Source organism: Eptesicus fuscus, chromosome 9 (assembly GCF_027574615.1).
Source record: "Eptesicus fuscus isolate TK198812 chromosome 9, DD_ASM_mEF_20220401, whole genome shotgun sequence".
Taxonomy (NCBI): Eukaryota; Metazoa; Chordata; class Mammalia; order Chiroptera; family Vespertilionidae; genus Eptesicus; species Eptesicus fuscus.
The window spans coordinates 9,397,318-9,467,343 of NC_072481.1; the positions used below are offsets into that span (position 1 = coordinate 9,397,318).

Here is a 70,026-nt window from a genome sequence, read left to right on the forward strand (position 1 = left end):
TGGAGAGAAGATCTGGGGCTTTGTCCCCCCAAAGACAGGGGCCACTGTCCCCACAGGGACATATCTGCTTCTGAAGGCTCTGGGGTCTGATATTTCGGGTGGTCCTGGCCCAGCTGGACAGGAAGGAGGTCTGTGTCATGAAGATTGTTCCCCACCCCCCCCCCCACCCCCGCCTTTTATTTCTCTGAGACAGTGACTTGCAGGAAGCATTTTCTGAATACAGCAGGCCGGCATTTCTAAAGAGCACATCACTGAAGGGGCAAATGCTGGCTTTTTAAAGGTGGGCGTGCCATGTTGGGAACTGCTGGCTCCATGAAGAAGGGACCACGTTCAGTTTGCTACTAACCCCTGTGAGCCTCAGGACCCAGCACTGTGCCTGGCACTTAGTAGGCACACAACAAATGTTTATTGGATGACTGAATGAAACAACCCAAGGAAGAAAATCCTTGTCTCCCAAGAATACACATTTATAATCTTTTCACCGGTTATAAATTGGTTCGTTTTAACCCTCAATGTGGAACTATAATATAATTCATGTATTCTCCTGACATCAGCTGGCGCTGAAGGAAATTTTTTTTTTTAGTTGCAGCTGAGTCTTGTCAGGGGGAGCCAGAGAACTAACCTGGTTATGTCCACACGAGGGGGTCTGCAGCACATGCTCTGGTGAACTTCAATGGGAGAACCAATCGTCCCCAAGGCCAGCAGCTGGCCCAGAACTGGCTCTTCCGGTTGGAGGCTGGGCCAGGGTCCCTAGGTGTTGGGTCTGATGACTGCGGAGGAGGGTCAGGTGTTTAATTATACCCAGGGGCAAGGCCTGAATAAGAAGTAGAGGCACCTGTGAGAGGAGGGCGGTCAGGGACTGGCCCTAGAATTGAGAACCGGGCAAGAAGAGATGGGTGTGGCTGACCCAGGGCCTTGGACACACTGAACTCTCCGGCCACAAGGATGCCTGTCTGGGGAGAAGCCCCGAGCATCTGGGAGAGCCTGTGTCCAGGAGAAAGGTGAGGCAGGAGCCTCTGGGAAATGGAGAAGGCTGCTCTGATAGAATCCGCTTCCAGGGAAGGTTCTAATGGCATTTTGGACCCTCGGGGAATGGGGAGGCCAAGGGTGTCTACACGGCAGGGAGAAAGCCAAGGGGTGGGAGGGGCTGGTAAGGAATGAATACTTGGGGTCGCCACCTGGAACCCGGAGGCAGGTGAATTTGAAATGATGATGGCAGCTTAAGGTACGTCGGGGTCCCAGGTCCCTTTCCACGCGATCGACCTTGACTTCAGGGCGTGGCCACCAGGAGAACTGGCGAGCCCTGAACCTCCTCCCTTCACCTGCACGCAGTTTTGGACAAGGGACCAAGGCTCCTCTGGGGAAGGATCTGGGTAGCTGCGGCTTTGCTGTTCTCATGTCAGGGCTGTACCCATACTGGCCAAGCGCCCGGCTGTTTTTCAGGAAGGACAGAGTTGAGATTCCCTGGGGGTGACGTCAGTGGACGCTGAGGGCCTTCTGAGAGAGGGCAAGGCACCGACATCCCAAATCCCTCTCCAATTCCTCAGGCCTCCCAGTGGGTCTGGTTGGGCAGGGGGAGCTCTGGGGGAGACCTCGGGAGGGGAGGGACGTGCCGAGTGTGGCCCTGACTGGGGGTTTTCTCTGGGATGCCATGCAGGAGCCTGGCTGAAGCTGATTGCCGAGGCGGCCACTTTGATGACGGCTCTCGCGCATGGTCTCTCTGCCGGCCCCACCCCGGCCACTGCCCCAGGCTCCTTTCTCTTAGAGATCTTGGTTGACTTTGATAACTGACCATCTGGGCAGCTGGCTTTTCCTCTTCTGGGCTTTACCATCCCACTGTTATGTTTTAAATATGGCAATGAAGAGTGAGCCTGGGGAAACCCTGGGCCCCCATCCTCGACCCCAATAAAAGCAGAACCCCAGGCCCGTGCGCTCTCGCCCCACGACCTCGCTGGGTGGCCCCAGGTGTGCTGTGTCATTTCTAGGTCCTGTAAGTCATAAACTTTTTTGTTTTGTTTTTTCAAAGTTTCTTGATGCTTATGGCTGAGGGGCTTCTTGCCCTCATGAGAACCACAGGGCCGGCCTAGTTTCCAGGTGGCTGAGACCGGCACGCGGCGCCCGCTGCAGGTCAGGGCACCATGTGCCACCACTTGAAGGCGAAGGGCTTCCTGCGGACGTTGGTGCCGCAGTGGATCTCTCCCAGGAACTTGTGGTAGGCGGAGATGTCGTCCACGAAGGTGCAGCAGAGGCCCAGGGGCTCCAGCAGCGAGCGCACGTGCGTCTCCAGGCAGCACACCTCCTCGATCTGCGGCCCGAACGGCTTGGGGATGCCGAGGTCCTTGTCCAGCACAATCATGTTCACCTGGGATGGAGGGCAGGGCAACAGCTCCTGTTTAGTGAGCACCTACTATGCACCCGGCCCTGTTCTAAACTCACTGGACCCTCCCAACAACTCTATGAGGTACGTATTGTGATTTGTCCCCACTTTACAGCTGAGGAAACTGAGGCACAGAGGGGGCTAAGCAACTCATACATGGCAGAGCTGAAGTGGAAAATCAGGCTTTCTTCTGTGTGTAGGTGCACATAGCTATCTATGTATGCAGCAGCACGTGCATGTAAATGCATACGTGTATTTGTGTGTACATACATGCATGCATGTAAACGCGTACATGGACAGGAGGGTGTTGTCTACATGTATCATAGACTCTCCTCTATGATAACAAGAATTCCCCTGTCCATAAAGGTCTTTTTTAAAAAAAAATCCTCACCCGAGGATATTTTTCCATTGATCTTTAGAGAGAGTGGAAGAGAGAGGGAAAGACAGAGAGAAACATTGATGTGAGAGAAATACATCAATTGGTTGCCTCCTGCACCAGGGCCCAGGCTGGGAAGGAGCCTGCATCCAAGGTATGTGCCCTTGGCCGGAATTGAATCCGGGACCCTTTGGTCTACAGGCCGATGCTCTATCCACTGGGCCACACCATCTAGGGCTCCATAAAGGCCTTATTAACGTACACAGCCCTTTCCTATCTGTTTAAGGTAAAGGGTTCCCCAGGAGCCGGTGAGGCAGCCAGGACGAGCCTATGTCCCTTCAGAAGGAGTGAGCCCAGAGAGGCCAAGTGCCTGGGGTGGGTGTGAGGCCACACAGCAGCTCAGCCAGGACTGGGACCTGGGCCTCCCGATGGACGGCCTCAGCCCGGGGGTCCTTCTGGATCTGGCTGCCCCCTGACTGGCCTGGGTGGGGTTTGGGGCCCCGAGCGCCTCACCATGTTTGGGAAGTAGGCGATGGCCTGGCGGTCCTCGTCCATCTTGAACAGAGCAGGCAGGTCGATGATGTCCTTCTCCGTCAGCCCCAGCTCCTTCTTGAGGATGTCACGGTTCCAGTCCAGGCAGCGCTGGGAGCGGGAGGGAGGACAGGCAGTGAGAGGACATCCCTGCCACTGACACAGAACTGTACATAGCTGTAGGCACATGGTTACCAGGCTTGGTGACTGGTGCATGTAGAAGCTATTGTTCCAGGACCTGGAGTGTATGACGGGACCTGCCCTGACTTCAGGAGACCTGCAAGCAATCCAACCTTCATGGCCCAGGAGGGCTGCAAGCCACCAAGACGGTATCTGAGCCATTGTGCTCCAGGGAGAGAGCGTCCCCGCCCGGGATGCAGATGAAGAATCACGGTCATGAGAGGATGCTCAGGGGATGCTCGGAAGATCACTAGACTGCAGCTTTTACCGGATTTACTTGCCCCCTGAATTCCAAACCCCTTCACCTACACTTTTCTTCTTATAAAAAGGGCTGACGTTTTGGATCCTCAGGGAATGGGGAGGCTGAGGCTAGCCAAGGGTGTCTACACAGCAGAGAGAAAGCCACGGGGGTAAGGAATGAATACTCGGGGTCGCCACCTGGAACCCTGAGGGAGGTGAACCCCAGTTGAGGGGACTGAAGACATGGAGTTCTTAGTGAGGTCCCCCAGGTCGTACTGCCAAAAGTGGGGAGGGGCATGATTTCAGCTCATAATTCACCCCAGAATTCGCCTCAGATCTATCGGATGCCAAAAAATGACCAGAGAGCAGATATTATAATGTCAACTTTCAGCCACTGAGGGGTATTGTGAACATGGCTTGGGTTTTGTGGATTTCGCTTCTCCAGCCTCCACTCCACCCCTTCCCCTGCAAGTCTGCCTTGGATTGCCCACACGCGCACGTTCTGGTGAGAACTAATTAGTGGACGCTCGCCCCTATCGCCTTGCCCCAGGGACGGGTTCAGGGATGGACAGTAGGTCAGGTTGAAGGCATTTTGTTTCATTGTTGGGGGCATCTAAGACCTCTGTCTTTATGGGTGGTGTTCTGGGTGGATGTGAGAACTGTTACAGCTAGGCTCCCACCCACGAGGGCACCTGCAGACCCAAGAAGTGCAGGTAAATGGAGCTGGAGTCCTGATCAAGCTGTGCCTGAAATCCACTCCACGATGGGACTTCCCGCGTATATGAGCCAATCACGTGTTTTTGTTTAAATCGGTTTTCTGTGTTTTTTAATTTATTTTTTATTTTTGTAAACTTCGTACTTATGGAGGAGAGACTGTTCCATGATGTAACTGCTGCTGGACCCGCAAGCTGGACTCAGGCCAGAGCAAAGATTGCTTACTGCAACCCCCCGTAGAGACTGATCATAACTGATGTCCATTCTGACATAAATGAGCACCCCTTCCCTGCCTCCCCCTAAGTGCTGGTTCCCGGGACAGGCTGCTGTCCTGACCTGGTCACGCATGTATAGTAATGTCCCATACCTGGTAGGATTTCACATACTAATACATGTGACTATTTGTTCCTCACCCAGGGACCCATTTCATCTTGCGAAATTCAGGGCATATATTCATATATGCATTTTTCTGGAGAGCAGGTCTGGCGCTTCCATCATATTTTAAAGGGGTGTATCTCCCCCAAATGTTACGGGCTCTCCAGCCGTACAGAGTCTGGGCTCTTTAGCGCTGCCTGGTATGCCTACCTTCCCAGACCCCTTGTCTGCTTCTAGCCTCTGCGGACACAGGTCCTGTCTTTGTCACCCTTCAGCTCCCGGCTTTAGCACAGGGGTCAAGCAGGGAGGCTGAGCCCAATGCTCACTGAAGCTTTTCCGTCTGTCATGTGCCCTGAAACCCTTGGCCATTCCCTCCGGAAGCCCTGAGGATGGGAGAGGTGACATCGGGCACAGTCCCAGCAGCAGCTGGGCCCCTGCCTGCCCGTACCTGGAAGTACTGGTTCTCCTGCACCAGGCTCTCATTGGACAGAATCTTGTTGATGGTGATCCGCTTGCTGCTCATCCCGCCCAAGCCTGTGGGGATCAGAGGACAGGGGGCAGTTTAGCCTCAGGTATGCCAGCTTCTGGGCTGACTGCTAGGGCGAGGGGGCTGGGGCTGGGAACAGGCTGGGGCACAGGAGGGCAACCCTGGGAGAAACGAGGCCCCTTCTGCCCGGGGACGGCAGCACACACTCCTTACAGGGGGGTGGGAGGGTGGGGGGGAGGGCATGTCCTCCAGGCCAGCGAGTGAGTGGCAGCTGCCTTGCTCTCTCTCTGGCCAGAGGGTGGGGTGGCACAGTGAGCCACCTGAGTCTCCCACCTGGAGCCTGCTTCTGAGGATGAGCAGCCTTCCCGGGTGAGGATGGCAGGAGCAAGATGCCCAGAGGTGTCACCCTCCTGTTTTCCAGACCTGCCTCACGCTCGGCCCCTGCCCTGCTTTTTGCCGGCATCTGCCTCCTATCCCACCACGTGGCCCATGTGGTTTCTGCCCTCATCGAGCACCTACTGTGTGCAGGCACGCTTCCAGATGTTTTGCATGGATTACCTCAGTCATCTCCCCACATTTCTATGAGCTAGAATGGAAGATGAGGAAACGGAGGCACAGAGACTTGGCCAAGGTCTCAAAGCGAGTGGCACATCCTGGGAAGAGTCTCTGATACATTGTACTTCCCAGCCTAGAGCTTGTCAGTGCAGACAGATTGGGGCTCTCACCTATTCCCGAGCTGTATTTGTACAAAGATAATGGTTTTTAGATCTTATGGATAGATTTGGAGGCATGTTTAATATAGAACGAAGCCTCCAGAAAGTCAAGACTCATGCCTGCCAACCCCAGGAAAAAAAAAAAAAAGTTCCATCGGCGAAGGATTCAAAAGGACAGTGGCCTTAAACGGGTCCTGCCTGTCCTAGCCAGCAGTCCCTGCCAGGAACCCTGCCTTTGCCCGGGGAGGGCAGCCATGGGTGTAAGTGTCTGCCCGCCTAAGGGAGGAGCCTTTTGGAAGTAGGTGGACTGGGGAAACCAACCTCCAAGTGACCAAAAGTAATTTAAGAAAAGCGTAAGAAACTGCCATGGCCCGTCTGACCTGGCTCCCTCTCTCCGCCTCACCCGCTGTCCGTCTTTCCATGATTAATTTAAGAGCAAACCTCACCCCGCCTGTGTCTGTCCCAGTTCTGTGTGGCTGTCCCAAGGACGCAGGGAAGTCCCACTCTGGGACTGACAGTGGTGGTTGCAGAGCAGGCCTGCTGACTCCCCCTTTTCTTCCTGCCCCTCAGATGCAGGATGTGTGTTTCTCTCTTTCTCCCTTTCTAAAACGCGAGCTCCCTGAAGGCAGATGTATATCAGTTTTGAGCCATCTCAGTCTCCTCTGGGCCTGGGGCCATTTGAAGTTACTCCAGGCCCCGGAGGAGCCCTCGGCGCTGCTGCTGATACACTGAGGAGCCGTGGGCAGCTCACGGTCCAGCATGCTTCCCACCACGGAGGCAGCCTGGAGCCGACCAGACGCCCACGGAGCTGGGTGCTCAGGGACAGGAGGGCAGCGCCAGGTGAAATCTCCTCCGTTACCCTTAGCATATAACTCGGTCATCAGCCCCATCCTCCCCAGGGTCTCTCTGGGGGTTCAGCCCCCGCTCCCTGCCCGGGCCCCGTGGGCACTCACCTTTAAACATGACGGCCTCGCCATGGCCTTCCTTCTGCTTCTCGCGGAAGAGCTTGTAGCAGGCCGAGGTGCTGGCCATGAGCATCCGAAATTGCTGCAAGGGGGACAGTGTCAGCCGAGGGGAAGTGGCCGCGGAGCGTGAGGGAGCCCTGCCCCGAGGACCCAGAGCCCTGTCTGCACTTGTCTCAAGCCTCCCCACACCCAGGGGCCGCCGCGTGGCAAAGGCTGCCTGGCAGGGTTTTCTCACGTCAGAGGAATATTTCCCGCCCTTCCTGCTATAGAAATCCCTCCAGGGAGTCAAAGCTCAGAGTCACGGGTGGCCTTGGACTTAGGGAAGAGCTTCTTCAAGTGGCCAAGAGGCCGGGCCATTTGCACACGATTCCCAGGGTATGAAGTTGCAGCCATTCCTTTTACTCCAGAGAGTGAGAGAACCTCTTTCCAGAGCCCCAGGCCCCTACGCATGCTCTCTGGGGCGTTATGGCCAACGCGGTAGCCACTAGCCTGTGCGGCTATTGGACATCTGAACTGTGCCTAGTCGGAATTGAGATGTTAAGAGGAAAACACACACCAGATTTGAAAGACTTAAGCAAAAGAGAATGCAAAAATCTATCACTGATAGGTGGAAAGGCTAATATTTTGGAAATATTGGGTTAAAAATTTAGCTCAGCCAGTGTGGCTCAGTGGCTGAGCATCGACCTGTGAACCAGGACATCACCATTCCGTTCCTGGTCAGGGCACATGCCCGGGTTGCAGGCTTGATCCCCAGTAGGGGCGTGCAGGAGGCAGCTGATCAATGATTCTCATCATTGATGTTTCTATCTCTCTCTCCCTGTCCCTTCCTCTCTGAAATCAATAAAAAGATATTTAAATTTAGCTGCTACACCTACAACATACAAACCACCTTCGGCCTAATTCCTTCTTCCACTTCCTCTAGATCCCACCCTCTGCTGACAAGTACAGGGGTTCTCCACTATCCTATCACTCCAGCCTCAGGAGCCAGCTCACCTTTGTGCCCGGGATGGGGATGAAGGTCATGAACTCGTCCACGTGGCCCACGGTCAGCCAGTCTGAGTACAGCTCCACGGGCGCCTGCACCTGCTGGGCCTGCAGGAATTCCCTCACGATCTTGGTCATCCTCCGACCGCCGGACCTGGGGCAGGGTTGGGAGGAGGCAGTGTTTTAGAAGGCTTCCCACCATGCCTGCCTCACCAGGAGGCCTGCAGCCTCTGGGCCCCAGCCTGAACCCAGGGTGGCATCAGCAGAGCAGTCATGGGAAGGAGCCCGCGCTGCAGGGCTGAGAGAACCTGGCGCAGGCAGGGAGGCGTTTGAGCCGAAGGGGACAGAAGGGAGCATTCGCGGCAGCTAGAGCCTGTGCAGAGGGCCTGGAGCCCAGCCTTCAGCCCCGGCTTCTGTGTTCAGGGGTCCCGCCTGGACGGCTGGAGGGTCTAGGGCACAGGCATGGTTCCAAAATCTGCCTTAGTCTTTGTGCCTCTTTGCTACATTAACTTCTACTTAATTCATTTTTAATCTATTCAAGTGACGCCTCCTCCAGGAAGCCCTTCCTGATTTCCAGACCCCTTGAGGTCTTCAATCTCCCCATTACCCTTAGAATATAACAGAAGGTCCTTATGGTAGACAACAGATTCCTCTCTGATCTGGCCCCTGCCCGATTCTCCTTCCTCATGTCCCCTTCTTCCTCCTTGTTCTGTTTGCTCCAGCTACCTGCTAAGTTTGTTACCACTCAAGGCTTTGCCACTGCTGTTCCTTCTATTTGGAATGTTCTTTCCCTTTGATCTCCCCATAGCTGCCTCTTTTTCATCATCCAGCCCTCATTTTCAAGTTACTTTCTCAAAACCACAAACGCTAAAGTACCCTTGCCCCATCACTCTTGATCATGTAACCTTATTTTATCTTCTTCATTATCTTTATTAGCATCCAGAGGTATCTTATTTATTTTCTTGCTTCCATGTTTATTTCCTGTGCTTCCTCCACCCTAATAAAAACTCCCCGAGAGCTGGGACTTGGTCTGTTTGGCTCACTGCTGTGTCCCCAGAGCCTAGAATAATGCCTGGTCACCGAGAAGGCTCTCAATAAATATTTGTCTCTACAAGCCCTCTCTGAACTCCCCATGGGGGTCAGAGACCCCCTCCTTGGGTTCCTCGGGCTCCCTAACATCCCTTATGTCACTGTACACCCCCTTGTTTCATGTCTGTTCAATCCCCAGTTCCTTGAAGGCAAGGGCTGGGCTTCCTGTTTGGAGCCTCCTGCTTGACACAGGGCTTGGCACTTGGCTGGTGCTTGGGAAATGCCTGCTGAATGGATGAGGCTACTGAGTGGAGGGAGGACAGAAAGGTGGGCGAATGGTCACCGACGAGCCAGTGGCCTCCACGAAGAAGGTAGGGCATCCCATGTGGCTGAGGGACTTGGTGCACAAATCCTGGCTGGTCCCCTACGTGCAGGTTCCTGGCAGCCCTTTTGTGAAGTGAGGACTCACAGTACTCACTACCTCCGCAGCAACTGCCCTGACAAGGAAGACTCTGTCTTTTCATTGACTCGGGGGAGGGTGGGCATCTGGGGATGGAAGGAGGGTGTTGTGGACAAGCCATGGAGCCAGGGACTCAGGCTTGGGGGCAGGGCCATGCGGTCTTATGACTCTTGTGTATGGCCCCTCAAGGATTGGTTGGTGTGCTCCCATTCCTCTCTTTCAGTGTTCCTTCTCCAGACTCCTTCATCCCTTCTCGACGTGGCCTATAATCTCACTATAGAGCCTCCCCTTTTGGGAAGATAGCTTTTTATTTAGTTTTATATATTTGACCCTAATTTATGCTGAGATGTACTGGCTAACTTGGTTTTCTTTCCATAAATGTCTGTATCTCATCAGAGAGTCAAGGGAGGGGTTCTTTCTCTCAGTCATTTGCTCCATGTATGAGCAACCCAAGCCATTCCTAAAGAGACAGAGTCACCTCCCCCCCTGCCCCCCAGCCCCCCCCCCGGCTTCTCTTACAGAGGAAAGCTGCTCCCGATGAGGATCCGGCCCAGGGGGTATGTCTTGCCGTTCACGGTCACGGGGGGACTGACCTCCAGGTTCCCAAAGGAATCGAGGCTGGTGACAGGCTCAAAGAGGGGTTCCCGGGACACGTAGCCGAAATCTGGGCCCTAGGCAGGGGGCACACACCCATCATTAGTGTCCTGCAGCCACGTAGCGTCCTTAGCCCCAACGTAGTCACCTTCTGATGATCACGCCTTGACCACCTTAGGTCTGGCATTGTGGGCACGTAGCCTCTGGGCGGGGGTCTTCCATGGTCTTCTTATTCCCACCAAAGAATAGAGCCTGGCAGGGGGAGGTTGAGTTTGTGAGCATGTTGGTGTGAGTGTGGGCATGAACATGAGAATATGAGTGTGTGTGTGTGTGTGTGTGTGTGTGTGTGAATGTGCTTGCATGCGTCTGAGTTTCTGCATGCGCCTCTACTAGTATTTCCCAAACATGAAAATGGTACATCAGTGATTTCAGGATTAGTCTTTTTGTGCTATGGATGTCCCTGCTCATCTCTTCATTTCTCCGACCCTCAGTTTCCCCAGTTGTCAAAGAGGTGTTGGATCAGGTGACCTGCGGCAAGGTGGTAGATTGTATTATTGCTCCCAGAGACTTGCTCCCCTCTTCTCAGTAAGAGGATTTTGCATCCTGAGCTATTGCTGTGTGACTTCTGGTTTCTCCCAGTAGAAGGAATATACTTTCCTGCCCAGTATCAGACTTGGTCATATGACTTGTTTTGGCCAATGAAATGTGAGCAGAAGTGCCGCATGCCAGTTCAGAGCCAAAGCCGTAAGATCCACTGCGTATGCCTGTCAACTCTCTCCCACCCTCATGCTGGGAGAATGGCATTACTCAGACTTGAGCTGCTCCTGCAGCCCGGCCTCTAGAATGAGGAAGGAACAAGGAAGCAGAGCTGCAGACAACCAACCAGCAACCAACACGAGTGTACGCAGGAAATGGGCCTTTGCTGTTGTCAAGCTTTGAGATTTGGGGGTTGTTTGTTACTGCAGCCTTACCTAGTGAAAGCTGACTGATACATGGAGAATTGGCAGGTAGATGACATATGACATTCCAACCTGTCCCCAAACAACCATATTTGTTCACCGAGCCCAGATGTAGCCTCAGAATCCTTCTTAGCACAGGGCTCTGGAGCTGGCATAGCCCCAGGGGTCACCAGTTGTATAACCTTGGTGACCACCTGAATTTTATGGTTCCTTTTATGATTTTTTGGTTAAAAAAAAAAAGTAGGGGTCTTGCTTAGGAACTTGCACTGGGGCTGGGATTAAGCTCGTCTGACAAAAATCCTTGTAATAAGAAAAAGTGAAGTGGGAAGATGTGTGGCTTATCCTGGCCCAGCTGAGAGGCTCCAGGGACAGCTGTGGCGGGTGGGATGGACGGCTGAAGCTTAGCGCTTTCTCGCCTGGGAGCCCAGATGGCAAGGTGCGGTTTGCGGGAGGCTGGGGCAGCTGGGGCTTCACAGCGTCACACAGGCGGGCAGGCACTCGGCACGGAGCCGGGCTTGGCACAGGCCTCCGGGAACAATGCAGCCAGGCTTTGCAAGCAGGCAGCTAACACTGAAGGCAGGTGGTGACCCAGGGACCGTGAGAGGAGGGTCTGGGAAGCCTCGGTTCTCATGCCTGAGGCGGGCCGGTTTGACTGCCCCTCCCAGTGTTGGAGGGAAGGGACAGTCCTCACCGAGGACAGTGTCCAGGGCTGTGGAACGACAAACATAACGACAGCTAGTGATGGGCAGTGTATCAGGTGCAGCACGGATGCCTGAGAGGATGCCTTCGATCTTCACCACAATCCTGTGAGATGGATACCGTTTCCATCCCCATTTTACAGATGAGCAAGCTGAGGCTTCAGGCCACTCCTAAAGAGAGTGAGTTGCTTGCCCAAGGCCACACTGCTGCTAAGGGGTAGAACCGGGACCCAAGGCCAGGTCTGCCTGACATTCCAGAGCTTTGCGCTCACACCAAGGGGTTCCCCATCTCCTGTGACGAGGGGGATAGGTGAGTGAAGGTGCACAAGAAGCAGGTGTGAACCTGGCGAGGGGTCGCCTCTGAGGAGCCCTGATTTCTTGGGGGGGGCATTAAAGGGGAGTGGAAATGGCGGGGGGTGGGTGTCAAATTGCTTAAAAAATAACAAATGCAGCCCGACCGGTGTGGCTCAGTGGTTGAGCGCTGAACCATGAACCAAGAGTTCGATTCCCGGTCAGGGCACATGCCCGGGGTTGTGGGCTTGATCCCCAGTGAGGGGTATGCAGGAGGCAGTTGATCAATGATGTTTCTCTCATTGATGTTTCTATTTTTCTATCCCTCTCCCTTCCTCTCTCTCTAAAAATCAATGAAAACATTAAAAAAAACACACATGCACTGAAAGACCACAGCTTTAATGAGCTGTGAAGTTGTAACCATGATTTTTGACAATTGCTTAACTGTAATTTTCCTCTTGAAATCTTATTTCGTTGCAAGTTGGGGGTGGGGCAGTGGCAGAATTCAGGGCCCCCGACCGGCCTTTGTGACACACAGTTCCTACTTCTCCTCTAACAGAAAACCCTCCATTTGTTGGAAATGCATCAGGTATCAGAGCAGGAAAGGCCCTTAGAGATCACTATTCCAACTGACCCATTTCGCAGGTGGGAAAACGGAGGCTCTGGGCAACAGATTAACTTGTCAAGGGTGCCCAAGGTCTCCTGACCACTCCGTCCTGTAAGAGTCCCCAGGACCGCGCCCCACCCCGTCCCAGGCCGTGGCCCTCAGCATCTCACCAGGAGCTGCTTCACTGGGAACTCCTTCAGGTTTCCGTCTCGGGGGGAGTCCAGCACCACGGGGAAGCCTTTGTGGGGGGCCTCGATGTAGCCAAACTCGATTTCATCCTGCAGGGACACCAAGGGGAGCCATCAGATGAGTCAGAGCACCACCAGTGAGTACCAGCCAGCACCCCCAATTCTCTTCCTGACCGCAGGTGACGGCTCTCGTTCTGTTCCTACGCTTCCTTCCACGGACGGGCTCTGCACATGCCAAGCGTGTGTGTGTTCATGTCAACCCCGTTTTATAAAACACCACTGGTAGCATCCTCCTGCAAGGAACACCTTACCTTGGAGCTCATTCTGTATTTACAGTTGGCTTCTTCCTAGCTGCTGTAGACTCCTCCACGGGAAGGCTGCCCTATCATACGTGTGCCCCCCGTCCCCCGTGGAGGGACATTTGGGTTGTTTTACAGGCTTTTGCTGCCTACGCTGCAGTGAACTGCCTGATACATGTATGTCTCTGAGCACACGTGCATGTGTGAGCTGACGGCAGAATTCCCACACGTGGCGCGGGGCGGTGCCAGGATGTTGACGTTAAGCCAACGCTTCCTGCCTGAGCCCTGGGCCGCGCCCTGCAGCCCGGCTCCTCACCTGGATCCAGCGGTCTCCGCGGTTTATGTACTGGAAGCAGACCTTCAGCTCGCAGTTGGTTTTCTCGACCAGGTTCTTCACCTCCTTCAGGAACAGGTAATTGTCCTTCATGCTGAGAAGGTGAGGGAGAGGGGAAGGCCGGGAGGAAGGGTGAGGGGGGACGAGGGCCGGGCCACTGAGGTGGCAAGAGCAGCTGGCACCTGGAGGCTGTGCCAGGCAGTTGAGGCCACGCCTGTGTTTAGTCACCTTTGCAAAGGCCGCTGGACTCAAGGGCCAAGCAAACACCCACACACACGGTGTTTGCCAAGGTCATGAACAAACAAAATGAGGAGGGGGACTCTCACCCCCACCTGTCCCCAAGCCTTGTCTCTGACTCCCCCGGATTCCAAAGCGGAGCTCTGCTTAGCACGGAGGCCGGGGATGGGCCCGGACCTCAGGCCCTTGGGTGTGGCCAGCACCCACCTGCAGGCGCTTCTTTCCCCTGCTTCTCATCTTGCTACGGCTGTCTAGCGCATAGTAGGTGCTCAGTAAAAGCATTGCTGAATGAATGAGATGATTGGTCTCATTTAATCCTCACAGAGATTCTGTGATGCTAGCATTTCAGAGAAACGGAGGCTCATAGAGGCCAAGTGAGTTTTGCAAGGTCACATATCTGAACCCAGGATCTGAACCCAGGTCTGCCTGCCCTGAAGCCTCAGCGATAGCCACTCTGCCACACTGCCCGTCTGCACCATGGCCACTGCTTACCAGCACACATACACGGACACGGGAGGCAGGATGTTGGGGGTCATGATCCACGGAGCAATCCGGAACACCACGGTGTCCGTGAAGATGGGTGTCAGCGGAATCTCCTGGCGTGGGAGAGAAGGGGAGGGGATCCGAAAGTCTCGTCAGGGTGCTTGTCACTCCTGCCTTCCCAAGTGGGGGACACTGATAGCAAGAGTACATTTATTGAGCACCTACTGTGTGCCAGGCCCTGTGGGGGTTTTCCACGCACCGACTCATTTCTGCCTTACCCCAGGAGGTAGGTACACTATCACCCTTGTTTTACAGGTGGGGAAACTGAGTCACAGACCTCTGAGTCACAGACCTCTTATGTAGCTGCCCAAGGGCACACGGTCAGTAAGTGGTAGAGGCTGGATTCAAACCCAGGTTATCTGACAGCTGAGTGAACACTCCTGACACTTCCTGATCTTGCCCCACCGAAGTTCTCTTCCTGAAGTCAGCCCACATGGTCCCGCCCAGGCTGCCCTTGGAGTCTCTGCGGTGCCCGCTGGAGGCGCCAGTCTGAGACCCTGGCGGCCAGGGCCCCTCCCCACCCGTGCTGTTAGCTGTGCCTTTTCTGCCTTCCCTTTTCCCACGGACCTGAGGGTGCTTTGTGAATGAGTTCTTACAAGTTCGGATGCTCGTGGCCATCCCAGGAAGTAGGAGCTTTTGTCGGAAACCAAGGCCCAGGGAGTCAGTTCACCTGCCCGGTGTCTGATGGGCCTGAACTTGGGCAGTCTGACTCCAGAGCCTGTTCTGGTCAGTGTAAGCTGGACCCAGCCTCGTCGGAGCGTGAATGGTGGGGGCATCTAGGTCTCCAAGCCTGGACTCTCTCTTGGGTGCTTTGAGGGGAGTGGGGGAGAGCGGGGGGCAGGGGATCCTGGGCTTGGCCCTCTGGAAGCAGCCCGCCTGGCGCCCCGGGGCAGCCCTCATGGGGGAGGCCTGGAGCGCTCACCTCGCTCATATACTCCAGCAGGCTGACGTGGATGGAGACCAGGCCTGGGAAGCCCTCGTCGGGGAACCGCAGGCCTTCCACGAAGAACAGCAGCTCCGCCGAGCCGCCTGTGTACTTGACCACGTGGTAGAGCTTCTGCCGGCCCAGGATGTGGATGTAACGCTGGCCGAAGAACGGGTCTGGAGGGAGAAGGACCAATGTCGGAGCCCCGCCCCACCAGGAAGAGGTCAGCGAGGCGGGGTCACTGATGGGGGACAAGAGGGCGGAGGAACTTGTCCCCCAGATGAGGAGAGAAAAAGCACAAGCAGAAAAGCCACCAGAGGGGCCGTGGCCTGGTCACTGTCCCAGCGCGACCGTGTGCTAGCCCTGTGGCCCCGAACCAGACAACCTCTCTGACTCTGGCTTCCTTGTCTGTGAAGGAGCAAACGCTGATCGTGGTTCGATTCCCAGTCAGGCCGTATGCCCGGGTTGCGGGCTCCATCCCAGTGTGGGGGCGTACAGGAGGCAGCCGATCCATGATTCTCTCTCATCACTGATGTTTCTCTCTCTCTCTCCCTCTCCCTGCTTCTCTGAAATCAATAAAAGGATATTTAAAAAAATAAAAATAAAAGGAGCCAACTTTCCCAGGAATGGTGCTCCTGGATGACGGCAGAGGACAGCTGAGCAGCCAGTGACGCTGAGAAAGCGATCCTTCTTCCTGTTTTACGGACGAGGAAACCGAGCCGCAGAAAGGAGAAAGGGCTTGTTCGAGGTCACATAGCCAGTAAGTGGCCGAGCTGGGACTCAAAGTCACGTCCAGTTCCGAACCCCAAGCTCCCTTCCCCGTTACAGAACAAAACACAGTGTGCCCATTTGCCCCCAAATTCCCCTCCAGGTAATCTTGGAGGGGAATTTCTGCGTGAAGACCCAGGCGTGGGTCCCTGGCTGTACGTCTTCGTGGCTGGGGGGACAGGCAGGTGTGTCCAGTGCCGCTCCTCTGCTTGGAACAGCCGTCTCCCTCCTTTCAGGCCTTGATTTGTGTCACCTTTTTTTTTTTTTTAAATTTGTGTCACTTCTGAGAATTGTGCCCGGGTCCCTCAGAGACCAAGCCAGGGGCTCTGTTTTGGAGCCTCCGCAGCCCCGGTCCTTCCCCATCCCAGCCTTTCTGAATGGCGATGACCAGTGTTCACTGTTGGCCCCGAGAGGCTGTCACTTTGTGGGGGCAGAGACGGGTCCAGCCGGTCTGGCTCAGGGTTTAATAAATGTCCACTGAACCGCTGGCGCCCATACCGCTCCCCGTAGGAGAATTTTTAGGCCAATTCAGAGCGCATGTATTGACTCATTACTCTGTGGCCAGCACGGGTGGGCAAGGGCTTTGGGGGCGAGAGGCCCAGCATCTCTGCTGAAGAGCAGCGCTCCGCTGATGGTGAGACAGAGCAGAGGTGGGAAGCGTCAGAACAGAGCTGTGGGGGAGCGAGCCCATGGGGTTACCGGGGCGGGGAGGGCAGGGAAGGAGGCAGGATGGGAAGAAGCATTTGACCAGAGGGGGGCAGGCTTTGAGATGTCCTCGGGGGTGGCAGAGGTGGGGGCAATGAGGAGAGGGGTACTTGCATTGGCAAAGCCATGGGCGTAGGACCCTACGCAGTTCCAGAAGGAGTTTCTTTATGCCCCGCAGAGCTGGAAGGGCAGAATCAGACTCAGCTTAGCGCTATGGTCACCAACAACGGTAATGGTTAGTGACCAGTTGCCCAAGGGTTAGAACATGTAACCAGAACAGTCCTGGCACAAACAGGGGGGTTGATTAAAACTTGCAAAATGAATGAAGGAACCACTGCAGCCCAGGCTTCGAATGGCTCCTCACGTAGGACAGTGTGCGCCACGGGACCCTGGTCAGACAGGGCGGGGCGGACATAGGTTTACAGTTGTTCATATGGAAAATAGTACGATAATTCATAAGTAATAACACAAGAATAGACTCGGTGTTTCGAGTATTCACAACTGCAAACCTACTTTTCCCCCAGCCTGCATACCTCACTGAGGGTGGTCGCCTGAGTGGTTATGGCTTCCACAGTCAGAGAGACCTGGGTTCAAGTGCCACTCTGGCTTTCTAAGCTGTGAAACCTCAGGGAATTCACTTACCCTCCCCTCCCCTCAGTTTCCTCATCTGTTAAGTGGACGATAACAATGCCTATGCCATCGGGTCGTTGCAAGATAAAAGGACACAGCCTCAGTAACTTCGGTAAACTTAGTACCTGGGTAACCCCCGGTAACACAGCTGGGACCTGTTGCTATCACTACTATGAGAACCGTGAATGAGTCAGCACATCCCTGACTGCAAACCCCATGACCTTTTCGCCTGGCTGGTAGAGCTCATTGGTTGAGCATCGACCTATGAATCAGGAGGACATGATTCCATTCCCGGTCAGGTCACATGCCTGGGTTGCAGGCTTGATACCTGGTGGGGGGCGTGCAGGAGGCAGCCGGTCAATGATTCTCTCTCATCATTGATGTTTCTTTTTAAAATATATTTTTATTGATTTCAGAGAGGAAGGGAGAGGGAGAGAGAGATAGAAACATTAGAAACATCAATGATGAGAGAGAATCATTGATCGGCTGCCTCCTGCACGCTCCCTGCTGGGGATCAAGCCTGCAACCCGGGCATGTGCCCTTGACTGGAATCGAACCCGGGACCCTTCAGTCCGCAGGCCGATGCTCTGTCCACTGAGCCAAACCAGGTAGGGCATCATTGATATTTCTTTTTTTTTAAAATATATTTTATTGATTTTTTTACAGAGAGGAAGGGAGAGGGATAGAGAGTTAGAAACATCGATGAGAGAGAAGCATCGATCAGCTGCCTCCTGCACACCCCCTACTAGGGATGTGCCCGCAACCAAGGTACATGCCCTTGACCGGAATCGAACCTGGGACCCTTCAGTCCATAGGCCAACGCTCTATCCACTGAGCCAAACTGGCTAGGGCCATCATTGATATTTCTATCTCTCTCTCCCTCTCCCTTCCTCCCTGAAAAAAAAAATAAAAAAAATCATGACCTTTTCATCAAACAGTGCATGAACAACAGAAGCCAAAGAGATAATATCTCACATCACCTCCCCTTGGATGGGCCCAATAAATGAGGCGTATAGACTCAGGCACTGAATGTTCCAAGGAGCTCACCACGGCCCGACGCAGAAGGTGAAGTCCTCCTCATTCAGCAAGGACAGCTTGTGCCCTGTGTCCCAATCTGCATAACTAAAAACATCCCCCCCCCCTCGGCTCTCAAGCTCGTCCACGCCCACACACCCAGGCGGCACCTGAACTGCCCACACACCAGGCTGCACCTGAACTGCCCACACACCCCGGCTGCACTTGAACCGATAGATGCTCAGGGGGAGAGATCTCAGGCCTAGGAGGTGACTTGTCTTTGCAGAAAGCTCCAAAGCTGTGGTGGGGGAGGGGCTCCACCAGGGTCTGGGGAGGGCAGGGGCCTGGCCAGGGGAGCTGGGTCAGGTGGAGGGACATGATCTTGCCCATCTGCGTGCAGTTTTCTCCCTCTCCCGGCCGGCGATCTACATGCGTCTCTCGTTCTGGCGGACTGGGCCAGCTCTAGGCGGATCAATTCCTCGGTGGGAACAATCCAGCCCCTGTCCCGAGGAGCCTCCTTCCCTTGTCCCCCGTCCCCAGCTGGGTGCAGGCCCGCCTGGGCATGGCTGGCTCTCCCTACAGGAACCAACAATGCCCCTTTATGGAGCGGCCACATGCCTGGAGCCGGGTCCACCGGCCACCCTGACCTCTCCTTAGCCCCAGGCCTTGGCCCTGCCCGGGCGTGCGGTATGATTTGGCACAACCCTTCTGGTCACTTTGGAGATATTCCACCTCCCAAGGAGACTCCTCAGTGTGACACTGTGAGCCACTGTCCTGCTGTGCCCGGGACTGAGGGGATTCCTGGGGTGATGGATTTTCAGTGCTAAACCTAGGAAGGTCCTGGGCAAACGGACCAGGACCTTCTCTCTCTATCCTTGTTTCTCTCTCTCTATCCTTGTTTCTCTCTCTCTCTATCCTTGGTAGGAAGAGGTCAGGCCCCAACTCTGGGACCCTGGGGCCGAAGCTGAGGCTGGATCTTCCTAACTGCATTCGAGACCTCTAATGATTATGAATAATCATCATAATAATTCCAACAAATGCAACAAGTGCCATCTAGAGAGAGCGCTCCATGGACCAGCTACTGTGCTGAGGGCCTGACCCTCACTCCTCTTGAGTCCCCATCACCAGTGGCTCAGCCAGGTCTCCTGTTGTCCCCAAATCACATCACAAATGAGGAACACGAGGTCTGGATATGTTAGGCTTGCTTAGATCTAGGGTTTGAATCTTCTGGGGTCCAGAGTCCCCTCTTGGGGTCCCTAGCCTCCAGTCCAGCCCCTGCCTGATGGGGAACTCAAGAAGTTAAATATTTTTAGTTCTAGTTATATGGCTACTAGGCTTGGTGACTGGTGCATGCAGAAGCTATTGTTCCAGGACCTGGAGTGTATGACGGGACCTGCCCTGACTTCAGGAGACCCGCAGGCAATCCAACCTTCACGGCCCAGGAGGGCTGCAAGCGACCAAGATGGTATCTGAGCCATTGTGCTCCAGGGAGAGAGTGTCCCTGCCCGGGATGCAGATGAAGATCACCATCTAGCCCGGCTGATGTGGCTCAGAGGTTGAGTGCCAACCTATGAACTAGGAGGTCATGGTTCAATTTCTGGTCATGGCACATGCCCAGGTTGCAGGCCCGATCCCCAGTAGGGGGCGTGTAGGAGGCAGCTGATCCATGATTATCTCTCATCATTGATGTTTCTCTCTCTCTCTCTCCCCTCTCCCTTCCTCTCTGAAATCAATAAAATATCTATCTATCTATCTATCTATCTATCTATCTATCTATCTATCTATCTATCTATCTATCTAAAAGAATCACCATCTGATTAACCCTTTCTCCCTGAATTCCAAACTCTTTACCTACACTTTTTTTCCTTCCTTAAAAAAAGCGTTGCCTTGAGATGAGATGTAAGATGATGTTTTTAGGGTACATAACCCACCATCTTCTCAGATCACTGGCCATCTGAATAAAGCTCCCATAAAGATCCATCCTTCTCTCTACTTCCTGGTTCTGGTAGTGACAGGTAGTGGGTGACACATGACATTCCTGTAACACAGCACATTCTCACCCACAGGTGTACCTGAATCTTGAAGCCACCCCGAAAGAAGAAAAAGGAGAAAAGGGAGAAACTGCCACAGATCGACCGTTTTCCATCCTGTTCTTTCGTGTGACCCCGAGCAGCCATCCAGGGTGGAACATTTTGTGGGAAACGGACTATTCTGGGATCATCGCTGTGTGTCTCTGTAACGCCACCCCCCCTGCAGGACGCCAGCCCAGATAACACAGACTGGGGACCGCTGTCCAAAGCATCCAAAGCGCTTGCGTAGTGATTCCTCGTCGTCTTGTCTGCTCAGGACCCATCTCGGGTGGCGAGGGAGGGGGAGGGATGTGGTTACAGGGCCAGACCTCAGTCCACTCCCATCAGTAAAAAGAGCCCTCTGGATAACATCCAGGCGTCACAACTCAATGCCATGGTCAAGAAGCCCAGGTGCAGGTCCTTCCTGTACCCCTCCAGCCCCTGCCCGCAGCCCCATCCCCCGTGGCAACCCTGGCCTGGCCCTGGTAAATGTCAACATCGCTGGCCCCCTGGGGCTGCAGAGCCGGCCTGACTCTGGGGACATTCCAACCTGTATGAGGTCATTGCCCGAGCCCAGGGTGGATCAGGAGGACTGGCTCCAGGTGGCCGCTGTCCATTGCTGTCCTGGCCAAATCACTCCCTAAGGTGAGGGTCCCGAGAACCCGGTGACCAGCTCCTCTGGGTGACCGCCCTGGCTGCAGTGGGCTGGTCCAGAGGGGGGCCCCAGAGCTAGGCCAGAGATCCCGGGTCTCCAGGCAGCTGGGCACGCAGGGGAAGCCCCACCCTGCACCCACGGCAAACTGCAATGCTAACTATTTTGCTTAGAGAGCATTTTAACACGTAAATCAGCTCTTGACAGTCCCTTGCTTAAAACCCTCTAATGGCTTTCCACTGCGGTCAGAGGAAAAGCTGAGCCTTCTCTGCATGCCCTGGCTCCTGCCCAGTTCGCTGACCTTGATTCCAACACATCTCCTTGCTCTGGTCTTCCTTCTGCTCCTCCAGGCTGGTTCCCTCCTCTGAGCCTTGTCCGTACGGTTCCCTGTGCTCGGAACACTCTTCCCTCAGCTCATAAAGGGCTGGTTCCTCCTCATTGTGGGTTTGGGTCTCAGCTCAGTCACATGCTCAGGCTAGCGGTACCTTACCTCTGCCCTGCACACTCTCTATCACGTGGTCTGTGTCATTTCCCCCAATCAGGCTAGTTCCTCTGTCTCCCTCACTGGACCGTCACCTCCCCAGGGCAGTGTGTGCTTGCAGAGTGCACTGTGGGGAGCACAGTGCTGGGAACAGCACCTGGCGCTGAGGGCGCTCAGTGTGTACTTACAGAGAGAATGGGTCAGAGCAGGTCGCTCTGTGGCAGAAGCACATGCCCTACAACAGTGGGGCCCAGGGTGCCCGTCACAGACAAGGGGACCAAGGGGGTCAGCCCCCTCAGGGTGCCCACAGCAGTGCCAGGGGCTCTTTAAAAGTCGGAGGCATGCCCGGTGGGCGTGGCTCAGTGGTGGAGCGTCGATCTAGGAACCAGGAGGTCAGGGTTCGATTCCCGCTCAGGGCATGTCCCCAGTTGTGGGCTCGATCCCCAGTGTGGGGTGTGCAGGAGGCAGCCGGTCAATGATTCTCTTACATCACTGATGTTTCCATCTCTCTCTCCTGCTCCTTACCTCTCTGAAAGCAATTAAAAAAAAAATATATGTGTATATATATATATATAAGTTGGGAGGTAACGCTCAGCTCCAGGAAACCCGAGATGGGCAAAACACACCCAGGGGCGGGTACCTGCTTCAGGTATCATGAAGGTGACGTGACCCCGGAAAAGGACCTCCAAAGGCCTCCCTGCCTTGGTTCATGGGGAGACGGGCCTCTGGTTCTACCTAAACCTGCGGCACGACCACCTCCTTTGAGAGAGGGGAGATCTGGCCCAGGGGGCCTCCTGACTTCGCGGGACAGCGATGACCACTACTAGTAATAGGACTTAGTCATCGCTTCTGTTCCTAAGCGGCCCAGGTGCTTACTGAGGGGCCGGGGGCTCTCGGCAGCACCTGCCCCTGTGGGGGCCACCACTGCGTAGGGGAGGCCTGGGGGCCTCAGAGGGCAGAGCTGGGCCCCAGCGGGGGCAGCTCGGTGAGCGCTGAATGGCTCAGGACCGCGAGGGCTGGGCCGGGGCCACTCACTCTCCACGTAGAACACGCCCACTCTGTCCGAGTCCGCCATGGAGATGTAGAGGACGATCTCGTATCCCGCGGGGAGGCGGTCGGGGCCTTTGGTCCGCAGGATCATCTGCGACATGTCCTTGAGGTCTGACGGGTGGACACGCGAGGAGGTTAGAATGAAGACACTTGGGGATGCCAAGCTGGCTTACAAAGGGCTGTTGTTACCTTTATAATCAGGACGGAGAAAACCCCACACGTGTGTGTGATGGAAACTATAGAAAGGCATAAAAACCGGCTGTCATCTCTAATTCCACAGACAACCAGTAACCTTTGGGGAATTTCCTTCCAGTCTTTTTTCTACGTATGTGTATCTTCTTTTAAAAACCATGGTTCCAATTGGACTATATTAATAGTTTTGTCTTCTGTTTTTAGCAAGAGTGGCTGTTTGAGTCCTCCATCCCCGGGAGACCCGAGGTCACTCCTGCCTCACCCTCAGCCCAGCCCAGGACTTAGCAGGACTGCTTCCATGGCTCCTCCCTGCCCCCAACCCCACGTGTGGGTCCTGCTGGTACCGTTCTTGCTGTAGACTTTGTCGTCCCTGCAGTCCTCCTTGGACAACCAGGGTATCTCCCGGTCACAGTTCACCAGCAGGATGGCTCCCTGGCCCTCGGGGCCCCAGGTCCAGGACGCCTGCAGGGGCAGGGGGAGAGGTCAGTTCTCTCTCCTGTACCTTCTGGTAGACAGTCCCAGCCCAGACCTCACAGGACTCCGGAGAGACGGCCCAGGAGGAGAATAAAGAGCAGCCACCCTCCATCGGGGCAGCTGTGACCTGGCAAACTGCAATCCCACGTCTGATGCCCAGAGACGTCCGTGTAAGCACCGACGGAAAGTCCAGGAGGCGGACGGATGGTGGCAGAGAGAGACAGAGACTGGAAGGCTCTGAGGCCCCCCTGAGCCTCACGTCGGGTGAGCCTGTGCCGAGAGGGGTGGAGGCAGGGAGAGGGAGGGCGGCCAGAGAAAGGGGCAGGCAGGCTTCTGCGAAAGGCTCTGAAGTGCCGGGGGCTCAGGGGAAGACGCCTGGATGGACAGACGCCCAGTGCTTCCAGACACTCTCTAAGTGCCCCAATGGGACCTGCAAGATGACCCCTTTCTACCCAGCAGCCAGGGTGGCTCAGAAGGCACTCCACCCAGATCAGGTTGCTTTCCTGCTGCCACCGGGTCGGGCTCCCTGCTGACTCAGGATAAAGTCCCTGCGGCCTGCAAGGCCCGGAGAGACCTGCCACCTCTCCACTGTGCCCCTCACCTTCCTCTCGCCCACTCTGCTCCCCCACACTGGCCGCCGTTCTGCTCCCCCACACTGGCTGCCGTTCTGCTCCCCCACACTGGCCGGCTTTCTGCTCCCCCACACTGGCCGGCTTTCTGCTCCCCCACACTGGCCGCCGTTCTGCTCCCCCACACTGGCCGCCGTTCTGCTCCCCCACACTGGCCGCCGTTCTGCTCCCCCACACTGATCGCCGTTCTGCTCCCCCACACTGGCCGCCGTTCTGCTCCCCCACACTGGCCGGCTTTCTGCTCCCCCACACTGGCCGGCTTTCTGCTCCCCCACACTGGCCGCCGTTCTGCTCCCCCACACTGGCCGGCTTTCTGCTCCTCCACACTGGCCGGCTTTCTGCTCCCCCACACTGGCCGCCGTTCTGCTCCTCAACACTGGCCGCCGTTCTGCCCCCCAAAGATGCCAAGCTCTCAGCCTTCGCTGCGCTGGTCCCTCCGCCTGGAACGCTGTCCCGTCTCCCTTCACCTGGCCGACGCCATCCTCCTCCCAGTCACAGCAAAATGGTCCCCCTTCCCCGGAAAGCCTTTACGATTCTCCACCCAGAGCATGTACAGTGTCGTAAGTGGGTTTACACTTACAACACTGTACATGCTCTTCTGGGGGCGGATTAAGGACAATTGTGATGAAACAGCCACCCCGACATTCTTTACTTAATGTGGGTCTCCCTCACCCCCTCCACTGGCCTGTGGGCTCCCTGAGGGCAGGAGCTATGTCCCCAGGGCCGGACCCGGTCCTGGAATGTAAAATATGCTCAACAAATATTTGTGAAATGGAAGTGAAATGTGAAACGTCACTGGCCTCACGGAGAAAGCCTGCACGCCCAGGCCCACAGGGAGCGCGTGCCTTCACCAAGGCTGCCGCCCGCGGGCCAGGCTGGAGGCCTCAGAGGCCTCGGGGAGCCACCGACACAGATGAGTGAGTGAGGCGGCCTCGGCTGCCTTGGGAAGGCAGGACCAGGGCAGAGCCCCACTGAGGAGCCTGGGAGAAGGGGTTCCCCAATAGGCTTGAGGCCCCCCAGCAACAAGCAGGGAATCTGGGGCGGGCAGTAGTCCCCAGTGTCCTCACGGGGGCATTCAGTTAACTTTCTAAAGTATCTGCCTTTGTATGATTTCAGCCAGGCTTTAGATTGTTGTGGAAGAGAATGGGAGGGTGTAACAGAGAAACACCAATGGAGCTTAAAAAACCGGGCTGAGGCAAAAGTACGGAACGGAATGAGGTCAAGAACACAGTGCCATTTGCACAAGTTAAAAATACACGCACACCAACCAGCTGGCAGGTTTTGTAAGAATCATAAGAACAGAAAGGGACACAGTAAAGCCATTAGAATGGTCCTTTGTGGGGAGCAGAAGAGGAAGAAAAGTGAATGATGAATGAATGAATGAATAAGTGAACAGGAGAGGGGTTGTGCACGCAGCATTAAACTTGAACTGAGGGCATTAACGCAGCCTTCTGCTCCTGGCGGTCTCTCCCGCCCAGATTAAAAAAAAAAAAGCAAAATAGTAAGAGCAAATACTTGGTGGCACTTCCTCTGTGGCAGGACATTTAGTTTTTCCAACAACTCTCTCAACTGGGTCCCCATCCTGTGGGTGGGGAAACTGAAACGTGGAGCCTGTTTCCACAGGAGTGTGGCCGCTCTGTGGGTCTGTCGCGGTGTGCGGTGTGTCTGTCACGGTGTGCGGTGTGTCTGTCACGGTGTGTGGTGTGTCTGTCGCGGTGTGCGGTGTGTCTGTCACGGTGTGCGGTGTGTCTGTCACGGTGTGTGGTGTGTCTGTCACGGTGTGCGGTGTGTCTGTCGCGGTGTGCGGTGTGTCTGTCGCGGTGTGGGGTGTGTCTGTCGCGGTGTGCGGTGTGTCTGTCGCGGTGTGGGGTGTGTCTGTCGCGGTGTGCGGTGTGTCTGTCGCGGTGTGGGGTGTGTCTGTCGCGGTGTGCGGTGTGTCTGTCACGGTGTGCGGTGTGTCTGTCACGGTGTGTGGTGTGTCTGTCACGGTGTGGGGTGTGTCTGTCACGGTGTGGGGTGTGTCTATCACGGTGTGCGGTGTGTCTGTCACGGTGCGTGGTGTGTCTGTCGCGGTGCGGGGTGTGTCTGTCGCGGTGTGGGGTGTGTCTGTCGCGGTGTGGGGTGTGTCTGTCGCGGTGTGCGGTGTGTCTGTCGCGGTGTGCGGTGTGTCTGTCGCGGTGCGGGGTGTGTCTGTCGCGGTGTGCGGTGTGCCTGTCACGGTGTGCGGTGTGTCTGTCGCGGTGTGCGGTGTGTCTGTCGCGGTGTGGGGTGTGTCTGTCACGGTGTGGGGTGTGTCTGTCATGGTGTGTGGTGTGTTTGTCGCGGTGTGTGGTGTGTCTGTTGCGGTGTGCGGTGTGTCTGTCGCGGTGTGCGGTGTGTTGGGGAGCGTGTCTCGGGCCCCGGTCTCCTCCTCTCAGACTGACAGCTGCCTGTGTTTCCTGGGAGGACCAGGCTGCTGTAGGATCCAGCCTGGGGCTCTGCCCCGGACGCCCCCAGTGAGTCTGCCCTGGCAGCGAGGTACCTTTTTTGGGTTGTTCTTCTCGACCACGCCGTCCCGGTCTGCGTCCACATCCAGGGAGAGCTCTGGGGACAGACACACGGGTGAGTTGTTGAGCCTGCCAGGCAGGTGGGGCAGGGGCAGGGTGGGGCAGGGACAGTGGCATCAGGGTGTAGCTCACCACCTGCCTGGTCCTTGGAAGGAGAGGGCCTTGCTGTGGTCATCTCATCCGACCCCTGCCTCCCCACCCCCCTGTCTGCTTATGGTCGAGAGGTGCGGTCAGCTAGGGCTGGATCTCCCACCAGTCAGCTCTGGTGGTGGGTGGGGTGAGCCTTACTGTACAGATCTGGGAGCCTCGGTTCGGAGAGGCCAGATCCTGCTCAGGGTCAGCCAATGGCCTGAGCGGAACTGGGGCACTCACTGCGGTTGGTCTGATTTGAAGTTCTTATTTTGAAAACAGTCACAGGATTCCCGCACTGCCTTTCCCAGCCTGGCCAGGGCATGTGTGCGCAGGTGTGTTTGAGCGTGTGCACCTTTCCCAGAATGCTCAGTGGCCCAGATCCCACCTCCAAGGACTGAGGGCTTTAGTTTGGGCGGGAAACTGGGTCTCTGACCCCTCTCAATCTGAGGGTGCTTGAGAGGCCAGGCTGTCAGACAGAGGATCCAGGGAGGGGTCCCTGTTTCTCTTTTCTCTTGGGGAAGGGTGGGGACAGGCTTCATGGAACCTGTGTGGGGCAGTGACATGAACCCAAGATGCAGCATCAGACAGTGCTGGGTTCGAGCTCTGGTTCTCTGCAGATAAGCTGTGTGACTTTGGCCAGATTAAACAGCCTCTCTGGTCCCGTTTCTTTACCTGCAAAATGGGGCCCTTTCCAGCCAGAGGAGTTGCACTAATTGCAATAGTAGGCACCACGGACATTGTGAGGCGGACACTTCTGTGTGGGGGTGTTGCTCTGTGCACTGTGGGCTGTTGGGCAGTCTCCCTGGCCTCTGCGCCCTGGGTGACAGTAACATCCCCCAGCGTGACAACCAGAATGTCTTCAGAAATTGCCGAATGTCCCTGCGAGGCAAAGTGCACAGCAGGGCGGGGCAGGGGAATTGTTGGGAAGGTGATGGGAGCATCACACGGAACGAGATGAGCCGGATCCAGGCCCGGGAGCGGCCCAGAGGGCTCAGCCTCACGCTGGGCATGACTTGGACTGCGACGGGAGTTGGGTGGGAATGAATGGATTCCTGGTGAGTCCCCTTGGCAGGCGTGCCCTCTCCCTGGACCGGGTGGGGCGGAGGGTCCTGGCTCAGGAAGGGCACTGATGTCAGCCCTCCTCGGGTGGCTCATCCCGTGTCTGGGGATTAAGTTCACGTCTTCCCTTTGCTCACAGTTCGATTCCCTCCCACCCTCGAACGGGGCTTTTCTGGGGCGAGAAGGAGGCTGCGGGAGGGGCGGCTTTAACGGCACCTGGTCCTTGGGAGAGGGGCAGTCCAGCGCCCCCACGTCGGCAGCCCTCCTGTCCGTTAGACACTCTAAGGCAGCTATCTGCCCTCCTGGCCCCATCCCTCAGCAGGTCACTGGTGAGCACCTGGGTCCAGAGCCCTAGGGGTGGGCCACTGGGGCACAGGGCCTGCTCTCAAGGAGTTCCCGTCCTAAGGGATGCACAGTATTTCTCCCATTTTAGAGGTGAGCAAACCCAGGCTCAGGGACGTCCCCTGTCAGAAACCTGGGCGGCTGGGGCAGGCTGAGGACTTTAGGGAGAAAGCGGGAGAGCCAGAACCACCCGCTGCTGATAAAGAGGCTGCAGGCTCAGGTGGAGGAACCGTATTGATTTTGGCTCCCGGACCTTCAGGAACTTTCCAGCGGGACACGCCCCACGGACACTCCTCCCTGGGAACCGGCCGCAGACCCGCCTCCTGAAGGAGTCGCTCTCTTTGCTTTTTAAGATAATAATCTATCTCTCAGGTGTACAGTTCCCTCTGGCAGTGGCAGGCACTTCCCAGGCACGCTCTCCCTTCTGTCCCACCCGTACAGACGAGGAAACCGAGGCAGCAGGGGGGAAGTGACAGGAAGTCCCCAGAGAGTGCAGAGCCAGGCATCCCGCTCGGGCCTCTGGATCCAGACCCCTGCCCTGGGCTGTTCCCTCCACGGATCCAGGCTGCCCTCCGCCCTGGGCTGCTTCCCAAGGCCAAGGCCGCCTTCACAAAACCTGACCTGCTCCCCTGAAGGTCATCCCCGGAGGAGCTGGCTCCTGGGTGTGTCCCTGAGAGCAGTGGCTCACAGAGATCCAGGATAAAGCACTTCATTGTGCTTTACTTCATTAGGATTTCTTACACTGAGAAGTTTATGACCATGTGCACCTCACAGACAAGAAATCGAATAGTCCCGAATAGCTTCTAAAGAAACACATCAGTCCCCCGGCAGGCCCGTCCCCTCACCTGCCTGGAGCAACCTCCACACACTAAATAAGACGCTTATTGCTCTTTCTTGGTTTATGAAACTTGGGTAGGTTTCACTGGCTCCCCGTTATGCAACCCGGGCATTACGTAATTGGGCTTCTATGCCACCCAACCCTCCAACTGCCCACTGCACATTTTCTGTCTTATGACCCATGAGCCGTCTCCAAATTCAACTGAAATGGCCTTCTCGCCCCTCCTCCCTCCCTCGGGATCCCCTCCAAGCTACCAGCCATCCCTGGAGGACGTCTCCCCGCCAACCTTTCTCCCAGTGTCCAATTTAACGAGATTCCAATGGGATGATCCTCGTGGGTCGGAGAGCAGGGCTGGCGTGACCGCTGCCCTCCTGGGATGGCTATGCCTTCCTGGGGAGGAGGGCGAGGACATCTGTCTGAGGGTCTCGGGGCTCTAGACATTCCCCAGAGGCTCCGAGTCCTACCTCAGCTCCTGGGAATAGCCCCAAGGTGTCAGGTGGCGCCTGGGGTGTGGGGCAGATTAACGGAAAATGCCAAATTGGCTTTTAGGCAGTCTGCCTGAGTGAGAATCTAGACACTGAAGCCTTAGCTCTGACGTAGAGCCACAAGCATTTTGGGGGGCTGCCAGCCCCACGGACAGTGGCAGGGCGCCTGGCTTTCTTGCCCTAACGGGCAGCCTGGGGTGTGGTGGGGGAGGTCTCTGTCCCCCACAGCCATCCTAGGCGCTGGGAAGGGGGCGCAAGGAAGGAGGACCTCAGGTGGATGCTGAAAATTGTCAAGGCTCTTGTTGGTGTACTGCTCCCGTTGCCAGGACCACAGCAAAGAGGGCGAGACTCTGACCTCTCCTCCCACCCCCACCTTCTCCCTTAAGAGGAGAGTTTTGCAAATCAGTCCTAACTGGAGTCTTGAAGGTCCTCAGGGATCAATGAGCTCAAACCCCTCTTTTTTAAGGAAAACTTTCACCAGGGATATGTTCATTGATTTGAGAGAGAGAGAGAGAGAGAAAGAGAAATATCAGTATTAGAGAGAAACATCAATTGGTTGCCTCTCAGAGGACTAGGGATCAAACCCACAACTTAGGTATGTGCCCTGACCAGGAATCAAACCTTCAACCTTTTGGTGTTCAGGACGATGCTCCAACCAACTGAGCCACACTGGCCAGGGCTCGAACCCCTCATTTTATAGCCTGAAACATGTGAGGTCTAGAGGAGGTGGGCAACTTGTCAAGGTCACACAGCAAGTCCTTGGCAGGCCTGAGACCAAGACCTAGAACCTGATTTGGCCAAGGGCACTGTGGCCAAATTCCAAGAGGAAGACCGAGGGCAGTCCGGTTCTTCAACTTCACCCAGGCAGAGAGAAGGTGTAGCCACCCCAAGAGGAAGGGGGAAAAGGAAAGAGAGCATCGCCTCAGCACCTACTCCATGCCAGGCTCTTTGCACACTCATCCCACCGAATCCTTGCAAGCAATGTGCAAGACTGCACTGCGAGCCCATTTTGCAGATGAGGAAACTGAGGCCCAGAGGGGTGATGGTCACAATGGACTGGAGGGGACAGAGCCAGTACTTAGAGACTTAGTTCTGTCTTCTCTGGTCCAGAATTCTTTCTGCTCAGGACAGAACTGGGGTGAGAGAGACTCAGATATGCCCTTGGGAGACAACCCCACCACTTGGGGTTGTTCCTGCCTCTGAGGTGCTGCCCCGAGTGATTACTCAGGATGTAGGGCTCAAACACCCCTGGGTAGATGCTCGAGAGAAGACAGGACCTGGAAAGGCAGAAAGACCAAATTCTCGCCAGGGCCCCTGGTGGGACAGGAAACAGTTCAGGGAGGTGAGTTTTTCATAAAGCTTTATTTCTGCGATGCTAATGACTCTTTTCGTGCTGAGATTATGCCTGCCTACGTTTCAGGTGTTCACATGTTGAAATGATGGTGATCATTGATGACAAATTATGTCTTTTTTTGGGCCCAGCATCAAAGATGCCAGTCTTATTTATTTATTTTTGGTGTGTGGGGGTGGTGGTGGGCATTTTACTGGCCCGTGGAACCTAAATATCTGGACCTTGTGGTAGTTAAATAAGTAATCACTCAGTGCCCTGGCTGGGTTGGCTCAGTGGATAGAGCGTCGGCCTGCGGACTAAAGGGTCCCGGGTTCAATTCTGGTCAAGGGCATGTACCTCCGTTGCAGGCTCCATTCCTGGCCCTGGTCAGGGCGCGTGTGGGAGGCAACCAATCGATGTGTCTCTCTCACATCAATGTTTTTCTCTCTCTGTCTCTCCCCCTCCCTTCCACTCTAAAAATCAGTGGAAAAATATCCTTGGGTGAAGAGTAACAACAACAACAAAAATAATTGCTCAGTGAAACTACAACCTCAGAACGTCAGAAGGACAAGCCTGGCCATCCACCCTGGGTGCGTTTAGTATCTGCCGGGGCGTCAGCACAAGCTTTGCCGTCCTGCCCCCGCACAGTGCATTATTTGCCATCTATCCCGAGTCTGCCTTGCTTCGGTGAATGCTGCAGCCAGCCTCTGGGGTCACCTCACTTCACAGGCCTCCGACCGCTGCCCTTCCTGCTTTCCTCCTCAGGTGTCCACCTCTGTGGGATTAGGTTTCCTCGGGGACGGTCATCCGAGACAACCTGGAGGCTATGCCTGCATGCGAGGTCCACCCCCGTGCCAGCCCTCAGCTGCAGCTTGGCAAGCTCTAGTTTCCATCTCTCTAGGACCCTGAGGTTGTCCTGACGACCCCACCCCAGGCTGGGCACCCCCTCGGTGTAGGAGGGACAGGGTGACCGGCACCCAAGCCCTTTGGGAACAAGCTGAGAAGCAGAAGAGCACTGCCGTTGAGCCTATTTTGGCAGCTGAAAGCACAGGCTGAAGAAGGAGGGGCTGGCCTGGGAATTAGCTGGGTTTTTTTTGGGGGGGGAGGAGGGTATGGGGGGTGAGTTCCAAGATCCCCAGAGAATATGAGATAACGGAAAAGACTTGGCTCTCACAAACCACTTCCCAGGTGTGTGGCCTCAGGCAAGTTTTTGTTTGTTTTACTTTTTAAGAGCCTTGGTTTTCTCATCTGTAAAATGGGGACAACAGTAGTGTCTATCCTTGGAACAGTGGTAAGACTAGACTAAGATTATGACAGTAAGACATCAAGTATTAGAGCCGGGCACACGGTAGGTGCTTAATAAATGTCGGGTGTTTCTCCTCCTCCTCTTCCACAAAGCCCCCAGCATGGTCCTGAACACAGAGTAGGTGTTCAATAAATGGAAGGCACCACTATCATTCTTAAAGTACTCAGCATGTACTCAACACTCAATAACTGGCAGTCTCCCCCCCAACCCCCCATAGCAACTGTCAATGTTAAACTAAGGCTGGATGGGCAAATCATCCTCTGAAATATAATCACATTCTATGTTTAAAAAATTTAAAAATACATATCATTAACATCCTAACTGCAGAGGAGTTGAATGATGGAAGGTTCAGAAGACCACACCCCTGGGCCTTGCTGAGCCAGGCTGGGCTCCACCCAGGACAGGGGATTGCTGTGCAATGGGAAAAAACTGGGAGGGGATAATCCGGAGTTCTGAACTCAACCTGCCACCGAGTTGCTGTGTGACTATGAACGAGTCCCCTAACCTCTCTGGGCCTCACTGCCCTCATGAGTTAAATGAAGGGCTTGAACGAGGTGAGTTAAGGACCCAGGCTGCATCTCTGGGTCCAGGGAGGGTAAAGGAGTGGCTAGATGGTCAAGGACAGCACAGACTGTGGGCAGGCCATCGCCCTCACTATGAGAGGCAAGCTCTTCTCCAGGCTGCAGGGGAGGGGGAGAAGGGAGGAAGAGGCTTCTCTTCCCCGTGATCCAGAGCGCCTGGGACGGGGACCCTGACATTGGGGTGAGTTGCTGGCAGACAGGGCACACCTCCTCCCTAGTAGAACACCCCCCACCCTAGGAGAGAAGGGCCTGGGCACCACTCCTCCGTCCTGCATTATTCAGAGGAAGCTCCGCGTGCCAGGCCTGCAGCACTGAAAACAGCCCAAGTGCCGCTGAGAAGGGCCGCATGCCAGGCCCTGGGATGAGGCACCCAGGCCAGAGCCTTGTCAACTCACCGATAGCTGTAAGGAAGAGCCCGGCCTGGTCGATGGGGCTGTTTCCCTCCTGCTCATAGTAGTTGACAGTGATCTTGGTAGGGAGGGCGTGCAGTGGGAGGGAGAGAAGAGCAGAGATCACTTATCACAGGCAGGAAACTCTAACAGTGACCACCTTCCCCGACTTTCACCTCACAGCCTGTCAAGCCAGCCAGCTTTTTCCAAACATCTGAACCCTCTCCTCCAGGAAGCACTCCTGGGTTGGTGGGCTGCTTCCCCCAGATTATCAAACTAGATAGGGGATTCCCATCCCCTCAGAGTGCATCCAGGGTGCTGACTGCCCACCTGTGCCCCCTGGTATATCCTGCTGCCTGCGGGGTCCCCACATCTGCAACCAGGGGCAGGGCTGAGGCTGTTCCCCTTGGATAAGGCCCAGCCCCATCACTGCCACGGGGCACCTGAAGTTCATAACTAGAGAACCCAGTGAGGAGGGTCTGGTCTTGGCTTTCCCACCTGGGCAAATCACCTGGTGGCATGGGCACCCAGCAGCCCATTTTATACAGGATCAAAACAAGGACACCTGTGGCCGTAACTCCCAATGATTCTAATATGCCATCGTTCAGCAGCCCGCAATTTTAACCTCCCACGAAGCCATCATCCCCTGGTCAACTCGGAGCTGCCCCCTACAGTAGCCATTAGCCGCAGGTGGCTATCGAGCATTCGAAACGTGGCAAGTCCGGATGGAGATGTGTTGTACGTGTGAAAGGCTCACCAGATCTAGACTTGGTATAAAAGAGGAGTGTAAGCCACCTCATTAATGTTTTCTATGTTGGTACCATGCCGAAATGGTAATACTTTGGTATATGCAGTTAAGTAAAATACATTATTAAGTCCACCTGTTTCTTTTTCTCCTTTCATGTGGCTCCTAGGAAACGGACAATGACACGGGCGGCTTGCGTTCTGTTTCTATGGGACAGCTCTGGCCTAGCCTGTCTCGACTCCAGCGCGGCCCCTGGCCCCCTCGGCCCGTGGGGTGGACGTCCCCAGCCGTGGTACCTTGTCGCTGCTGGCCTCGGTGCTGGCCTGGCTCATGCTGAGCCGAAGCGTGGTGCTGGGCGAGAGAGGCCAGCGCTGCTTGCCGTTGGTGGCCACCTCCTCGGCCTGCCCGTCACACACCACCTCCACCCGCACGTGCTCCGAGCGCTTCAGGCTGAAGGTCTGGGCCCCCGCGGGGGCTGCGCTGTAGGGAGAGAGGAAAGGTTAGGTGGATCCCTGGGGCAGGTGGGACAAGGAGATTCAGAAGGAGACTCCGGGAGGCTGCAGGGTCCCTCCGAGGTTGTCTGGCCTGGGGGACTCCAAAGGACCCCGCTGTACTGCCACCACCTGTGGTGAAGAAGGCACTTGTTCAAGTACAGATTCCCAGGCCAATCTTGTACCTACGGAGTCAGAATGTTCGAGGGCGTGGGGCCTGGGAATATGAATGCTCAGTGAGCTTCCTGATGCTTCTGATGGGAGCTCTGTGGTGATGTAGGGGCTCTGTCATCCAAGTGCTGGTTTGCACAGGGATGGAGCCTGGAACGTGGGTCCCACAGGGGCAGGCGTGAGCTGGTGATGTAGGGGTGGATGCCTGAGGCCCAGGCGAGGCATGAATTCGCTTCCAAGGCAGCATTAACCCCGACCCTGTCTCCCACCCCCCGTCTGGTATGTGAGCTGGAGGCCAGGAGAACTCAGATGAAGCCAGGAGGCCGTCATCCAAGTGCTGGGTTTGCACAGGGATGGAGCCTGGAACGTGGGTCCCACAGGGGCAGGCGTGAGCTGGCTCTGCCACAGAGACCCCCTCCTTCCCGCCGCAGCTTCCACAGCTCCGAGTCCCCTCCTCTGAGTCATTCCTTGGGGATCCAGAGTGGTTTTTCTATTGAGAGGGAAATACTTGGAATTTATTTATTTTTTTTCCAAGTGACCAAAAATTTTTATTTGACTAAATTCTATTTCATGCATAAGCATGACAGTCTCCCCTGTTTATCAGACTTTGGCAATTAAAAAAAAACAACACACCAAAAAACCCCCACAAGCAGCCTTGTACAGAACAGGGTAGTCCACAGTTTTACTGTAGGATTTTTTTTTTTTTTTTCAAAAGGTCTCTCCCCATTTGGCCATATCAACTCTCAGTTCAGACCATTAAATACAGACCAATTTTCAAAATCGTTTCTTCTCCAAGATCTTCAATGCTATCAGCATCCACCTCTGAACATTTTTCCTGAATGACATCAATGATCTCATCTGTAAAGTCTCCCTGAATGATGATCTCATCCTCCCCTGTCACTGAGGCACCACAGAAGAATTTTTGAGCAAAAAAATCTCTGTGCTTCTTTAAGACCAATTTCAAAAGTCGCAAGGCCACACACACTCTCGTTACGCATTTCTTCTTTGCTCTGGGGATTTTGGCTATCGTAACCTTCTGTTTTTTTTGTTTTATTTGACCCCTTCCACCGCTCTTTTGTTTTTTCTTCTCTTCCTCTTCTCCTGCTGGTCCTTGACCCTCACTAATTCCAGCTTCTTGTTTGGGTGAATTTTCTACTGTAAGTTTTGCGAACTCATTTGGAAAATTCTTCTCTAACCCCTGTCTACATTTAGCAACCTCAGGCATATATTCACAGTACTCTGTTGGTAATGAACACACTATACTGTCAAGGACCCGGAGTGGGTAATTTGCATCTAACTTGGTATTGCTCCTGGAGTCTCCTTTGCAATCATGCCCCCCGGATTCAGAAATGTCAGCAGCCCGGGCGGTCGTACAGCTGCTGATGCCTCACAAACCCGGGAAGCTGCCGACGCCGCCGCTCCCGCCACTACGGCCAGCTGAAACGACACGTGCAACTCCTCTTCTCTGGCCCGGGCCACCTGAGACTGGAATTTCTTGAAAAGCCATCAAGATTTCAGGGCAGGAAACGAAGAGGTTTGGTCCAGTTGCCATGGACTGAATGTTTGTGTCGCCCCCAATTCACACTTCGAAGCCCTAACCCCCAACGTGATTGTATTTGAAGACAGGACGTTTAGAACATACTTAAGGTTAAATGAAGTCATGAGAGTGAGGTTCTTCGTATAAGGATTGGTCGCCTTTTAAGAGGACGAGGGAGAGATTTCTCCTCGCGCATGAGGAGGGCCATGTTAGCACACAGTGAGAAGGCGGCTGGCTGCAAGCCAGGAAGAGAGTCCTCACCAGAACCTGAGCGTGCTGGCACCCTGATCTCAGACTTCCAGCCCCAGAACGGTGAGAATATAAATTTCTGCGTTTAGGCCACCCGGCCACGGTATTTTGTTACAGCAGCTCAAGCTAGTGCCTAAGACACTAGCTTAAGGGGAGGTTAACAGGAAGGACAAAGAGGCTAGGCGAGAAAGGTGCCTAAGGCTGATGGTTTTGCTAAATCCAGTTTATGGCCCGAAGGTTCCCAAAGGTCAAAGAGGGCTCAGAGGGATTTAGGTGGGATTCTCATGGGATTTGGGACTAAGACGTAGGAACACGTGTCGGCCTCAAGGGCATGTCTGCTATTTTGAGAGCCTGGTGCTCCTGGGTTCCAGAATAGTTCTCCGCTATGGGCTGGGCATTAGAATCATCAGGGGTGCTGTTGAAATCCTCAGGGTTTATTTTAAGGCTACAGACTTATGGATCCCCTCCCCGGAGAGTCTGGCTGGCAGGACTGAGGTGTGGCTGGGGCGGCTGAGTTGTGAACAGTGGCCAGGGTTGAATGAGGTTTAGACCGATGGTTCTTGAAGTTCAGCGGCAGCAGCAGCAGCACTGACTGCTGGGCCGCTCCTCCGAGTTTCGGATTCAGTAGGTCTGGGGTGGGGCCTGAGAATGTGCACTTCCACGTGTTTTCAGGAGCTGCTGGGGCTGCTGGCCCAGAGGCTCGAGTCTGGGAACCCCTGGTCTACATGTTCAGCAGTGCCGTCTGGTGGGTAGAGCCCTGGGTGGCCACTGTGGTGAGTGTGAATCTGCAGAGGCCACCACACAGGGTCTCCGTGACCCGGGCCCCAGGCGACAGGGGCTCCTGGCAAAGCCCACTGGTCATGGCCACTGGCAGGAGAGAGTGGGCAAGGATCCGGCAGCTCATACGCATCGCTGGGAAAGGAGCACCATAAGGAACCGCCACGGCCACTCAAATTCATGTCCGTCTACCCTCTAAATCCCCAGCCTATCGTGGGAACACTGGGCTGAGCTGAGGCTGGACGCCTGTTGGCCATGGCCTGCTGCCCTCTGTCCATATCCAGCATTAGGAGAAGCACAGAGTCTAAGCAAAAACCCTGGATAGGGGACACACGCACAGAAGATGTGGGTTCGAGCCCAGTTTGCTACTGGCTCGCTCAGGGGGCCGAGCAGGACGGAGGTGAGCCTTTCAGAAGCACCAGGCAGCATTTCCCAAAGAGAGGTGTGGGCACACGTGTAAGATGCTTTCAGGTGGCATGCGGATGAGCATTTTAAAAGATGTATGTATTGATTAAATGTGTTATCTCTTTAAGGCAATTGCTGAAGGCTTGCTACGTATGGCAATGATATAAGATCTCCACTTAAAACGAAGTTAGAAGAAAACTGTGAGTTAATTTACAGAACACTGTTAATAGCACTATAGGTGAAATATGGTTTTGGTAAAAAATCACAAGAGCTTGGGCAATCGTGGGCTCAGTCCTGGGAAATATTCCTCGAGCGTAAGTCCCTGCTGTGACCACCAACTTCCTGGGTGGCCTGGAGCAAGGCGCTTCTCCTCTCTCTGTTTCATCAAGTGCTAATTGAGTGAGTGGGACCAGGTCCAGGACTAAGGCTAAGGTCCTAGGTTCTGAAAAGCTGGGGTTCTCTCTGCTGGATCCCCACTTCAGCTAGAGCCACTGTTATTCCACCTGGTTTTATCTATTGGGTTTCTGCATACAATTCTATTTAGGAAAAAAATGCGCTACAAACTCGCAGGGCAGGATGCTGGTTTAGGACCCGGACTGGCAATAGTGAGTGCTGTAAGTGGTGCTTCCTGCTGCCTTCTTTCCTCCCGGCCGGGGAGGCGCTGGAGGAGGCCCAGAGGCTCGGGGGTTAACGCCTGGCCCACGCTGAAGCTCCAGGGCCCCACACCCTCCTACTCCCCAGCACCAGCCCTGCTCGGAGCTGAGCAAACAGCTATTCTTGGAGCAGCCCTGGCAGAAGCAACAAAGGCGCCCATTGTCTCAGGCGGATCCTGTTGGCTGCCTCCCTTCCCAGGAGAACCTCTCAGAATCCCCCACAGAGACCCGAGAGCCAGGGGCAGTGGGCGCCTCTGCTACCCATGGAGGCTGCAGGGAGGCGCCCAGGACAGTATCCAGGGTGAGAGTGGGGGTGTTGGAGGTGGCTGTGAGCTCCTGCTTATGGGATAGCAGCAAAGACAAAGATAGTGCGGACAGAAGGACAGGCTGCCAGGCCCTGGGGCCACACCTACTCTGCCCACCACTGTATCCCAGCACCCAGCACATGGCCATACTCACTACAGACTTTGGGAATAAATGAATGAATGAAGCCACCTTTCTTGGCTTCCCAAACTCTGTAAATGGAGTGACAAAAAAAGAAAAGAAAAGAAAAAAAAGATACCAGGTCACTCGCCTGCTTGAAATTATGCAGTGGCTCCCCGGTGACGACCCGTACAATAAAATCCAAACTCTTTAGCCTGGGATTCACTCAGTGGCATTTCACCACTACGTCTCAGCTCGACTCTCCAGACTCATTTTCTGCAACTCCTTCCAACCTCTCAACTGCCTGCACTGTTCCATCTCACCGTGCACTTCGCATATGCTGTTCCTTCTACCTGCAATACTTCCCCCTGAATTCTCTGCCTGGCAACCGTCCATCCCTACTTGAAGACACAATTTAGTTGATTTGTCCCCATGTTTATTTTCCCCTGTGGCTGTTAGCTCCTTGGAGATGGGGGCTGTCTTTCTTTTGTTTCAGCATCTGGCCCAGTGTAGCCATGCAGTTAATAGAAATATTTGCGGCAGGAAAGGGTGGAAGAGGAGGGCTTGCTTATGCCGTTAATCATTCATTTCACATGTGTTTAGTGAGCACTTACTATGTGCCAGGTACAGTTCTAGGTGCTGGGAGCAGATTGACAAAAAACATTTCCTAGACCAGTGGTCGGCAAACTCATTAGTCAACAGAGCCAAATATTAACAGTACAACGATTGAAATTTCTTTTGAGAGCCAAATTTTTTAAACTTAAACTTCTTCTAACGCCACTTCTTCAAAACAGACTCACCCAGGCCGTGGTATTTTGTGGAAGAGCCACACTCAAGGGGCCAAAGAGCCGCATGTGGCTTGTGAGCCGCAGTTTGCCGACCACTGTCCTAGACCCATGGAGCATATATTCTAGTGGAAGAGAAAGACTTTCAATGAATTACACAATTAATTGTGTGATTATAGCTATGGTAATTGCTATAAAGGAGGCGTGCGGTGTGCCTGAGGCCCTGACCGGGGAGTCAAGGAAGGGTTCCTGGAGGAAGTGGCATTTGAGCTAAGATCTACACTTTCCCTCTGAAGGACAGACAAGAATGAATAGACCAGTGTTTCTTAATCTGAGCATGTGTCAGCAAATCTTAGAGGACTGTTAAGATATAGCTTGGTGGCCAGCCCCCGAGCTCCTGATGCAGCTGGGTTGGGCTGGGGCCTGAGCAACTGTATTTCTTCCCCTCCTCCAAGTTCATTGAGGAGCACTGGACAAATATAATTGTATGTGTTTGAAGTGTCCGATGCGATGATCTGATACACACATACACCGTGAATGAGAATAGGCGTTTCTCACAGGCTCCCGGGAGCCGCTGGTGCTGCTGGCCTGGGGGCCACAGCTGGAGAACCACTGAATCGGACAGAGCGAGGAGAGGAAGGAGGGCAGAGATTTCCAAGCAGCCAGGACAGCAGGGTGAGGGTCTGAGGCGGACATTTGCCCAGCACGTGGGAGAAGTTGGAAGGAGGTCTGTGAGTTTGGAGCTTGTGAGCAGGGGGAGGGGAGTAGTGGGAGGAGAGGGCCAGGTCATGGCGAGGAGCATGAAGGCTTCAAAGCAGGGGTGGCAATTGTTTCTGCGCTGTGGGCAGATGACCCAGGGTGCAGGGTGGGGGTGGATCTCAGGAGAGCAATACCGGGAAGAGGGATATAGTGAGAAGGCGACTGCAGCTGAACAGGTGAGCGACGGTGGTGGTCTGGGACCAGGTGGTGGCCATGGAAATGGATAAATGGCTGGCTGGTGTCAAAGGATCTTGGAGCAAGGCTGGAAAGCAGTGTCCGACGTAGAAGAGGGAAGCTCACTGAGCCAACCCCAGGGGATTCTGGGCTTTCTGACTTAACATCTGCCTCGCTTCACAGCTGCCGGGAGCTACCCAGTCTCGGTGGCTTCACCCGGTCAGTGGTCAGGGTCACAGTGTGGCCTTGCAGGCGGGGGCAGCTCACTCAGCCCCAGGCGTGGGCGCGGCATGCCTGCTCCTCGCTGGCGTCTGGCTGTCAGCTTGTCCACCTGCCCCGAGCCTCATTAACACCAACTGGGCTCAGCTGCACCGTGACCCCAGCTCCTGGCGGCCTGAGTACGATGTCCTGTCCTCAGGCCTTTGCAGGAGTCTGAGCTGAGGGGGTTGTGGGTGCCAGCCTGGCATGCAACCCAGGTGAGCCCCCTCCGGGTGAGGGGCTGGGGAGGGAGGCAAGGCCTCCGCACTGGCAAGGTGGTGGCTGGATTTGAGGTGGGTGGCTGCTTCTAGACAGGGATTGGCGGAGGCAACCCTGACGTCCGCCTTCAGCCAGCCTCCCTCTCTGCTTGGTAACCTCAACAGCCTCTCTCTAGGCACTGGTGCCTCCAGCTGCCCCGGGCCCTCTCCTTAGGGAAGAAACAATGCACTCCATGGTCACTGTCTCCCCACTGCCTACAGAACAAAGTCCATCGCCTGAGCCTGGCATTCAAAACCCTGGTCTGAGCTTACTGACTCTCCAGCTTTATCTTCCAGGACACTTGAACTCTGCCCTTTCAGCCCCGATGTGTCCCACGTTTCCTGCTGGGTACCTCCGCTTCTGCATAGCATGTCCTGGTCACACTGTGAACACCTGTCCCTTCTGCATCTTGGTTGCCACCTCTTCCAGGAAGTCTTCCCTGATCCATCAGTCAGGACTCGTCTTTCCCTCCCTTTGCTGGTGCCTCAAACAACACTTAACAAATGTTCAGCATTTCTCTCTCATGAGCATTATGAACTCTTGGAGCCCATATCTCTTTATTATTTGATTTAATAATATATAACGAACCCAATACTAACTCATGATAACTATGAGTATTTATTAGGTTCCAGGCACTGTTCCAGCACCTTGGCCCACATGATATCAGTCCATCCTTTCAATAACCCCATGAAGCCTGTGTTAATGTCATCCCATTTTACAGATGAGCATGTTGAGGCCCACAGAGGGCAAACCCTTGACCTAAGTCTCAGGGCCAGTAATGGCAAAAGGTGAGGTCAGCTCTAGGCCTGGCTGCTCCCTTCCTAAGAGAGCGTCTGTAGGTGACAGTCCTCTCTAAAGGTCCTTCAAGAAGGGACACCTGGTGGGGGGCGGGGTGAGTGGCAAGCCTGGCTCAGGAGAGGGTCAAATGAGAGGCTCTTCGGAGCCTCTAGAGCCCCCTACTTATTTCTTTTTTTAATATATATCTTTATTGATTTCAGAGAGGAAGGGAGAGGGAAAGAGAGATAGAAACATCAATGATGAGAGAGAATCATTGATTGGCTGCCTCCTGCACGTCCCCCAATGGGAATCAAGCCCGCAACCCAGGCATGTGCCCTTGACCGGAATCGAACCTGGGACCCTTCAGTCCGCAGGCTGATGCTCTATCCACTGAGCCAAACCAGCTAGGGCCCCCTACTTATTTCTCATGAGGGGGTAAGAGGCCCAGAAAGGGGACAGCAAAGGCTGGCTTCCGCCCTGGGCTCCTGGGTTAATGACTGAGGCTTGGACCAGTCAAAATTCCTGGGCACAGGGTCTGGCATGGCTGGGCAGGAGAGAGCTGCCTCTGAAAACTGGCCTCCCCCAAAGTTAGGCAGGTGTGCCTGTCCAGCTGGGGGGTGGGCACTCGGGTGAGCCCCCGCTACTGTGCTCCCATCATGACCCAGGGCCCTGTGGGCAGGAAGGAATGGCTCTCGGGGACCCCAGCTGTGCAGGAGGCTGTGGGCTCGACCCTCAGGCCTGGTCCTCCTTGGAACCTCACCACTCGCTGAGAATTAGCTTGAAACCTGAGCCTGGAGCAGCTCCTGGCAGGGCCTCCTGTTCAGGGTTGAGGGCTCTGGGTGCTGTTGTGATTTATGGGGCCGCCTGACTTGGCCTGATTCCTCCGCCCATCATTCTCTCAGGAGCAGGTGCTGCTCTGGCCAAGCTCGGCCACATGCCCCGACCTTCCACTGGCCCACCCAACGGTGTCTGTCCCTTGAGGCGGGGGTGAAGAGCTCAGCCCAATGACAAGCCAGTCCACGCACATCACAGGCTGCACATCATTCATTCATTCATTCACTCATTCATTCAACTAAGAAGCCCTTCACTGACTTAGGGGCTGGAGGGGCACGGGAACCAGCAAGGCAGTGAGCATGGAGGGGGTCACACCTAAAGCACAAGTCCCCACAGGCAGCCACTGGCAGTGCAGGCGGGGGCCTGGGCTCTGTGCTGCCACCATTTGCCAGCTGTGTCCTCTTGGACAAACATTCCTTACCTCAGTTTCCCTGACTGTAAAAGGGGGCAATGATAGCACCTACCTCCTTAAGTTGTTATGAAGTTTAAACACCTGTAAATTATCAAATATGAACAAGATGACTATGCAAGGTGCTGAGAAGGCTGCCTGGTTCAAAAGAGGCGTTAACTAAATGTTAGCTAGGAATGGCCAGTACATAATAAGTTCTGCAAAGAAAAAACACACAGTAGTGAGGTACAGAGTGCGTGGGGCTCGGGGAAGGGCACCATGACACGTTGGTGGAGGTGGCATTTGAGCTGACACTTGATGGGTGGATGTCAGGCTTGTGGAGGTCTGGGGGATGGTGCTCCAGGCAGAGGGAACAGCACCTGCGAGGCCCTGCGGTGGGAGTGAGCTGGGTGCTCCAGGGCTGACAGCGTCCCGAAGCCAACGCGGCCGGAGCGGAGTTTGTGCGGGAGAGTTGGCAGGAGAAAACTCAGTGAGGCAGGGCCTGGCACTCTATGGGGAGGGGAGACCACGGCACCCCAAGTCCCCGTCGCTTCAGACCGGATCGCACACCCTCCCTGGCCTTTGTCCTAAGGATACTTTCTAAACACACCAACCAAGAGACAGAGGGAGGAAGTCTGGGAGCGAGTCGAGGGAGCGAGATGGGGATGGGAGACATCGCACTCTTCCCAGCGTTTTACTGTGCCAACGTCTAGGAACTTCTGCCCTGGTACCCTCTTTCCATCTTCTGCCAGAGAGTGAGGGGCAAGGCCCTGCTGAGGAAAGTGACTGGTCAGCCTGTGCCCTGGGGTTTCCTGGGGAAGGGGGCAGGGATCACCTCCTACCTCATGGGCTCATCCTGAAGTCAAATGTAACCAGGAGACTGCCCCGCAGGGGCAAGAGACAACTGTTAACACCTACTCTGCCCTGGAGCTCCTGCAGGGTCAGGGTGCAGACCCTGGCCTCTCCCCACCAGGGCCTGGGGGATAGCTGCCCAGTGGGGCACCCTGAGCCTGGGCTGTTCAGTACGGTGGCCACCAGCGACAGGTGGCTATGGAGCATCTGAGAAGCGGTTACCGCACTGAGACGTGACGTGACGTGATGTGATGTAAGAAGCCGAGGGAAGGACAGGAGGCGCTGTCTCCCCGGTGGTTTGTGGGTCAGTGGGAGAGCCGGGTGGTGTGTGATCCGCCGTCACTTTACTCCAAGGCTGCCCTTTCTCCACTCTCTCCAGGCGCCACGGGTGTCCCTGGCTCCAGCTCAGGAAAGCATCACTCGCCAGAGATGGTGAAACCAACCTGGGGCACCACTCCCCTCGCGCCCCCTCTCCCGCTTCAAGTCACAATCAGAGGGGACCCAGGCCAGCCTCAGTGGAGAAGCGACGGCCAGGTGAAGAGGCCGTGGGGGGCATGTGTGGGCAAGGCATACACGGCCAGACGGAGATAGTGCACGTGGGAGCAGGGGAAGGAAACGGCAAGTATCCTCAACAGCTATCTCAACGTACATCTCCACACAGAGAATCACACTTCCCTCTTTCCGTGCATCTGCTCAGAGCTTGCGGAGACGAGCACTCGGAACGTGGCTGGGTCCGGGCATCCGTCCCCCAAGGGGCCAGTTTTGCTGGGAGAGGGCGGGTGGGTCGTAGGGTCTGCTGGGGATGAGGAAGGCGAGGGCCCAGCTGTGTGTGCATCTCAGGAAAGGGGGGCCCAGGCCCTTGGATAGGGTGTGGGAGCTAAGGCCTGTTCCCTCAGAAGGAGTGAGGAGTCAGGATACCAGTCCCTCACTAACTGGGCCCAGGGTCCGCCAGGCCTTGCCCTTGGGTGGCTCTTTGGAGACCCTGGGCCGGGGAGCATCACCTGGGGATTTGAGTCAGGACCTTTGTCGGGGTCAGGGGGGACACAGTTGGAAGGGGAGGGTGGAAAGCAGGTGGGTGAGTCTCTGGGGGCAGTGGGATCATGGCCCCGGTGGAGGGTGGAAGAGACACTGGCTGAGAGGGTCATCCAGTTCAACCTGCTAGTTTGAGGGTCACACAGGATAGAGCGGAGGCTGAGTATGAGTTCAGACAGAACTGGGCCTGAGTCCTAAGTGAGGTTGGGCAAATGGCTTCATCTCTTTGAGCCTCACTCTCCTCATCTCCAAAATGGGTTGATCCCAGCAGGACCTCCAGGTCTATGGTGAGGAAGGTAGCAGATAATGCATTTGGTTCCTAAGAGCTTACTCACATCCCCTGCTGTTATTAATACTGACAGGAGCTCTTACCACTGCAGAAATCGGAGGAACAATAGCCTCCTTAGTTCCAGGAGGGGCTTCCTTTCTGATCGTCACAACTGGGGGGCTGCTACTGGCATTTTGGGGTCAGACGCCAGGGATGCTGCCACACACCCTACGATGCACAGGACAGTCCCTACAACAATGAAATCTCTGGCCCACAATGCAACAGCGCCAAGGCTGAGAAACCCTGCTCGAGGCCTGCGCTGTTCAGCAGGGTGGCCACCAGCATCTGAGATGCGGTTACTGCACTGGGATGTGATGTCCGTATAAAAGACACACTGGATCCCAAAGACTTAATGTGAAAAAGAGGTTGCAAACGACCTAATACATAATTGTTATATTGATTACGAATCGAAATGCTAATATTTCTGCACCTATTGGGTTAAATAAAATGTATTACTGCTGAAACCGGATTGGCTCGGTGGATAGAGCATCGGCCTGAGGACTGAAAGGTCCCAGGTTCGATTCTGGTCAGGGGCATGTACGTTGGTTGTGGGCACATCCCCGGTAGGGGGTGTGCAGGAGGCAGCTGGTCGATGTTTCTCTCTCATCGATGTTTCTAGCTCTCTATCTCTCTCCCTTCCTCTCTGTAAAAAATCAATATATATTAAAAAAATGTATTACTGACATTAATTTCACCTATTTATTTGAACCTTAAAAACGTGGCTACTGGAAAATGGAAAATAGCCCGAGGTTCTGTTCGTGGCTGGCACTCTCCTGCTGCTGGGCAGTGCTGGTCTCAACTGCACCTCTCTCGGCCGGGGGTGGAGAGTCTTAGTGACGTGTGGGTGCGAGGTGTGGGTCATTGTGGCTGCGACTGATTTCTTGAGAAAGGACAAAGATGAGTCCACACCTCCCACACGCTCTCCCCCCAGTTAGGCTGGGCCCCCCTTCTTTGCTCCCCACCCCCCACTGGAGGTACCCTGCCAGCCTTCCAGGCTGCATCCAGGGCATAAACAGGCGGGTATGGTGACAGCAGAGGCTTAGAGACTTGAGCATCCTGGCTCCCCGCCGGCTCCCTGGCAGTGCCCAGTTCAGGATAGGGGGTGGGAAAAGAGGCGCTCTCCCAGGCCACTGAGGACTGGGCTGCACACCACTGCTGTGTTGTGGCCCTCAGAAACCGCCCTGAGATTTACATGTGGGACAGCTGAGGCCAGGGCAGCTGAGTGGGGAGGGTGCCTGGCCTGCAGTGAGCAGGCCCTTTGCCTCGGAAGGAGCCTGGGGCTTGATGGTGTCCTTGTGGCCAGTGCCTGCTGAGGTGGCAGGAGACTGGCTGGGCAGTGTTGCCAGGGCCCGAAGGGGACAGAGAGACTGGGCTGGGGAGGGTGTGTGGGAAGACACAGGGATGGGGTTTGGTGGGGGCCTGAGAGCGGCAGGGTGCTCCAGGTGACAGTGATTTGGGAGCAATAAGCCACATGGGCACCTCCCGCTCAGCTCAAGGCACAGAGATGTTAGGGGACCCACCCCAAAGATATCAGCACGGGGTCCCACCTCAGCCCTGCCTGCCCCCTGCTCTCAGCACAGAGCCCTTCCCCCCCCCCCTCCCCCGGCAACGGGGAGCATTTGGAATTCTTGGAAGAGAGGCTGCAAGATCCTTGGACTCCCCACCGTTTCATTTGCATCAGTCACACCCTCACAAGGCCCACCTCACACACCTCAGGGAGATGGGTCGTTCGACTTGGCTGCTTCCTGGGGGTTGGGGTGGGGCCCTGACCTCAATCCCCCCACCCCTCTTTCTGCAGTCTCAGAAATCCTGCACCCAAGTTCATGGACCGAAGGGCGGGGGAACAGGTCCCGAATAGGGCATTCTTCTGACGAAGACCCCACCTCCACACCCTCAGCCGGGTGGGACAAGGTCCCTCCTGGACCCCAGGGTGAAGTCAAGGGAAGGCATTTGGGGACATGGAGCCCACAGCCAGTGCCGGAGGACAGCAGCCCCCACAGGGTGAAATCGGAGCCTGGGCACCCCCCAGGGCCAGAGTCCGCCCCAGGGCAGCTAGCTCCCCAGCAAATCCCAGAGGAAGCTCAGCTGAGCTGGGAGTGGGTGAGGGGCTGGGCTGAGGTGGAGGGGCTGAAGGAAAAGGGGGGCATAAGGGAGAAGGGCAGTTCTGAGGGGAGAGTGGGGAAGTGAAAGGGGAGAGGAAGGCGGGAAGGCTGAGGGGGCGCTGAGGTCGCCCGGGGTGCTGGCGAGGCCCGAAGACTGGGGTGCAGAGGAGGGGGCCTGGGAAAGAGGCAGTGAGGGCGCTGGGGCTGTGCTGGGGTGTCTAGGAGGCTCTCAGGATTTCGGGGAGGCTGATACAAGGTTTGGGGCTGTCAGGTTTCTGGGTGAGGTTCCTAGGTTTCCTGGGCGCGGGATGAAGGGCAACTCAGGCTGGAGCAAGGCTGTCCGGTCCCGAGTCCCGAGTCCCGGGCGGGTATCGGGATATCTGGGGCCGAGATCTCCTGCGGGGCCCGGGTCCGAGGTGGTCGGGCAGACGCGGGACCTGCTCACCTGTAGACGTCGGTCCAGAGGTACGTGCCCAGCACGTACACGGCCTCCACGCGGCTCCCATACTGCAGCCGCACCGTCCGCTCGCGCAGCATCTTCCCGCAGTGCCGGCCCCGTGCGGTGCTCGCCGGTCCGGTGCTCGCCGGTCCGCCGCCTGAAGCACCTGGCGCAGGTGAGCCGCTGCAGCCGCCGGCGCGGGCCGCGGCTCCGCGCACCCTTATTCGGCCGCCGGTGGGCGGGGCGGGGGCGGGGCGGTCTGCTGGCTCCTCTCCGTTGGGCTGAGGGCCCGTCAGTCAACCATGGCCACGCCCTCAGCTCCTCCGCGTCCCCCTGGTGGCAGCGCGGAGATCAGCTGAGACCAATTTTCTCTTTTCGTGGCTGACTTAGTCATTCATTCAAAACACTCTTGGTGGGCTCCCAGCTGCTGGGCGCCAGGATGCAGGCTCAGGACCTCCTCCGGGCGCCCCCAGCCTTGCGGGGTAGATAACGCGAATGCGGAGCTGCCACAGGGGCGAGGACAGAAGGTGGTGGGAGCCCAGAGGAGTGGGTGCTCTAACCTGGCCTGGGGTCCGGGACCGGAGCCTTTTTAAAAGGAGGCCTTTGCAGAGTAGGGAAGGGAAGAGAGGGAGCTGCCTGAGCAGAGGCAGGAAGTCAGATACAGCATGACACCTCCTCCACCCCGCAACCATCAGATCGGGGAGAATGGGGAGTGGGCCCCAGCAGCCTACAGGGCCACATTGCCAAGCCAATGCATTGGTGGGTGGGCGATGGGAGCCATGGCTTGGCGAGGAGTGGTCAGGTGTGGAGGTAAAAGGGGCCATTCTGGCTGCGGTGCATGGAGGTGCCTCTGGGGAGGGTCAGTGAAGACCCCCGCTGGGGCTGCGTGAGGGCTGGAGAGAGAGGGATTGATCTGGCCAGTGTTTGTGAGCTGAAATCTTGATGCTCCAGTGGAGGGACAGTGAGGGGGCGCCGTTCTGGCCGGGCCACTGGACAAAGGGGGGTGCCAGAGGTGCCGCTGCCGACACCAGTTTTGTGTCTTGTGGAGGCTGAGGTGCAGGAGGACATCCAGTCCAGCCCCCACCCCTGTCCCAGGCCCTCCAGCCCTGACGCCAAGTCTGTTCAAATAATTCAGCCACGTGTGAGCAAGTCCTAGCTGGGGACGGGAGCCGAGGGGTGTGTGTGTGTGAATGGGCTATAAGAGGGGAGGGACAGGTTGGAGGGGATGAATGTCTGAGAAGGTCTGCTGGGAGGATGGGAGCCCTGAAGGGGGGAGGCTCAGAGGGTGAAGAGCTCAGACACACCCCTGACGCCAGCGGCCTCCTCAGCCTCCTCGAGAAGCCCAAGTTAGGAGATGGTGCAGAGCCCAGCTGCTCCAGGGTGGCCAGGATCTGGGAGGAATGTGGGTGGGGAAGGGGAAAAGCCTGAGTGAGGCTAGGGAGGCACGTGTGTCTCTCTCCCCACCCCTCACCCCCCACTCCATCCCTACCCCAAAGGCACACAGACACAGGTAGCTTCTGATGGGCTCTGGAGGGCATCATCCAATGAGGAGACAGCTAGCTGGTGGCCACCTGTCAAAGAGGAAAAAGAGGTGCAGCTCAGAGCTCACTTTGAGGCCTTTGAGGTGAGCTCCTATCTGGGCACCCCTCTGCCAGGAAGTACTGTGTGGCAGATACTGGGTAGATGCCAGGGTTCCCACTTTCCTGGGGGTCATAGAGCATGATACCCTTATTTCACCCACTGGGAAAGTGGGGCCCACAGTCGGGGAGGAACATTGCACTCCCACGGAAGCCCAGCCCGGGCAGGTCACAGCAGGAGCGGGGTAGAGATAGACAGGTGATTGCCAGGAGGGAAGGAGGAAGGTAAGCCTTGTTGCATTCTTCCTGTGAGCTGCGCACTTTTCACGTATTGGAATGAGATCATTACGCCCTCCCAATAACCCTGCCACTTCACAGACAAGCAGGTGAGCCCCCGGAAAGGTTAAGGAATTTGCCCTCAGCCTCATGACTCCTTAGAGTGGCAGAGCCAGGGTAGCAACTTGCACACACGCGGAGGGGGAGGGGGGGCGGCGGGGAGGGCAGAGGGGGGCAACTCGGCAAGAACAGAGGAGGAATGTTGTCTCTTGATTGGTAGGTGAGGAAGCTCTAGGCTTTGCGGAGCCTCGGACAATTCACCCTGCCATTCGCAGCCTCACTTTCCTCATCTGTGAACAACTGGTCTCTCGGCACCGATGTAAGGGTGACATCAAATGAGACAATCTATGCAAACACCAGGGCAGTGTCCGGCAAAAAGGGGAGAGCTCAAAAGAAAGAGACTTTCCTCTCTTTTACAATCCAGCCTGGCCCTGCCGACCCACCCTCAGCTCTGCCCTGGCTCAGGGCCCTTGATGTTGGGCCGAAGGGCTCAGTGGTTCGATGGGAGCCTCCTGGTGCCCAAGGGTTTAAAATAGCTGAAGTGGCCACAGCTGTTGGTGGATTCGGGGCCGGAGGTCTCAGGCATCAGGCTGCTCCCACAGCTCCCCTGGGGCCCGGAAGAGGCCCGAGGCATCCCATGATCTCATTGTGCCTTTTGGGGAATGCCAGCCAAGGGCAGGCTTAGCTTGGGCAGGCTCCCGGCACTGATCTGCACCCCAAACCCCCAACTCTGGCTCCTGCCAGGCCCGTGACCAGAGAACCTGGGCTGGGAGGGGCTCTTAGGACCTTTGGCTGGGGTCTCTCTGTGCCAGGCCTTGGGGGGACCTGCAAGGTGACTCAGACATCTCCCTGGCCGGCCTTGAGGAGCCTGACAGCTCACCGAGGGCAGCATATGAGCGAGACTTTAAAAAGAAAGAAATACACAAGTAATTCCTGACCACTGGGAACATTAACCATCTCCTTCCCCGTGACCCCAGATGATCACTGCTAATGCCTCTGAGAACGACCTCCTTCTTTGAGAATGACCTCCTCGCAGGGCTGCTGGCCTGGAGGCAGGGCCAGTGCAAGGGGGCTGTGGGGGACCACACCTACTGAGCCCGCAGGCTGTGCCAGGAGCTGATCCCAGGGCTTCACACCTCTTAGCTCATTTAATCCTCCCAACAACCCTGTGAGGCGGGAGCTATTATTATCCCCAATTTGTGCAGAGGCACCCGCAGCCTGGTGGTAAAGCGCTTACATGGCCTTTGGACTTGGCTAACGTGGGGTCAAGTCCGGCTCTGCCCCTAACTGGCTGGGGGGCCTCTCTGGGCCTCGGCTGGTTCCTTCGTATGGGAGATACAGTAGTGCCCGCTTATCTGTGGGGGATATATTCCAAGACCCGCCCCCCGGGACACTTGAAAACATGGGTAGTACCAAACCCTCTGTATACTATGTTTTTTCCTCTACATACATACTTAGGATAAAGTTTAATTTTTAAATTAGGCACAGTAAGAGCTGAACAACAGTGACTAATAAAATAGGACAATGATAACAATAAGCTGTAATAAAGGTTATGTGAAGGTGATTTTATTAAGTACAATAAGGGTTAGTTGAACACAAGCACTGTGATACTGCGACAGTCAATCTGACAACGGAGCCGGCTACTAAGGGACTAACAGGCAGGTACCCTGTACAGCGTGGATGCTGTGGACGAAGGGATGATTCCCATCCCAGGCAGGACAGAGGGGGAGGGCATGAACTCTCATCTTGCTACCATGGGGCAGGGAAAATTTCCCCTCTTAGTTCTTCTGGCTGGCCTAATGATCAAATTGACATGAGATAGATGACCAGGAGAAAATAACTAAATTTAATTATGTATGTACATATGGAGGTCCCATAAGAATCTGGGGCCCCAGGACAAATGGGGCAGTTGAGGCTTAAATGCCATCTTGATCTAGGGAGAAAGGGGTAGGACAGTGGTTTGGGACTCCAAAGGGCAGGAAGGCAATTCACATGGAGAGAGAGAAGCACATGTTTGGTACATACATGTTGGCTGGGCCGTCTGTAATAATGGGACACAAGGAGGGTTTTGACCAAGCAGGCCTTCCGAGGCTCCTCCCTATCACACCTAGTTCATCTGAAACTGTAACGATCTGTGATTATAGCTCCCTCCCTGAAGCAGGTCCTCTAGCTCGATTCTTTTAGGCACTTAGGGGGAAGGTCAAAGGTCTTTCCCGAGTCTCCTGTTTCTTAAAAATAACCAGCTCAAATATCCCCAAAAAGGCATATTTGTGGATGGCAGACTGGTCCCCTTACTACTCAGAATAGGGCACAATTTAAAACTTATGAATTGTTTATTCCTGGAATTTTTCATTTAATATTTTTGGACCATGGTCGACCTCGGGCAACTGAAACTGTGGAAAACCACACTGTAGGTAAGAGGGACTGCTGTCATAGCAGCACCCAGCCCCCCAGAGGGAAGGAATAACAGGATAACTCTCAGCATATCAGGGCCTGGCATAGACTCAGTCCCAATGAATGGTAGTTATTTTCTACACATATGTACAGTTATTTAAAATTTTTGTAAAAATAAGCTTCTGGTTTGACATGCTATTTTATAACATACTAGAGGCCCGGTGCACGAAATTCATCCACAGGGGTGGGGGTCCCCTCAGCCCAGACTGCACCCTCTCTAATCTGGGACCCCTCAGGAGATGTCTGACTGCCGGTTTAGGCCCTATCCTGGGGATCAGGCCTAAACCGGCAGTCGGACATCCCTCTCACAATCCGGGACTGCTGGCTCCTAACTGCTCACCTGCCTGCCTGCCTGATTGCCCCTAACTCCCCCCCTCCCCCGCCAGCCTGATCACCCCTAACTTCCCCCCCTGCTGGCCTGGTCTCCCCCAACTGCCCCCCCCCCCACTGGCCTGGTCACCCCCAACTGCCCCCTCCCCCACTGGCCTGGTCACCCCCAACTGCCCCCTCCCCTTGCCAGCCTGTTTGCCCCACACAGCCTGCTGTTCAGTCATTTGGTTGTCCCTCACTAACCCCCCTGCTGGCCTTGTCGCCCCACGCAGCCTGTGTTTGGTCGTCCATCTGGTTGTTTCGGTTGTGACAGCCCCTGGCTTTTTATATATTAGGATTTAAAAAACCTCCACAATGTGTTCTGAGCATGCATTCCTAGGGTGCCGTCATCATCCCCTTCATATTGTCCAGAACTTCAGAGTTTGCAAGTCCAAGCAAGGTTCTAATTAGCCAAGGAGACTCAGCAAGGGGAAGGGGCTGTGCAAGGCCACCAGCCCAACAGCAAAGGAAGGGAAGCAGGGCAGGAGAGGATGCTATGGAGTAAGTACCACTGTGTGCCAGGCTGGACCAGGCACCAGGGGGACAGATGTGAAAACAGGCAGCCTCAGTAAAGCTGTGGTCATTTTGGGGCGGGGAGGGTGGGCAGAGGGGAGTGCCCTGTGACCACCATTAGGCCCCCCAATGCCACCCGATCACATGGTCGTGCCTAACACCCTCCTATATAGAAGTTCTGGAGGGGCCAGGGCCTTGGGACCCAGAAGAGGGGAGCAGGGTTGCCATGTAGAATGAGGGGAGGGGGCTGGTGTCTAAGGTGAGACCTGGAGGATGGGCTGAGCTCAGGAAAGGGAGATGAGAATGTTCCAGAGGGAACTGCATGTGCAAGGGCCAGACAAGTTCCACCTGGCCAGGGAAGGGGGTGGGGGTGGGAGTGGGGGGAGGTAGGGAAGCAGAGTGGAGAGCCATGAGGCAGGTGGGTGGGGGAGAGAGGCTGGCCTGGCCATGGGCAGGTCACGTAATGCCTTGTAAGTCATATGAACAACGTTTGGCTTTATCTTAAGTTCACAGGAAAGCCTCGGAATGACCTTGAAACATGGCAATGACGCATGTGATGGTTGTACTGATGTAAGAAATGTCCAAACCCGTAGAGAATTTTTATGAGTTTATTCGAGCCAAACTGATGACAACTCCTGAGAAGCACAATCTAAATGGATTGAGAGAAGGCCCTGGAGAATGGATTTTTGCAGCTTATTTTATACATTAGAATCAAAGGAGGAGAGAAAGGAGGGTTACATGAAATCCACGGGGGGTAGGCTGAGGGGGCAGAGAAAGCAAAGTGAGGAGATCTCTGGGATTGGATCCCCAGTGAAACGGAGAGACACATACTTCTTTTACAGCACATGGAGATGGTCTTCAGGGAACAAGATAACAATGCGGAGTTCTGTGGTCTCCTGAGGCATTTCAAAGGCCTATTATCCCAGATGCAAAAAAGACAACAGACAGGCTGGATTAAGGCAAAGACTGAGCTTTGTTAAGGAAGCTAAAGGCCTCCATGTGACTTCCGCCATGACCTGATTTTAGTTGGGAATGTTTATGTTCAGACCACACTATGTGCTTGCTTTGGGTCTCTGCGTTCGTGAGGCCCGCCGTGCAGGCCTCCCCTGAGCTGGTCAGGCTTCGTATGTGCACCTTTTCGCCCTCCTGCGCTATAGGAAAATCTCCCTGGCTGCCGTGTGGAGCTGACCTTGACAGGAGTTCTGGTAGGACGACAGACTGGTGAGGTGTTGGGGGCCTGGGCCATCCATCCCCAAAGCAGCCGTTCTGTGCCCAGGAACCTCCCCACATCCCGACTCCGCAGTCCCAGGACCCCTGGCAGGCCTGCCCTCAGAGCGGCTCCCACACCCAGGCCTTTCCTTGCACCCTCACAGCCCCTTCTCCCGGCAAAGCCCACCCTCTGATCCCAGGGGTCTCTGGCCAGCTGGAGACCGAGGGGCTCTGGGATGGGGGCATTAATTCTACTTCTTCTGTTTGTCTGTTTTTGTTACCTCCACTCCTGCCTCAGCCCTCGGTCCTGCAGCACCTTTCCCTTAGCGGGAGGGGCGGGCTGCCTGTTGCATGTATGCAGAGTGAGCAATGTAGTCATACCAGAGGTGTGTCCTGCTCTGTCCTCACCCTTCAAAGCCTCCATGGCTACCATCACCTACAGAAACGGATCTTTTTCCCTCCCTCCCCCCCCTCCCTCCCTTTCTCCCTCCTTCTCTCTCCCTTCCTCCTTCCCTCCCTCTCTCCCCATATCTGGAAAGTAGGGAAGAGTTGATGTTATAGTCTAGAGCAGGGGTCCTCAAACTTTTTAAACAGGGGGCCAGTTCACTGTCCCTCAGACCGTTGGAGGGCCGGACTATAGTTTTAAAAAAAACTATGAACAAATTCCTATGCACACTGCACATATCTTATTTTGAAGTAAAAAACCAAAACGGCAAAAACACCCGCATGTGGCCCGCGGGCCATAGTTTGAGGACGCCTGGTCTAGAGTCTGAAATCTACAGGCTAGAAACTCAAGCCGGGTTTCTATGTTGCATTTGTGAGGCAGAATTTCTTCTGGAAACCTGAGTCTTTGCTCTTAAGGCCTTCAACTGATTGGGCAAGGCCCACCCACGGTCTGGAGGCCCATCAGCTTTACTCAGAGTCTGCTGATTCCAATGTGAATCACGCCGAAAAAAATCCCTTCACAGCAGCATCCAGTCTGGTGTTCGGCTAAACAACTGGGTGCCATCGCCTACATGAGGTTATACATGAAGTTAACCATCACAGTGCCGAAAAGTGGGTTCAGGCTCTGGCTCGTCAGGTCACCATTTATGGAGCATTTACTTCCTGCCACGGTTCTTGCTACAATCCCAGAGGTTAGGACGTCTGTTATCCTCATTTGACATTTCAGAGAGTAAAATGACTTGCCCAGCTTCTTATTCCTGGCCACAGAGGTTCAAACCCAGCTCAGTGGGAGGACAAAACTTTGCTTCTTAACTACTCCACGGCCCAAAGCAAAGCTGCAAAGGGGAATCTCAAATAAGACGTCATGGGTCAAATCTCTGAGGGGCTGTCAAGAGGCCAGAGTAAGTCTGTGCAGAGCCGTGCACTTATTGAGCACTTACTGTATGCCCGGTGCTATGTTAAACATAGCCGTGCTCCAACAATATAGCTGCTGCCACACGAGGCCCCTGAGCCCTCGGAATGTGGTTGGTCCAAACTGAGACGCGCGGTAAGTATAAAACACACTCACTTTGAAGAATTAATATGCCAAAAAAAAAAAAAAAAAGGTACTTGAAAAAATATTGACTACGGGTTGAAATGATAATATTTTGGATTTATTGGGTTGAGTTACAATTTATTTAAATCAATTCTACCTGCTTATTTTTACTAAAATACGTGGCTGCTAGAAAATGTAAAAGTCCACATGAGGTGTGCATTGTGGCTTGTGTTATATTTCTATCGGGAGTGCTGGTCCAGTCTCTTCCGCTCTGTGCGGCAGGGACTGTGGCACCTTTCTCACAATAGTCTCTCCTGGGGTGAGCCGTGCTGCCTGGGCACGGGAGGTAAATATGTGGTGAAGAGACTGGAATTCCTCTGGCGTTCTCAGAGGGCATCCGTGGGTCAATGGCAAGAAGGTACAGAAGGAAAAGGTGGTGGGTGATGGAAGAGGTGGTGACCACAAGGTGGCGCAAGATACCCATCTTCGCAGCAAGGAGGCTGGAGGCTTTCTCACCTGAGGGCACCTTGGAAGAGCATGGAGGAGAGGGGGTCAGGAGGACTCAGCGGCAGGGATGAAGGGAGAGTGGGGTCAAGGTCAGAGCCGGCTACAAGCTTTTCTGACTCAGCTTCCTTTCCTGGCACCAAGAGCATGACTCTGTCCGTGGGAGTCTGGGAGAGGAGTCCGTGCCTGTGCGCACATGTGTGCCAGCCCGCATGATCCTGAGAGTTCAGGGACGACTTCTGTCTCTGTCTAGCCTCACTTAGCGCCTTCCTTTCGCTTTTGGGACCTCTTCTCCCCAAAGTAGTTGGGGTCGGGGTTCAGGGACTCAGTTTTTGTGAAGTCAGGTCCCTCAAAGTGGAACCCTTTCCCTGGACAGAGGGGCAATCATCCTTTTGAAACCATCTCTCTCCTTCCATGTCTGGGATTGTTGGGTTTTACTTGACAGCAACCTGCTCAAGGTCACACGGCTGGCAAGTGGCAGAGTCAGGGTTCAGACCCAGGCCTTCTGTGCCTCAGACCTGCCATCATAGCCCCACACGCCCTACACACCAAACACACACACACACACACACACACACACACACACACACACACACACGAAACACGCAGGAGAAACACACATCTCACACCCACAGGCTCATGCATGTGCTCATGCCCCGCCCACCCAGGCCCCCTCCACAAGGCAGCACACACCCACACACGTGTGCGCACAGGCACGGACTCACTCTCCCAGACTCCCACGTACAGAGTCATGCTCTTTGTGCCAGGAAAGGAAGCTGAATCTAGAAAAGCTTGTAGCCGGCTCTGACCTTGACCCCACTCTCCCTTCATCCCTGCCGGCTGAGTTCTCCTGACCCGAACCTCCCTCCCCCCCCCCCCCCCGCCCTTCCAGGGTGCCCTCAAGGTTGGGTAGTCACCTGTTTCTCAGCCTCAGCCGGTTGTGATTCAGGTAGCATGGGCCCAGCCCCAGGATCCAGCTAGCAGGTGTGCAAAGAAGACTTGGGCATTGCTCCCTGTCCCACCCGCTCCAGAGGGGAGTGAGTTTGCTCTGGGTTTGAATCTGCTCTGCTGCCTGCCAGCTGGGTGGCCTGGGACAAGTTCCTTAACCTCTCTGAGCTTCAATGTTGTCACGAGAACAAGGAGAACAATTAAATCAGACGAGCTACTGTTTACTGAGCACTGACTATGTGCCAGACACTAGGCCAAGGAAATTAGATGAATTTATTCATTTAATCTTCCCAGTAACTTACCAGGGTAGATTTCAGGTCGAACTATGTGAAATTGCCCTTTTTGTCAAAGGCTGATACATTTATTTGGTTGAGCCTAATATTGTTATCCCTGTGTTACAGATAAGGAAACTGAGGCTCAGAGAGGGGCATGACCTGCTTAAGGTCACACAGCAAAGTTGGATTTGTAACTCTCCTGTTACACTTTCGATCGGAACAGTGGGCCTGATGGTGACCAAACCAGCCCACAGCAAATGTTTAACATAGCACCGGGCATACAGTAAGTGCTCAATAAGTGCACGGTTCCTTGCCTTGCTTGCTGTGGTGCCTCTGTCAAAGCTAAAACCTTAACACCCTTAACACCCCCCCAGGCTAGTTGACTGACCCCATGGTGTAGCCCTGACTGGTGGGTTTCCTCCTTTTTGTAAAGCAAGTGCTGGCTGAAGCTCTGAGCTCGGCCACTTCAGTGACAGCCACGCATCCTGATTAAAGCCGGGGCCAGCCACAGGGCTCGGTCAAGAGCCAGGGCCTCTGGCGTTGAGGCTTCTCTGTTTCAGAAATCGTGGTTGGTTCCACCACTGACCGTCGGGGCTACTTGTTTCGTTCTCTTCCTGCACTTTAAACTCCCACTCGTATGCTTTCCATTCACCAATAGTGGGCCTGTGAAACCCTAGCCCCCACCCCGACCTCCACCCCAGTGAAAGCAGACCCCTGACCCATGTGCGCTGTCTGCACCCGTGAGCTCGCTGTGTAGCCCAGCCTGCCATGGAGTCTCTAGGCCCTGCAGGTCAGAAAGCTTTCCATCCCCCAAAGTTTCCTGATGGTTATTGCTGAAGGGCATCTTGTGATTGTAATAAGAATCACAAGGGCCCTGGTCGGTGTGGCTTGAATGTCCTTCCATGCTTCAGAAGGTCGCCGGTTCAATTCCTGGTCATGGCACATGTCTGGGGTTTGATCTCCCGTTGTGGTATGTATAGGAGGCAGCAGATCATTGTTTCTCTCTCACATTGATGTTTCTCTCTTTCTCCTTCCCTCTCCCTTCCTCTCTCTCTAAAATCAATAAAAAGATTTTTTTACAAAAGAAAAAGAACCACAGGGATGATCCAGTCATAACTTTTGTTTAGAAAGGGGGAGGTGTCTGTGGGGAGCTCACAGGGGACAGGTGAGCACCCCCAGGCATTTCTAGCCAGATCTGCTCAAAACACTCCTCCATTCCTACCCCAGCCCTGCCCTCTAACCTGTCACTCATCCAATGCTGGGGTGAAATCACATGCTAGCCTCACCCCATACTTGACCTTCATCTGCCACCTCCATCTAAATGGTTCCTGGCAAGGTACCTCCCTGCCAGGTGCACACTTCTCTTCTTCCTGGGCTCAGGCTCAACACCGTGTTCAATCGATTCTGCTTTTGCCCCTGGAGGGGTGTGCCTGGAGCACCCAGCAAGGGCTCTGGAGCCAGAGTGTCCTGGGAGCTTCAGCTAATGTTAGGTGTGGCCTACGTGTTTTCCGTGTTCTCTCATGTCATTCCCACAGCAATCCTTCCGGACGGGGTACTTTCGTTCTGGCCATTTTGCAGATGTTGAAACTCTGAGAATGAAAGTGACTTGTAGTCTTAAGATGAACCTGAGGATAGAGGGGGGCTGTGACCTCTGCCCAGGGAAATGAAGGGGCACATCCTGGTGGAGGTGACATTTGGGGAGACCCTTGATGGGTGGCTAGTCTGTCAAGAGGGAGAGGTAGGGAGGTGAGAGAGAGGGGAAGGATGAGCTGGGCAGAGGGGACCACGTGATTATGGCTTGGAGACTTGGACAGCTCAGGGTGGCAGCTCACAGTGTGACTGGGGCAATGAGACCCTGGGACCGAAGTCAGACAGGGAGAGGAAGGCTGCCGGGGTCGGGAAGGGGTTCCTGCCCCAAGTAGGACGTGGGTTCCTGACCACCCAGAAGGTCTCTTCCACCAGGACACTCCGATATTCCATTGTCGTAAGAATCTGCGATTCTAGCATGCCCAGGTTAAACAAGTCCACCAGGTCAACATTTTAATGTTTTTGTTTTTAACAGTTCAACACCCGAAGGTTTCCTAATCCTAACATTTTAATGGTCCAACGTCCTGCATTTCTTCCATTCTAAGCTTAACTAACCCAAGACTTAAAAGCTCGGAGGTTCTATAAATCACACCATCTGAGGAGCCTTTGGTTTTACACCCTGCCATTTGCAGATTCTGTGATTAATTTCAGGAAGATGGCTGAGTGTGTGGGTGGGAAAGGCAGGGGCAGGTCTGGTGCATAAGCATTGCCCCCACCCTCCTCGAATGTCAACTTCCCGAGGGCTGGGTGCAGAAGAGGAATCAGGAAATATTTGCAGAATGACGGGCTGTTTGGGCAAGAAAGGCTTGCGCTGGCTGGGGGTGGGGGCAGGGGGCAGGGGTGGCTCTGGGCCGAGTGCAGGGCTGGTGTTGGCAGAGTGAAGAGGAAAGAGTCAAGTGCACTTGTGGGGAGCCCACGCACAGTTGCAGATAAAAGGCTGAGCGTTGGAGCTGGTATTTGAATGGAAACCGTGCCGACATCGGCATGCAATGAAGTCAGACTTGAAGTCCAGGCCCTTGGCTGCTGTGAAGACAGGATGGACCAAAGTCGGGGATCGACCAACCTTTTTCATAGGCCACCAGGCGGTAAATATTTAGGTGCCGTGGCCCCACACATGTGCTGTCTTCTCTTAGCACAGATGTAGTGTCATTGCATGACACTAAGCTTGTCTTCTCTTAGCACAGATGTAGTGTCATTGCATGACACTAAGCTTGACGCTTTGCCATCTAAATCGATAACAAGATGAGACACATTCCACTGTGCCTTAAAAGCGTGACATTTTCCCTAGCCAATTTGGCTCAGTGGATAGAGCGTCCGCCTGTGGACTGAAGGGTCCCAGGTTCGATTCTGGTCAAGGGCACGTACCTCGGTTGCAAGCTCGACCCCCGGCCCTGGTTGGGGCACGTGCGGGAGGCAACCAATGATGTGTCTGTCTCACATCGATGTTTCTCTCTCTCTGTCTCTCCTCCTCCCTTCTGCTCTCTCTAAAAGTCAATGGAAAAATGTCCTCAGGTGAGGATTAACAACAACAAAAAGGTGCAACTTTTGACCGTCAATGGATGAAGGGATAAACAAATTGAAGCTTGCATACAATGGAATATTATTCAGCCTTAAAAAGGAAGGACATTCGGACCCATGCTACAACTTGGGGGGACTTTGAGGACACTACACTAAGTGAAATCAGCCACAAAAAGACAAATCTGACTCCACTTATCTGAGACACCCAGAGTAGTCAGATTCGCAGAGACAGACGTGGAATGGCGGCTGCCAGGGGCTGGGGGAAGGGAAATGGGGAGTTCCTATAAATGGGGCAGAGTTTCAGTTTTGCAAGATAAAGAGTTCTGGGGGTGGGTGGTGGTGATGGTTGCACAACAAATGAATGTACTTAATGCCACTGAACTGCACACGTAAAATAGTTGCGATGGCAGGTTTTATGTTTTGTGTATTTCCTCACAATAAGCATCGCAGCATTTGAAGTCCACTTTTCTTGTTAGACATGATGGCTGTGCACTGGTCGTAAAAAATAAAAGGCTGCCCTATGGTGGTATACACAGCTGTGCCCCTGCCACGTGTGCGTGAGCAGCCGTGCGAAGTGACGGGAGCGATGAGGGTCGTAAGTAGTCAACCCTGGCCAGCGGGCAGGGAATGGGTGTGGTCATGTCCCAGTGAAACTGTACTTATGGACTTGGAAACCGAATTTCAGTTAATTTTCACATGCCATGGTATATTCTTCTTTTGATTTTTCTTCCCCAGCTACTTAAAAATGTTAAAACCACCCAGTCTGCGTGGCTCAGTGGTAAAGTGTCAACTTCTGAACCAGGAGGTCACAGATCAATTCCCGGTCGGGGCACATGCCTGGGTTGCCGGCTCGATCCCCAGTGTGGGGCCTGCAGGAGGCAGCTGATCAATGATTCTCTCTCATCACTGATGTTTTTGTCTCTCTCTCCCCCGCACTTCCTCTCTGAAATCAATAAAAATATATTTTAAAAAAATTTTAAAAATCATTCTTAGTTTGTGAGCTGCAGAAAAACAGGCCATGGGTGAGATCTGGCCCATGAGCTGTACTCTGCCAACCCCTGGCCTAAGGACATCACATTGCTCCCTAACGTGGTTCATGGCTTCCTCGCAGAGTCGGTCGTTGGGTGAGTTGACTTTTAGTTTGTTGCTGTAGAGGAGTTGGCCTGCCTCCCAGTGAGCAGGGAAGAAATCGGGCCACCTCGGACGCCACTGTGCCTAACATGTCTCAGAGGAGAGTAGCTCTCCCAGTGTCTGGCTGGGACGCTGAGGCCCAGGTCAGCTCCCTGGGGGAGGAACTCAGGGGCAGGATGGGGCTTCCAGACGGTCCCGAAGAGCAGCCCTCCACCGGGTACTCACGGGGATGCTGGGGCAGAAGCTCATGGCTGCCCCTCCCCAGGGCGGTGGGTTTGGGTCTCTCAGTCCAGGCCCAGTTGCCTCAGCTGTGAAGTGGGGCCTGGGGAGATGTTCCCCTGGGCAGTCCCATCTTATTGTTCAAGCAGAGAACCTCCTACGTGAGGGTTAAGTTGGAGACTCAGCGACCAGCGGAGATCCCAGGTGGCACCTCCCTGCCAGGCGCGCCCTCCTCTTCCTCCTGGGCTCAGGTTCAACGTCGGGTTGAGGGGTAGCGTGGGACAGATCACAGGGGCTGGAGGTGTCGCTGCCCACACAGCTCCCACCGGCACCCCTGTAGACATGACGTCCCACTATTCGTGATGCATCCCCCACACTGCGGCATGTTTCTCAACTTTCCAACCTTTGCCTTGCCCATGTTCTACCTAGATTGTTATTTATGGAAGATTTTGTCTTCAAGTTAACTCACTGTTTAGACTTTAGATAAGAAGGGATGTTCTTATCACAGCTGTAAGTGAAAATCCAGTGTCTTCAATGGAGTCCTAGAAAATACGTATAAGGGAAGTGAAGTCGCTTTCATTAAAGCCACGCTGGGGTATTAGCCTGGCGGAAGTCCTGAGAGCCTGAGCCTGGTCTCCCTTCACTAGAGGGGGGAGACTCGCAAGTGTTCAAGAAGAGACCATCACCGACCTGAGACCGCCTCCTAGAGGTCATCAGGAGGAATGACGGAACACTCTGACAGGAATGACCTGCTCCAGGGAGACCCCATGCTACCGAATCTTCACCAACTGAAAGGACACGTTTCGGAAGAGTGGAGCAGGCTGTTTCAAGGGCCAGGAACTCCAGGGCTAGGTTCCTTCCCAGTGAAAGCCGGCTGGGTGAAGGGAGGGGAGAGAAACTGGCCGTAGAAGGAGCACTTTAGGTGCGGAATCGTGGGTAGGAGGCCTGGAGAAGGGGCCCAAGAGGAAGTGGGAGGGGCACACACCTCAGTGGACAAACGCTGAGATGGAGGGACCCACTGCGTTTACAGCCAGCGCCAGCAGAAGCAAGCCGGCTTGGCTCGCCATGACCTCGCCCCTCCGGGTTGCTTGCCGCAAACGCAGCCCTGAGAAATGGCTTCGGCAAAGAGCAGTCGGGACTTTGCATTTTAGGCAAGAAGGCCAGGAGATGCTTAGGGCCCACGGCAAATTGCCTCTCCTAAGAGTGACGTGATGCGTGTGGGTGCAGACCTCTTGGGAGGGAGGAAGGGGACAGGTTTTCCCTAAGGCCATGGTCGGCAAACTACAGGTCTCGAGCCACATGTAGCTCTTTGGCCCCTTGAGTGTGGCTCTTCCACAAAATACCACGGCCTGGGCGAGTCTATTTTGAAGAAGTGGCGTTAGAAGAAGTTTAAGTTTAAAAAATTGGCTCTCAAAAGAAATTTCGGTCGTTGTACTGTTGATATTTGGCTCTGTTGACTAATGAGTTTGCCGACCACTGACCTAAGGGAACCGCATCTTGCTCTTGAGCTCTGGGAGAATTTCAAGTCTGCTTTCTCAGTCCCCTTTGAGGATGCAACTAATCATCATCATGAAAACACACTAGTCCCGTGGTCGGCAAACAGCGGCTCGCGAGCCACATGCGGCTCTTTGGCCCCTTGAGTGAGGCTCTTCCACAAAATACCACGGCCTGGGCGAGTCTATTTTGAAGAAGTGGCATTAGAAGAAGTTTAAGTTTAAAAAATGTGGCTCTCAATAGAAATTTCAGTCGTTGTACTGTTGATATTTGGCTCTGTTGACTAATGAGTTTGCCGACCACTGGACTAGTCCATTCAGTTAACACTCTTTGATGGGCACCGTGCTGGCCCCTGGGATGCACCTGCTCTGTGCTGGGCCCGGTGCTGGCCATTGTGTGGACCTGTGAAGGGTCAGGGATCTTACTCGACCTTTACGCTAATGTGCTTCCTGCCACAGTTTCGTGGACGCTGGCAGAAGACCCAAGCCCCTAGGGTGCTGAACCCGGTGATCCCGACATAAGTAAATACGGGGAGCTTATGGCTTCAAGGAGCTCCAGCTGGGGACTCTCTCTGTCTCTTCCCCCCCCCTACCCCCCGCTTTCCTCTCTCCCTCTAAATTCAATAAATAAATAACAAATGTAAATGTAACCAGATCATGTCATTTGCTGCTTAGCATCTTCCAATGACCTTTCACTTCACTCAAATCTCAACTCTCTCCCGGGCTTACAGAGCCCTGAATGGTCTGGTCCCTCATTACTCGAAACTTCCTCCCTTGCCCGCGTCTCTCTGGCCACACGGGCCTTCCCTTGGCTTCTTGAACGTTCCCTTGGCTTCTTGAACGTTCAAGCGCATCCTACGTGGAGACCCGGTGCTTCCTCGCTGGTCCCTCCCCCTGACCATTTCACGGCTGGCCTGTTCTTGTTATTTGGACATCAGCACCCCTTTCAGAGGCCTCTCCTGACCACTCCACCCACAGTAGCTCTGTCACCTTGATCATATCACCTTATTTTACTTCTCGGCATAGTACTTTTCACTTCGTTCTGTAGAAGATACATTGAGTGGCCAGATTATTATGATCTCTGAACGCATAATAATGTAGCCACTCAGTGTATATATATATATATATATTAGAGGCCCGGTGCATGAATTCGTGCATGGGTGGGGTCCAGCCAGCCTAGCCAGGGGGAGGGGACATGGGCAGTTGGCCGGCCTGCCTGCTGGTTGAACTCCTGGTCGAGGGGACAATTTGCATATTAGCCTTTTATTATATAGAATCTCTGCGTTCAGAGATCATAACAATCTGGCCACTCAGTGTATGTTTGCTTGTTTCTTTGCTATTGCCTGTCTCCCTTCACTAGGTCACCCCAGGAGTGCAGGGACCTTGTCTTGTTCGCCATGCACCCCCAATGTCTAGAACAGTGCCTGCCATACAGTAGCTGCTCAGTGAATAATTGTTGAATTGATTTTAAATGATGTGACTTGCTTCTTTGTGATTTTTTTTTCATTTTACTACTGACTTATTACTCTTATTTATTTGTAAGAGCTCTTTGTTTATTTAAGGATATTACTAATTTGTCTTTTGGTTTCTTAAGTGGTGTTGGCCGAAACAAATGGTGCAAGCCTTTGACTGAGGTGGCTAGCTCTAACCACTTGGATTAATTGCTCCAGCCTCAGACTATAAGCAGTGAAAAAATACTAATGGACGCTTGGGATTGACCCACTCACACGCAGAAGCCAAGGGAGGGACCACTTCCCCGCCTTGGAATGCCGAGGAGCTTGGACGCGCAGATCCTTGCCCTGACTTAGCTCGTGGCGTGAGCCAGTGAGTTTTTGGCATGTCGCCTTGTGTGAGTGAGTCACTTGCAAATTGGAGATAATGGTGTTAGCACCTGGCTCATTAGGGTGTTTTAAACTTTTTGGGTGGCAGTTTGGGGTTGGAGCAACAGGTCCACAAGTATTTAGTGAGTTCCCTTTCTTTGCCAAAGCCCTATTGAATAAGACTGCCTTCACGGAGTTTGCAGCCCAGAGAGGGAGAGAGACAAGCATGCAAATCACTTTAGCACTTAGGAGAAATGCTAGGTGTGCGTGCCAAGCACAGACATTGTGCCCAAGAAGAGGTGGCTGCCTAGAGCAGTGGTTCTCAACCTTCCTAATGCCGCGACCCTTTAATACAGTTCCTCATGTTGTGGTGACCCCCAACCATAAAACTATTTTCGTTGCTACTTCATAACTGTAATTTTGCTACTGTTAATGAATCGTAATGTAAATATCTGTGTTTTCCGATGGTCTTAGGTGACCTTGCTAGCGGGTTCTCAACCTGTGGGATGCGACTCCCAGGTTGAGAACCGCTGCTGTAGAGCCTGAGACCATCAGAAAACACAGATCTTTACATTACGATTCATTAACAGTAGCAAAATTACAGTTATGAAGTAGCAACGAAAATAGTTTTATGGTTGGGGGTCACCACAACACGAGGAACTGCATTAAAGGGTCGCGGCATTAGGAAGGTTGAGAACCACTGGCCTAGAGGGAGGGCAAGCCATGCTTTCTAAAGGAGACGGTGTCTGCATAGGGGTTGAAGGGATGCATAGGAAGGGCCTTGTCAGTCAGGGCAGTCAGATCAGAGGGAACTGCAGGGTGCTACAAGACGATGGCTATGGGGAAATGACAATCCCGTGGGATTCTTCTCCGCTGACCCCCACACTTCCATGACTTCTTTCCTTTTCCGGCTTTAGCCTGAGCCGACGTGGCCTTGCTGGGGCGGCAGCTGGTGTGTGACTGCAGGATGCCGAGCCTCCTGGGGGAGGGCAGGGAAGCAGCCCTCTTAGGAGGCCCTGCCGGGGGAGCAGGTTCTGGGGGGCTTGCCAAGTCTCTTTCCTCTGCACCAAGGAAAGAGGCAGGAGGCTCTGTTCTGTGGCTCTCTGGCTGAGCCCCAAAGTCTCACCTGTCACGGGATTCTTCTCTGGCTGACCATCTTCCCAGGAGCAGAGAAACCACAGGGATGGGGCCTCTTGGGGAACTGGAAGATATTGAGCTGAATGGCAGGGCCAGGACTGAGCTACCTTAGTCCAGGGAGGGCAAAACGCTGCATCTTCCCTGGCACCCCCCTCCTTGGTGCGTGGTGGCTGCTGGGAGTTACATGTTGGAGGCCGAGATGTGTGTCCGCAGGAAAGTGTGTTGTGACCGATGAGCAATGTCTGCCGTGCGTGGTGGAAGGGAAAGGCCCGTGTGTTATGCAACTTGCCGTCTGTAACCTAGTGATTTTACCGATGGGAAGACTGAGGAGGAGGGAGCGGAAGTGCCCCATTTCCAGTCCCAGGACAGTATCTGTCACACGGTGTCGGGAAAAGTCAATGCACTTGACTTGCATGAGACTAATAGCCCAGTTCTCCCAAGTCTCTGTTTCGCATTCTCTCTATTAAAACTGGACAAGTGGCCCGAGGCGTTTGGACTCAGTGGATGGAGGCATTGGCCCGGGGACTGAAAGGTCCCGGGTTCGATTCCGGTCAAGGGCATGTACTTTGGTTGCAGGTTCCCCGGCCGTGGTTGGGGTGCGTGCAGGAGGCAACCGATCGATGAGTCTCTCTCTCACATAGATGTTTCTCTCTCTGTCTCTCCCTTTCCCTCCCACTCTCTCCAAAAATCAATGGAAAAATATCCCCGGGTGAGGAGTAACAATCAATCAATCAATCAATCAATCAATCAATAAAATAAAACCGGGCACGTGGCTGTTTGGTGCCCGAAACCTTGCATGTTTCAGGGAGCTTTTCTGCAAAGGAGAAGCCGGGGAATCAGAGTGACACACCCTTCTGGCAGCTGCAGGCTGCTGGGGGCAGGGAGGCCGGGGCAGACCCAGGCACCAGGGTGCGGGAGAGCTGGCTTGGCCTTTTCGAAAAAGACCGATTCAAAAAATACTAAATGTGAGAGCAGAGGCACAACCCCAAGTCTGAAGGCCCTCGGCAGACTTTTAGTTCAATCCAGCTGGGAAAAAAGGCACAGACCTGAGTTCAAATCTCAGCTCAACCTCTTCCTAGGTGTGTGACTTTGGGCAAGTGACGGAACCTGTCTGATTCCATTCGATCTCTTCACCTGTAGAGCAAGGCTAATATCATCTCCAGCTCAAAGGATGCAATGAAGTATGCAAGCAGGGTGCCAGCCTAGTGCTTAGCATGAAACTAGGAGCTTCCACTTTACAAAGTAAAAGAAAAAAAAAAGAAGAAGAAAATTGGGCACATTCTGGTCCCACAGCACGCGGGCCCATATTTCCAGCAGACACCTGTATAAGAAGGCACGGTTTACTGGCTTGTTTCACGCCTTCCAGCATATTCCATCCCCTCACGCCTCCCACTCGTCTTCAGGGCACCATCTCGTCTTTCCCACCAGTTCAGCGTGGAGTTCTCTCTGTTCACTCAACGTCGACTCTATGCCAGGCCCCAGGAACAGCCAAGGACAGCCCAGTGACCAGGGCTTCCACAGGGAAATCCAGCTCCGCTGGCCCTGGGCAAGGTCCTGCTGGGCCTCAGTTTCCCCATCTGTGACACGCATGCCAGCCTGGACCAGAGCTGCGGGGACCCTACTGGCTCTGGCCTCGGGGTGGGGTGAGGCGGGGGTTGGCTGCTGCTGTCGGGAGGCTGAGGGTGCGAAGGGGTGAACAGCGTGTTGTGAGCTGGGCCAGAGAGGCATGCCCTGCAGGTCCCGACCTGTCCCGTGACAGCCCGGCTGGCCGGGGAGCGAGCCCACAGCGAGGTTTTAGGGAGGCATTAGCCCGGGATTAGGGCGGGCAGCGAACGAATTAGTGACTAAGCAGCCCGAGCCACAGCCCCAGGCGCCGGCCCGAGCTCCTAGGAACCGGCTGCGCCCTCCTTCAGTCCTAGGCCCGGTCTCACCCCAAGGCTCATTGGCTGGCGGTGTCACAGCTCCAAGTTTGTGGAGGCCCCGCCTCCTCCCTGGGACTAGAGAGAGCCAGATGGGGCGTACATGGTCCCTAGCACACCCCACCAGCCTAGCACCTGGGGGAAATCTGTGCTTCCCAGGGCTTGTGCGTGGGAGCTCGCTACTTTTACAACTTTTCCTCACCGTTTTCCACATGGGGTGATTGAGAATCCCACCTCAGGAGTTGATGGCTTATTTCTTTCTCCCAACCCACGGGCTGCCCTGGGCATCTGGCCCAGGCCCTGGGCCCTGCCTCTGTGTCTGGCAGCCTCTCCCTTAATCCCTTCTGCTTTGACCTGGTTAGGTGACATGGCTCAGGATCAAAGGACCAAAGGATTGGGGTGGTGCTAGGCCACATCCCTCACTGAGGTGGGGACAGGCTTCTCAGGGGGCAGGCAGAGGGCTGAGCCCCGTGGGGGCCTGGCTGGAGGCGACCGAGACTCTCTTGTGAGTCTGCTTTTGAACCCTGGACTTTGTGACTTCAGGGCTGGCCTCTCAACTCCAGGACGCTGTGGAGGTCAGTTGCCAAATGAGGAAACCGGGGCTCAGTGACTGCATTCACTTCCTATGGCTCTCATAACGAATTGCCACTAAGTGGGTGGCTGAATAATACAAATTGGTTATCTTCTGGTTCCGGAGGTCAGAATTCCCACGTAAGTCTCCCTGGGCAAAAATCGAGGTGTCAACAGGCCTGCATTCCTTCTGGAGGCTCTGGGGTCCATGCATGTCCCTGGCTTTTCCAGTTTCTAGAGACCACCCACAGTTGCTGGCTCAGAGCCTCCAGCCTCCTGCTTTAGTCAGCAATGTTGCATCTCTCTGACCCTTCTCCCGTGGCCACGTCACCTCTGACTCCAGCTGGGGAAGATTTGGACTTTTGAGGATTCATGTGACTAGATTGGGCCCGCTGGGGCAGTCTAGGAAGATTCCCTATCTCAAGATCCCTAATCTTAATCACATCTGCAAAATCCCTTTTGCTTTGATCACAGGTTGTGGGGATTAGGACGTGCACGTCTTTGGGGGACCATTATTTTGCTTGGCACAGAGGGGGTAAGTGATCTGTCCAAAATCACAGCCCAGAAGCAGCAGACCCCAAATCCCAGTGACCTCTCCCACCATGCTCCTCTGTAACCTCGATTGACTGGGTGAGGGTCACACAAAGTTTTCAGGAACCTTCTAAATTAACAAAACATTTTATAAGCTAAGACATCTCAGTAGGTAGATAGGATGGAGGAGTTGGACTGCTCAAATGTCACTTCTGCCCTCAGAAGTCAGTCTTTCTGCCAAGGTGCCGAGAGGCAGGAACTTGTTTGTGAGATGTGGCTCCTTTAAGGTGGAACTGGGAAGACTGGCCCGGTCCTGGCCAGTTTTCTCCACGGTGGGCTCTTTAGGATTGCCTCCCCACTTACCCAGCAGCCTCTAGGGCTTCATCTTAGATTTGAATTTGGGGGTAGAACCTTGAGGTCATTATTTAGCAAAAGCCATAGAGAGAAGAGGCAGTATGGGTGGAGCAGGAGGGTGAGTAGCAGTTCCCTTGCTGCTTGCTTTCCTATATTCTACCTCAATTAACAACTGGGGTCATGAGTCCTACAAAAACAGTCCTGTGTTTATCATGGGGATATTGTTGAAACTGCTTATCTCTGTTAGTCTACTTTTCAGCAGGTACAAGTTGTAGAAAACCCAACCCAAGTAATAAAAGGGGATTTATTGGTTCATGGAACTGAAAAGCCAGAAGCAGGTTAACCTTCAGGTACAGCTTGATCCAGCAGCTCACTAATGCTCAATTCTATAGCCTCAATACAAGCTCCATTCTCAGCCAATCTTTACCCTTGTGTTCCTAAGACAGCTCAAGAAGTTGTTGGGACCCTGTTTCTAGCTACAAATGCAATAGAAAAGAGAACGTGCACTTCCCTGGTGGCTCAGAGAAATTCTGGAATGGGATTTGTAGGCCCCCGTTGGTCTGCCCTGGGCCATCTGTCCATCTTCCAATCAATAACTGTGGCCAGAAGGAGGACATGTTGAGTGGCTTAAGCCAGTTGGTGCCCGCCTCTAAAGCTGGGGGTGCAGCCAATTCATTCCAAAGCACCAGGTTGGCGAATCCCAGGCCCCATTAGGAAGGGAGAATGGATGCCGGGCCGTCGGTGGCGTGGCCCTTCCAGTCATCATCATGGTCTCTTTGTGAGGACACACAGCTTGGCTCCTTCAGAGCAACGGGCATGTTTGTCCCTTTGGAGGTCATGACACGTGTGTGTGTGTGTGTGTGTGTG

At 54.6% G+C, this 70,026-nt stretch overlaps 1 protein-coding gene and 1 pseudogene across 1 annotated transcript; both read right to left on the reverse strand.

Annotated features, from left to right (window-relative positions):
* Window positions 1–1,844: 1,844 nt before the first annotated feature.
* Window positions 1,845–47,313, reverse strand: PADI2 (peptidyl arginine deiminase 2). The gene is made up of 16 exons (XM_008148165.3): window positions 47,222–47,313; window positions 33,820–34,003; window positions 32,785–32,857; window positions 26,292–26,353; window positions 23,012–23,129; window positions 22,461–22,586; window positions 15,104–15,282; window positions 14,131–14,234; window positions 13,384–13,495; window positions 12,751–12,858; window positions 9,951–10,102; window positions 7,952–8,096; window positions 6,947–7,040; window positions 5,242–5,327; window positions 3,267–3,395; window positions 1,845–2,362 (listed from the first exon to the last, which is right to left on the reverse strand). Exons 1-16 carry the CDS (start codon window positions 47,311–47,313, stop codon window positions 2,129–2,131), a joined length of 1,998 nt encoding a protein of 665 aa, XP_008146387.1. The 3' UTR covers window positions 1,845–2,128.
* LOC103292044 (density-regulated protein-like) lies at window positions 34,970–36,881 on the reverse strand (annotated as a pseudogene).
* Window positions 47,314–70,026: the final 22,713 nt, after the last annotated feature.

Bases quoted from the DNA above. Each gene is read 5' to 3' on its own strand.
- PADI2 (XM_008148165.3), bottom strand. From the start codon at position 47,313: ATGCTGCGCGAGCGGACGGTGCGGCTGCAGTATGGGAGCCGCGTGGAG. The intron at 26,354-32,784 runs GTGAGTTGACAA...GTCTGTCCCCAG, and splicing joins GCTCTTCCTTACAGCTATCG to AGCTCTCCCTGGATGTGGAC. The intron at 22,587-23,011 runs GTACCAGCAGGA...TCCACCCGTCAG, and splicing joins CAAAGTCTACAGCAAGAACG to ACCTCAAGGACATGTCGCAG.